Source organism: Triticum urartu, chromosome 7A, assembly GCF_056163025.1.
Source record: "Triticum urartu cultivar PI428250 chromosome 7A, HENAU_Tu73, whole genome shotgun sequence".
Lineage (NCBI taxonomy): Eukaryota > Viridiplantae > Streptophyta > Magnoliopsida > Poales > Poaceae > Triticum > Triticum urartu.
In genome coordinates, this window is record NC_141879.1 from 127,460,961 (window position 1) to 127,531,803 (window position 70,843).

General features: G+C 46.6%; 4 protein-coding genes, 1 non-coding gene and 1 pseudogene across 7 annotated transcripts; 2 read left to right on the forward strand and 4 right to left on the reverse strand.

Annotated features, from left to right (window-relative positions):
• Window positions 1-6,735: 6,735 nt before the first annotated feature.
• On the reverse strand, window positions 6,736-9,141 carry LOC125523590 (putative polyol transporter 6). Its single transcript, XM_048688609.2, has 2 exons — window positions 8,388-9,141; window positions 6,736-8,278 (listed from the first exon to the last, which is right to left on the reverse strand). Exons 1-2 carry the CDS (start codon window positions 8,509-8,511, stop codon window positions 6,855-6,857), a joined length of 1,548 nt encoding a protein of 515 aa, XP_048544566.1. The 5' UTR covers window positions 8,512-9,141; the 3' UTR covers window positions 6,736-6,854.
• A 2,750-nt stretch (window positions 9,142-11,891) lies between these two features.
• On the reverse strand, window positions 11,892-13,460 carry LOC125522354 (putative carboxylesterase 18 pseudogene; annotated as a pseudogene).
• Window positions 13,461-16,481: 3,021 nt separating this feature from the next.
• Window positions 16,482-20,303, reverse strand: LOC125522382 (glutamate receptor 2.8-like). Of its 3 annotated transcripts, XM_048687441.2 has the most exons (6): window positions 20,174-20,303; window positions 18,426-18,685; window positions 18,020-18,335; window positions 17,522-17,934; window positions 17,225-17,416; window positions 16,482-17,137 (listed from the first exon to the last, which is right to left on the reverse strand). In XM_048687441.2, exons 1-6 carry the CDS (start codon window positions 20,301-20,303, stop codon window positions 16,925-16,927), a joined length of 1,524 nt encoding a protein of 507 aa, XP_048543398.2. In that variant the 3' UTR covers window positions 16,482-16,924. The 3 variants fall into 3 exon arrangements, with proteins under 3 accessions (XP_048543398.2, XP_048543397.2, XP_087393327.1); XM_048687440.2 differs by having other exon boundaries at window positions 16,482-17,416; XM_087537201.1 differs by lacking the exon at window positions 20,174-20,303 and adding an exon at window positions 19,320-20,138 and having other exon boundaries at window positions 16,482-17,416.
• A 6,428-nt stretch (window positions 20,304-26,731) lies between these two features.
• Window positions 26,732-26,804, reverse strand: TRNAK-UUU (transfer RNA lysine (anticodon UUU)). Its single transcript has one exon. It is a non-coding gene; the product is annotated as a tRNA-Lys (tRNA).
• Window positions 26,805-27,272: 468 nt separating this feature from the next.
• LOC125522192 (zinc ion binding protein) lies at window positions 27,273-33,425 on the forward strand. The gene is made up of 5 exons (XM_048687281.2): window positions 27,273-27,642; window positions 27,758-27,953; window positions 28,486-29,016; window positions 32,113-32,326; window positions 33,111-33,425. Exons 1-4 carry the CDS (start codon window positions 27,485-27,487, stop codon window positions 32,299-32,301), a joined length of 1,074 nt encoding a protein of 357 aa, XP_048543238.1. The 5' UTR covers window positions 27,273-27,484; the 3' UTR covers window positions 32,302-32,326; window positions 33,111-33,425.
• Window positions 33,426-48,037: 14,612 nt separating this feature from the next.
• LOC125520794 (mitogen-activated protein kinase kinase 4-like) lies at window positions 48,038-49,713 on the forward strand. Its single transcript, XM_048685814.2, has one exon. It carries the CDS (start codon window positions 48,177-48,179, stop codon window positions 49,230-49,232), a length of 1,056 nt encoding a protein of 351 aa, XP_048541771.1. The 5' UTR covers window positions 48,038-48,176; the 3' UTR covers window positions 49,233-49,713.
• Window positions 49,714-70,843: the final 21,130 nt, after the last annotated feature.

The following is a 70,843-nucleotide window of genomic DNA, read 5'->3' on the forward strand; positions in this document are numbered from 1 at the left end:
CATCTCAAGAACACGAGAGAGAGAGAGAGAGATAGATCAAACACATAGCTACTGGTACATACCCTCAGCCCCGAGGGAGAACTACTCCCTCCTCGTCATGGAGAGCACCGGGATGATGAAGATGACCACCGGAGAGGGATTCCCCTGTCCGGCAGGGTGCCGAAACGGGTCTAGATTGGTTTTCGGTGGCTACGGAGGCTTCTGGTGGTGGAACTCCCGATCTATTCTGTTCCTCGAAGTTTTTAGGGTATATGGGTATATATAGGAGGAAGAAGTACGTCGGTGGATCTCTAGGTTGTCCACGAGGCAGGGGGCGCGCCCCCCACCCTCGTGGGCAGCCCGGGACTCTTCTGGTCCATCTCCGATAGTTCGTGGGCTTCTTCTGGTCCAAAAATAAATTCCATGAAGTTCAGGTCAATTGGACTCCGTTTGATTTTCCTTTTCTGCGATACTCTAAAACAAGGAAAAACAGAAACTGGCACTGGGCTCTGGGTTAATAGGTTAGTCCCAAAAATAATATAAAAGTGCATAATAAAGCCCATAAACATCCAAAACAGGTAATATAATAGCATGGAACAATCAAAAATTATAGATACGTTGGAGACGTATAAGTTACAACTCTCGTTCTTCTGAGACTTTATTCGATCGAGTTGTAAACTTAAACTCTATGGTGGTCTGATACTTTTGCTGAGTTTTTCTGCATGCTTATTCCTCATTAATGTTAATGCACGCATGCTGAATTACATCAGTCACCATATTTCATCATGCATTTCAAAGTCTTCATATTATATGTTAAATGCGTGTATGGATTACAAGATATAGGGGGAGATCTCCATGATTCTACTCTTCAAAGTGTGCATTGCTTTAAAAGCAAATTCTTCACTATGCACATCTTCAGGGGGAGTTCTTCTATATCTTGCAATCAAATTCCTCAATATCAATATTTACACTTCATATGTTTATCCCCGTTGAAAACTTAACCTATATTGTCATCAATCACCAAAAAGGGGGGGATTGTAAGTGCATCTAGTGCCCCTTAGTGATTTTGGTGTATTGAAGACTTATAGGTTAAGAGACTGATGCGTTTGTGAGTGTACACAGGTCTATAAGTCTATGAGGAGTTTGATATTTACAGAGAAAGTCGACCCCTAAAAATGAAGTTCTTCGACTGAAGACTTTGGATTTCTGAAGACTTTGAAAGTGAAGAAATTGGTGTGATCCTGAAGACTTGGTATTCATTCGAGGAACATGAAGCATGAAGATTTTTGTTTTCGTAGTTTCATTTTCTCTTTCTTGAGTCATAGGAAACACCGTACTGTTAAAGAGGGTCGAGGAAATACTAAGGAAAAATTTCTAAGTGATGCTCAACTCAAATCCTACACTTACCAATCCCTTCGAGTGAAGCCATTGGAAATCTCATACAACTCAGTCAATTTCTCCAGTGACAGAGACGAAGTTCTTCTGGTCTCTGAGGAATTTGTTCTGACTGAGGAGTTAGGAATTCGCCAGTGCGGATTGCCTACACAGTGAGGAACATGATAGCCCTGAGGAATTTGATACACAAAATTCTGACCGTTGTTGTGCTATGCGCCAGCTTTCCCAAAATATCTACCCACCTAACTGTCATATCATTGAAGGGCATTTTATGTCTTATCATGTCGGGCTGCTCCCTAGGCTATAAATAGCCGCCCCCTATAACCACTAGCTGGTTGGCTGCTCCGAAAGAAAATGACACTTGTCATTTGAGAGCATCCCATCCTCCGAGGACTTTGAGCGAAAATCATCAAATGAGGAAAACCCAAACCCAAACACCTACAAACCCAAAGTGATTGAGCATCACTGAAGAGATTGATCCTGCGTGGATCCGACGCTTGTTACCTTTGAAGACTGTGCATCTTCCAGACGGTTATGCGTCATGGTCTAGAGCATCCAAGAGGAAATTATGGATCACCGAGTGACCAAGTCTGTGAAGGTTTGGAAGTCACCTGAAGACTTACCATGAGTGATTGGGCGAGGTCTGTGTAACCTTAGCTCAAGGGGAATATGGTGAGGACTAAGTGTCCTGAGCTGCGTGTTCAAGACTGGGTGTCCGGGACTGTGTGTCCTCAGGTTTAAATACCTAGCCGCCCTAACCAAACGTACAACTGTCACAGCAGTTGGAACTGGTCTACCAAATCATTGTCTTCACCGAGCTAACTGGTTCCGTTTCCTCAACCCTTCCATTTCCTGATTTCTGTGTTGTGTGCTTGTTCATATCTGTTTGAAGACTTTGACTGAAGACTTTCTCTATTTCCTCAGCTCAAATTTCTTCAGTTTGTTTGTCTTCATTCCGTTTATCATGTGTTTATGCTTTCTGTAATTTGTGCTTGTTTTTTTTTCATCATAAAGACCATGCTCATACTCTGTTATGTTTACTCCTGAGTATTTATTCCGCAGCAAGTAGTTCTTCTCTTAGGAATTTCCTCACCCTGAAATTCCTCAGTGAAGAATCCATAAAAATCGCCTATTCACCCCCCTCTAGTCGACTTAACACACTTTCAACTATATAGTTAACTATTTTAGATAGATAGCCTTCTCCACTGAACCCAGAACCTACTGCCAATCCAGGGTTGTGGGCATAGTTTCATACACGCATAATTTCTGAGTAGCACAATAGTCAGGTGAGAATTCAGATTAGAAGAAATTGATAAGCTGTTGAATATAAGCAGAAGTCTAAATGTTGTTGTTAGGTTTTTTTCAACATAAAGACACAGAATATTCATACAATGGATAAAAATGACTGGCCAAAGGCAGATCAAAAAGCATATGCACATAGGAACCAAATCCAACATAATCAGTACGATGATTCACAGTAACATAAACCATCACTTTTCTCGATCCTCATAAACCGAGAAACATTCCTTAGATACACTTATCTAATATACCTAAGACGCTAAAACATGTTGATGGCCAGCACATGTCTGATCTTCTTTCTAGCAAAGCATCGCAAGCCATACAAATATTCATGCTTTATCGCAAAAAGTTTTACAAACCATGTCTATACACATACTTGAGCATTTGAAAAATGGATATAATAGAGTGGGAAAGGGTATAGTAGCAACGACATTTGTACTCACCTTTGTGTAGACAAAACAAACTAAATAAAGCCACCCTTTAGTTGTCTTTTGAGCTGGAAATCTCATATGCTTAACTCTGTTAGCAACCTGATGCAGATAAAAGAGAAGGTTGATGTACGTGAATAAAAAAAGAAATGTAAAAATAAGGCAGGTATTTCTTTTGCTGTAAGAGCATTGTATTATAGAGTAATTGCTGGCAAATACAATAACAAATAAGGGAGAAAATGTTGCCTCTAGTTCCAGCATATATATTCCAAGAAAATGACAGCAACTTGCTCTATGACCCAAGTTTACTTGCTTTCTAGTAATTGACGCCCAAACGCAACCAGTGATTAAATGCAAAATAGTTTGAAACCCTTAAACCAGTGTGGATTGCTTACAATTTACCACTCTACAGTGTTTTAGTAGCATTTTTGCAGATTGATTAGAGCCTAGCAGACCTTTTATATTCGCCCGGCCCTTATATTTCTGGCAACTATACGGGTTTGGGCCCCTTTTTGTCCAGAATAGACCCCGTATAGTCGCTGCGGCTTGTAAAATATTTATAGTGGCCCGTAAAATAGCCCCCTGATAGTATATCTACTGTCCCACAGGCGCTATACAGGTCACAACCCTTTTCCCCGCCGCCACAATCCACCCCTATCCACTCACATTTCTCGCCACCGGCCACCCCTACCCACGACTCCGATGACATATCCGCCACCGCTCCGTCGCATGTCGCGCGGGATGTGGAGTGTCGGCCGCTCTGCCGGCGGTGAGGACAAGGAGGAGCGCGAGCGCTGCAGCACAGGCGACGCGGCGCGGAAGCGCTATGCCAACCGATACACCAACCGCGGCCTTGAGCCGCCGGCGTCCCTCGTCCGCCGCGAGACAGAGGAGTACGACCGGCGGCATGCTCGGCTCTCCAGCGCGGGCAGCTCCTTCGACGCGAGCAGCTCGCGTACGCCGTTGTCGTCGGTCAAGAGGGAGGCGGAGGAGCTCCCGCCGCTTTGCGCGGTCAAGAGGGAGGCGGTGGAGCACCCACCGCTCCGCGCGGTGAAGAGGGAGACAGAGGTGGAGCGACCGTGGGCCGGCATCGTCAGGTCGGAGGACTACCTCCCCCCTCCGAGACGAACACCATCGAGGCGGCGATTCTCGAGCGTAGTGCGCGGAAGGAGGAGGAGGTGGCGTAGATGTTGGTGTTGCCTCAAGTGCCTCCCTAGATGGGCTGGCGGAGCACTCACTTGCTCACTAGCGCTGCTAGTCACTCGCTTGCAGTTAGAGTATCTCTAGTAGACCCCGCATAAGTGGTCAAACCCGCAAAATAACCGCTTTTTACAGTTTTAGTCGAAAAAATGGCCCGAACAGTTCCCTTAAAATCGTCCGACCCTTAATTTTTTTAAGGGGCCCTGTAAATGCGAAGCCGAAACCCTTATATCTGCAGTTTTGAAGGCAATTTTATCAGGGCCCTGCATACCGGTCAACGTTGGCGGTTAAGGAATCGCTGCTTCCGCCAACACCATGAAGCTCACCCGGCCGCTGCGCCTGTCCACCGCAGTCCGCTCGTCCGCCCGGCCGCCGCGCCCGTCCACTGCCCGTCCGCTCGACCGCCTGTCCGCCCGGCCGTCGTCTGTCTGCCGCCCGCCCGCCGCACCCATCCGCGCTAGCTAGCTGTAAATTGATGCGAGCAAGCTAGCTAGCTAGCCAGCCCAGGCTGCGTCTCTCGCTGGCGACGGAGGAGCTAGCTAGCTGGTCCCTTATAGATTCGAGCTGAGCTAGCTAGCTAGCTCGCTCCTGGATGGATTCGAGCTGAGCTAGCTAGCTAGCTCTCGATCGATTCGAGCCCTGACGGAGGTGATTGGCCGCTTCGTATTTGGTCGTCTGTGGCTTTGTTTTTTACCACTTCGCGTGCTATCTATCGGTTTCGTGGGAGCAAAGCTAACTGGCCATGGACATGGACGAGAGGAAGAAGAAGACATGGGGAAAGCATATACGTGAATATTTCGTTTTACAGTTTAAGTTTGAGGGGTCTGTTCTGCCGCAGCTAAAACCAATCCGTAAAAGAGCATATTCCGCGAATATCCTTTTATATGGGTCTATTTTGCGGGGTTTGCCTCTGTGGCCGTCCGTGCCGACCTGCAAAATCGTTTTTCCGCGAAGTGCAAACGCGTTTTGCGGGTCGGCGGAATGCGAGATCTGCTAGATATGCTCTTAGGTAGGTCTGTTTCATTAGCCTAAAAAAAGGTAGGTCTCTCTCATATTTTTTCCTTTGATTTTTATTTTATTTATTTCATTTTGTTTATATTTTGATAACTTGTAAATTTATTTATATTTCCACATCTATTATACTCAATTTTTTAAGAAAATTCACAACACATTAAAATGTTCATGTAATGTGAAACAATTGTGTAATTCGTAAAAAATATTCATAGCAGAAACAATGTTCACCACATTGAAAAAAAGTTCATCCGTTTAGAAATATGTGCATGACATTTTTTAAACATGTTCATACAATGAATTATTCTCGTAGTTTCTAAAAAATGTTCAGTGTGTGTTTAGAAGAATCCACAGTCCATTTTCAAATATTCAATTCCCATTTTACAAAAATGTTCAACCTGTATTTTGAGAAAAAATGGTCAACATATATTTGAAAAATGTTCAGTGTATCTAAAGAATGTTCAACACGTATACAAAAGTTTAACATGTAAAAAAGTGTCAACATGTATTTTTTAAAATAAAAATGAAATAAAGTAATAGAAAAATCGGGAAAACCAAAAATGCTACTGAAAATTGATATAGAAAAACACAAAAAAGTAAAAGGAAAAAATTGCGTGAAACCTTCACGCAACTGGCCAAAACCGGGTGGAAGCTTAAAAAAACCACTCATATCACACTTATTGGGCCGGTCCACATCGTCGATCATGTAGGTGAGACCAATGGATCCCTCGATGTAAGCAAGATATAAATTTTGCGGGAGAAAGAAAATCTCAGACCCCTTCTTGAGTGTGATAAAAGTCCACCTACTGTGCGAGCAACCATTCTAATTGAATAAAAGTCGACCGCCTTATAAGATAAAAACTAAGATACATACACTTGAATTGAGTTAAGACTCCTCCTTAGAGCATGAGAAGATGACTAATACACTCGTTCTCCTCCTCCACCATCCTCACTCATGCGTCATATGTTAGTAGGCCTCCGGAACCCCGCCCCTAACTTACGATTCGTCCTTTTATTGGATATTGTGTTTGTATTCCAGCAAATCCATAGATATGTTAGTTCTCTGTTTTATATGCATTCACATGTGCTTAGTTTTGTTAGAACTATAGTCATGCTATTAATATGGATTAAATTATTTTGAAAAATGACATTGCCTGTTATTCCAACAATCCGAAAACCCTGGTCAAATAAGAAGGAGGTATCATTTAGAACAAAGTTAGAATTTCATTTTATTTGCAGTTGAGACTTGAGTATACTATTTATAGGACTTGTAGTACTTGTCATAAGAGCAAGTGCCTCTTCAGAGTTATATTATAGATCGATTTGGATAAGTCAGGGGCAAGACTTAGGACAGCTACTATACAGTACTGCTAGGTTACTGTCATTTGTGTATAAACCCTCCAAAGTGCAGCACTATAAAAGCTAGTAAAATCATACGAGGCCAATTCACTTCTCCATCTCCTGAACAGTTCATGTCATATGTCATATGGTTTGTAGGGTCAAACACTACATAACATAATACTACTAGCATTCCATCGGCGATCACGGCCGCGCCTTGCTGTCAGGCACCGGCGGCAGCTCCACCGACGACGGCGACGGCGCCTGCTGCCTCTGCCGCGCGCGCCAGCCGCGGCTGAACACCTCCTCGATCTCCTCCAGCGCCCTGCCCTGCGTCTCCGGGCAGAAGAAGTAGAAGAAGGCGGCGGCCACCACCGCCAGGCCCGCGAAGAGGAAGAAGGCGCCGCCGATGGTGATCGCCTTGTACAGCGTGACGAAGGTCATGGAGACGCCGGCGTTCATTATGCGGTTGATGGCCACGCCGACGCTGGCGCCCTGCGCGCGCAGCCGCAGCGGGTACACCTCCGAGCTGTAGGCCCAGGTGATGGGCCCCACGCCGACGGAGAAGGCCGCCACGAAGGTGAACACCGAGGCGATGGCCAGCGCCACGGCCCACGGCGCGCCGTGGTGCGGCGCCGACCGCTCGATCACGGTGAGGCCCAGCCCGAGGCAGGCCATCGACGCGATGATGCCGGCGAGGCTGGACAGATAGAGCGGCCGCCGGCCGACGCGGTCCACGAGCAGGATCGCCACCATGATGAACACCGTCTTGGTCACGCCCACGCCGATGGTGGCCGCGAGGATCTGGTTGCGGGTGGCGATGCCGGCCGCCTTGAAGATCCGCGGGCTGTACAGCACCACCGCCTCGATGCCCGTCAGATGCTGGAAGAAGTGCACGCCTAGGGCGGCCACGAGGATGCGACGGACGGCCGGCGTCGGGTGCAGGAACATCTCCTTCATCACGCCCTTGCCGCCGCCGCTGGGAGGCGCGGGCGCGGCCTCGCCCTCGACGAACCCGGCGGCGCTCTTGATGTCCGCGAGCCGCACGTCGGCCTCCTCCGCCGTGTTGCAGACTTTCCGGAGAACAACGAGCGCCTCCTCGGCCCGGCCCTGCATGACGAGCCAGCGGGGCGACTCCGGCATGGCCAGTACACCAACGGCGAGCACGGCACTCGGGAGCGCGCCGAGCCCCAGCATGGTGCGCCAGCCGTAGACCAGCGGGAGCTTGGCGAGGAAGTAATTGGCCACGTAGCCTATGAGGATGCCGAAGCTGATGCAGATCTCGGGGAGCGAGGTGAGCGAGCCGCGGATCTCCGCCGACGCGATCTCCACGGCGTACACGGGCGCGATCATGAGTGCGTAGCCGACGCCGACGCCGGCGACGCAGCGGCCGACCAGGAGCGTGGCGAAGTTGGGCGCGAGGCCCATGAGGACGGAGCCCGCGAGGAAGATGCAGGCGGCGAGCGAGATGGTGAGGCGCCGGCCGACCCAGTCGGAGACGCGGCCGGCGGTGAGGGATCCCACGAGCGCGCAGACGTTGAGGATGCCGGCCAGCACCTGCAGCTGCGTGTCGTTGGTCTTGAGGTCCTCCTTGATGAACAGCATCGCGCCGCTCATCACGCCGCTGTCTGCGTCCACAATCACAACACCACACATCCATTAACACGCTCCATCGTTCACTCACATGCAGAGTAGAGGATGGACCGATGGAGAAGATGTTCCGTTGTGCTCACGTACCGTAGCCCATGAGGATGGAGATGATGGAGCCGATGATGGAGCAGGCCACCGCGTACTTGTTGGTCCTGCCCTTCCTCCCGCCCCCGTCGCCGCCATTGCTTCTCTGCCCCTCCTCCTCCCCCATGGCTTCCCTCCCCACCTTGGTCTCCTCCTCCTCCTCGCCCTCTGTCAGTCAGAGTCAGAGACAAACACGAACTACTATCTCGTTAGTTCAATAATCAATCAGGAGCTTGTGGCTTATGCGTATCGGCACGCATAAGCGCGCCTCTTATAGGCAGCGCCTTCCGCGTGACCGCCAGTGGGCAGGTCACACCGATCGCAGTTTCAGAGCGCATGCGCACGCCACTGTAGCTATGTCGCAAGAAAAGAGTGAACAAGATGGCCACAGCGATGCGTATCGGCTTGACGCTCGACGTTTGATGTCCCCTTCTTCTTTCATGGAGTGGTGCGCATGTGTTTGCGAGGCTGCAGTGGTGATGGTAGCGGTAGCACACCACCGCCACTGTTGACAGTGAGATGCAACACTTGCAGATGGAAGTGATAGTGCCACATGGAGATGTCAAAATTGTGCACGGTTGACAACTCTCCGTGGGAACTACGTAGTTCAAGAAAGATTGCAAGAAAGATCACGCCTTGGCTTCTCCGGACAGCGAGCATTAGCGTGGATGGATACGATCGAGAATCTACTACATCACCGAGAGGGGCCATGAATTAATTCACAGCATTTGTGCAGGAAGATTTGGGGAGAAATACTAGTGCGTCTTGGGCTCTTGGCTAGGTGCCATGCATACAGCTGCCAACGAGTGCAACAGCTCAGTCGATCGTGAGGTATATCTTGGACGCTTTCCTTGGACGATAGCACAGTGGCTATCCGCAGCACCGAGGTCAAGGTCAAAGTAGGGCACAGTACTCCTACTTGTTTTCGTCTTTGCTCCTTTTTTTTTATTTGCATGTGGTATTCAGATGAGAGTGACAAATCGACTGTTCTGTAATACATGTTGGCAACATGTGATTGAAGATGCATGTCTCGACAGGATCAGTAGTTAGCAGTGCGTGCATAGTTTTGTATTCTGAACATGGGTGTTGGAAGATGGGCCTTATAAGATTTTAAATCTTCTAGGTTTTGTCTTGTGCGTTCCTGGCGCGACAACGGACAACCAGCGTATTTGACTATGGTGATTATTGAAGAGCGAGGCAGGAAGCAACAGCTACGTCAAACATTTTGAAAGATTACGCAACTGCGTAGACTCGTTGTACACTTCTGTTTTGGGGTGACTCGTAGTATTATTTTTATTTTTTTCGAAACTGACAGATTGAATCATCTGTATTAAATGGTTTTTTTTTGTGAATGATCAGTAGTTGAAATCCAGCATTGCTGTACATTATCATCTACTACATTAAACAGTATTTTTTATGAATGATCTGTATTAAATAGTTGAAATCCAGCATTGCTGTACAGTATCATCTATATTAAATAGTTTTTTTCGAATATCTATATTAAATAGTTGAAATCCAGCATGGATGTACAGTATCATCTACTACATTAAACAGTATTTTTGTGACTGATCTATATTAAGTAGTTGAAATCCAGCATTGCTGTACAGTATCATCTATATTAAAAAGTTTTTTTTCAAATATCTATATTAAATAGTTGAAATCCAGCATGGCTGTACAGTATCATCTATATTAAAAGGTAATTCTAAGCTATCAATTAAATATAGTAGAACCATAGTGATATTAAGTACATGTCAAACTGTGCCAAAAAATCTTTGGGGAAAGAGTTGAGGTAAACTCAACTAAATCTTTCTTCGAAAGCAAACTTTTGCTCTACAACATCAATCACTGGAATATAACTTCCTACCACTTACACGGACACAGAGGAAGCTCCTCCATCTGGAGCCATTGGTATTAACTCTTTAAGAAGAAAGATAATGATTTAAAAAAAAGCTTACACACAAATTTGCACTATATTTGCTTCTTTTATAGTATGAAAAATTCATATAATAGTGTAATTTTCACACATGTTTCATAGTATTTGTGTGTATACACATTTACACTCACACAACATCCCAAAATTACCTGCAAAGGAAAATAAAATAAAAACCAAATAATAATATAGAAAAATAAAAAATAAAAGGACAAACGCATAAAACAGATAAACACAATAAAAAACTATAGAGGGAGAGGAGGGAGGCCTGGGTGGTATAATTAATGGGCTTCAGCCCAGTAGCAAATCCACTAACCCAAATACGTGGTCAATAAAAAAGAAACAGCCCAAACCAACTCACAAAATAGCCAAGTAAAAAAAGAGTAAGAACCTAAAAAGAGGAATCAATTGTAAAAAAAAATTGATTGACCCAAAATCATTTTTCAAGCGACTTCCATATGGGAAACGTTTATTTTTGACCGACTGATTTCTCGGCTGGTAAGTCGTCTTGAACGCTCGACGCGTTTCCTCCCGGGCCACCACCCGCTTAGCCCATCCAACCTTATCCCCCGCCGAACCCGTCCATGTTTTTCTCCTCATCTTCGTCTTCCTTTGCCGCACATCAATTGGCAATCTTCCCTCTCAAATTTTGCTATTGCCCCCACCTTCTTCTCATCGTTCGCTGGAAGCCGGCTTCTCGGAGACGACACGGGCTAGGTGGGACAACACTGCTACCATTGCCAGCAGTGGAGCTACGTTGCAGCAGGCGATGCTACGATGACGCTACTGCCAAACCGACGACGAAGCTCTGTTACAGTAGGAGAGGCTACGAGCTGCTTCCATGGCCGGCGGCAAAGCTGTGTTGCAACAGGCGATGCTACGACAATGCCGCTCCACACCGACAACGAAGCTGCGTTGCAGCAGGCGAGAGCTATGAGTTGTTGCCATGGATGGCAGCAGAGTTGCATTGCAGTAGATGATGCTACGGCGAAATTGTTGCATGTCAACGACGGAGCTACGTTGCAACAGGAGAGAGCTACGAGCTGCTGCCATGCATGGCTGGCGGAAGAGCTGTGTTGCAGCTAGCAATGGTACCAGTTGTTGCCATGCTAACGGTGGAGCTTCATGGAACAGGTGGTCCGTTGCAAATGAGCTGCCATGACTCGACGGCGAAGCTGCGTTGTGGGAGGGGGCTACAGCCTGGCTGCCATAGTCGGCGACGATGTTGCGGGGGAAGGCACCAAGGGTGCTGCAAGGGCGGCCATTTGCAGCGGTGGCGCTCCGGCGAGCGCAAGAAGCATTGTTGCAAGGCGGATCACGGCGCTGCAGGCCTACAACCTTCATGGCCTCTCGCCCGGAGCTTGTTGGGGGTTCCTCGTGTGCATGGAAAAGGAGGGTGAGTGTGGGGGTGAGACGAGGAGGGTAACAACGCAGAGTTGCATTGCGTGAGAACGACACATCTCTAAGTTGACCAATCAAACGGTTGTGAGGGACTGAATCGGACAACTGGCGAGCCGGCTGATTTTCCCCTGAAATCAGCCGGCTGACACCTGGCAGCCGCCCTTACATATAGAAAGTTATCAGGACATAATTCATGAGTGTAATTAACTGTAAAATAAACAGTTTATCATTGTGTCAGTCTCAGCGATATGACACGGCTGCTCATCTCAATCTCACCGATATAATCCTTCGACGCACAGAGGCACGCACGCAGTGACGCAGACCACTTACAACCTTATAGGAATGCTAGTTCGTCTCAGGCAGCCGGGTCGCCGTGAATGGAAGAGGTGCTCTCAATGAACGCCTTCATTTCCTCCACGACCCTGCCAGCGTCGGGGAGCTCCGGGAAGCCGTAGAAGGCGTGGAAGGCGTCCGGGAACTCCACCAGGCGCACCGCCTTCCCCTTGCGCCGCAGCATGGCGGCGTACCGCCGCTGCCAGTCCTGCAGTGGGTCAAACCCACCGACCACCACCATCGCCGGCGGGAACGCCTCCGCCAGCTCGGGCTCCGGGCCCGCCTCCCCCGTCACGTGCGCCGCCGGGTGGTTCCGATCGGCCCCCTCCGGCAAGAACGCCCTCCACGACCAGTCCGAGCGGCGCATGTTCACGAGCGGTGCCACGCCCTCCAGCCTCAGCTCCGCCTCCGTGCGCTCCTCGCCGCCGAAGTACGGCTGCAGCAGGATGACGCCGGCGAGGCGGATGGGGCTGTTGGAGGAGGACGTCCAGCGGTGCGCGACGTGGTGGGCGATGTTGCCGCCGGCGCTGTCCCCGGCGAGGAAGCAGCGGGAGAGGTCGACCGGGGACGCGACGTCGGCGGGGAGGCCGGTGGCGCCGAGGTAGCGGAGCACGTCCGCGCAGTCGTCGTAGGCCGCGGGGTAGCGGTGCTCGGGCGCGAGGCGGTAGGTGAGGTGACGGAGACGACGACGGCGCCCAGCCCGCGGCAGAAACGGCGGCACATGCCGTCGACGGACGTGGACGCGGCCGAGAGCCCGAGAGGAACGCGAAGCCGCCGCCGTGGACGTAGACGAGGACGGGGAGCGGCGTCGACGTAGCCGCCGCCCCCGTTGCCGGGGAGAAGACAAGTGCCCAGAGGTCGCGGGACGCGTCGACGGTGACGTCGGCGGAGCGGACGCCGAGCGCGGACTGGCCGGCGACTGCCTGTCGGCCAGGGAGAGGAGGAAGCGGTTGACAGTGCCGTCGCGGCGCTCCGCGAGGTCGAGGCCGGCGGTGGACGCGAAAAGCCGAAGCCGCAACGTCCAAGGCAGCACCGGCGGCGCGGAGCGGGGGCTCTCGTCCGTGGCCGTGTTTTGGCTCCTCGTTCCGGCCTCCATTTCGCTCCTCCCTCCTCGGTGATTGATAGTGTGGAGTGTGGACTGTATTAGTCCAGGGATACAGCAGCTTATGAGCAAGGATTTAGATTGTTTTAGTATGATGAGTGGCCAAAGAGAATTAGTAATTTACAAGAGCATGTTGCACACAATAATGTGGTGCTCCTGTAAATTATTTCAAGTTGCTTTGAGATCAAGTGCTACCAAACTAAAATAAGAACAATTCCCGCAAACAAATAAGTAAAAGTAAGAACGCTTACGTACTTTCTGCAACATTGCTATTTTAATACCACATGGGAGGGGAATGTTTGGTTCCTGGGTACATATGTATCCTATATGGAAAAAAAATTAGCAATTCAACAAAAAGTCAAAATATTTTGAAAATGTTTTTAAAATAAACTTGACCTTTCATTGTACTAGTGAGAAAAGTTTCACAAAAAGAAAATTCCTCTTTGACTTCTTTTCAAAAAAGACAAACCTTTTATCAAAATAGCATTAATAGTGACCTATAATAGCAAATAAATTTTGTCTTTTTCACTGTGAAGTCAACATTGTTTTTTTTATTTATGTACTAATGCGCAAGTAAGTCAAGTTTAATCTAAAAATACTTTTAAACTATTTTGACTTTTTGTTTAATCATTTAAAAAAACATATAGAGTGTATATACATGCGGGACCCAAAGGGTATTTCCCCTCTACCTAAACAATAAGCACGTACACAACCACTCGAAGGTCACGCACACCCCTGTCTAGTGGATGATGTAACTCTGGTTTGATCCAATAAAAGTTTCCCGAAGTTTCAAAAAAAAAGGTCACGCACACCCCTGTCTAGCAGTGCTAGAGCATCTACACCCGGAGCCCCTTATCCGCACCAAACGTCCGGGCGGCTGCCCGGTCACTGCACGGACAGAAAAGTACCATCCAACTTGACCTGTAAAACCCGGTCAAACGTCTAGGCTAACTGGCACTTCCTATACCCGGCTTATATTTGGGGTGGATATGGGGACGCCTGGACGCTTCAGTCATGTCGGTTCTAACAAGTTGGACCCATCATAAATCCTCTCAAAATTGTCTAGTCCGCCACTTCGACTGCACTCCTCCCACGCCTGTCCTCCATTTTCTGCCTCCACGCAACCACCCACCTCCTTCCTTGCTCACCGTCCGCATCGCCGTCCTCATTCGCCGTCGTTGATATCATCGCCGACTACCCTATCTACCACCATTGGCATGGATGATGACTCGGCGTAATCGATGGGGATTGCGACCATGGCGATTAGTTGCAAGGCGAAGAACGTTGCTCGTAGGGAGCATCGCCCGAAGCAGGCAAGTGTGAAGCGGCAGGGAAGGTAGCTGCAAGGTTGAGCATGGAGAAGAACAAGATAGAATTGGAGAGGCAAGAGAAGAAGGCAAAATGGGAGTTTGAAAAGACGATGACATTAGAAGGAATTGAGAGAGAAGTTGAGACTTGCGGGAGAGATGGAGGAGACGAGGATCATGTTGCAGGACACTAGCCTCTTGGATGATGAAGCCAAGATGTGGGTGATCAAGATGAAGAAGAGGATCAATGAGCACAACAATTGAGGCTTTTGATTCATTCGTGTATCTTCTATCTATGTATGCATTGTTGAATTTTATTTTGGCATGTAATGAATTGTTGAGTTCTCATTTATTTTGTATCGTCGAATTGTTGAATTGATGATAAATTTATGCTATACAATGGACGTGCATGGATTTCCATGGGTATGAGTGTTCACGTATGGAGAGTGTTAATGTATAGGAGGGCGAATGAGGACCCGCCCGGTGCTGTTGGTGGGCACATCCGGGCGCTTCCGCGGACGTATAGGGGTTTGGAGTAGCCAACTCCAGTTATAGATGCTCAGAAAACATGTGAATAGATGATTAAGAAAGGAGACTGGAGAGACTATATTTCTTAATGAGCTTTATCATCATGGCTACATCTCCAAGACATGACTGTGGACACTCCTTTCTTTGTAATAAATTGATTAGTATAGGTCGACGGCAAGTCCATAGAGTCAATCAGACATATCTCGGCCTTACGCTGCAGCTAGTACTGACACCCAGGCCACTGGTACTCGAACCGTTCCCTTTGTATCTCATGTCTAGCCAACTTCGTCTAGTCTCTTTTGACTACTGGGCAGTGCCTTTCTATATTAGGCCAAGGTTACATTGGCACCATTTTTCTTCTAGCATTGATCGAATGATAATAGTGCTACGTAATCTCGCTTGCAGTGACAGTAGCCTTACCGTATGTGAAAGTAGTGATCAAGTTTGTAGAAGACTGCGGTAATGAAGACAATAGAAGTAATGTCATCTAGTCGAGCAAAATCAATGAAAACATTGATGTGCTCAGTAAGGTCTGACCCCTCCTCCATCATGAGCTCGAATAATTGTTGTTTCGGATGCAACTTGTTGGGTATCATCTTGTCCAGAAACTGAGTTTCCATCTTGGTCAATGGAGAGACAACATAGAGACAACAGAGAGACAAAAGGGCATCTTAAGAAAAGACACCCAAATGACATCTTAGATATGATAATTATGAAGGAAAACAATAGCTAGCACAAGAGGAGACAACTGGACACAAAACAACCAATACAAATATAAAATTACATTGAAATCATACTATCCTTCTCTTCTTGCGATTGACACAACCTTCGAATGTAATTGAGAACCATCGAAGCCCAACACTAGTGAAGGCCCGCCCTCATACCATCAAATACTCTATGTTCCATTAACGTTAGGGTCAATAATTATTATGATTTGGTCGGGTTATGATTTTTGAAATTTTCAAAGTTTGCTTGGTTATTGTCATGGAGAAGGAAACGTGGAAGATGCCGGTTGTTACTGCATGTTGGAAGTCACATGAGGGTCGTGCTCAGCACATGTGCTTCCAAAGTATAACATTTTCTCCTTTTCTTTCGTTACAACGCATGGGTATTTAGCCCGTGCTATTAAAAGCTAAACTTGATTCAAATGAGTTCGGGCCAAATGTACTTTCCACACTTTTCTAGTCTCTCACCATTTGACCGAACCTAAAAACATTTGACATAGACTCGTTTGTCGCCACCTTTTGTTATGTAATATGTGTGTGGCAATTTTTCCCACAGAACATGTGAGTTGCCATACTACTGACACGAGAATATGGTAAAGTGTGAGAAGCAATTTAACATGCCATAGTAGAGTCTAGAATTTATTTAAAATATGTGCGCGCATGCAAACAAATAGGTGCAGCTATGATGCGCATGTAATATTTCCTCAGTAACCGGATACATTCAGACTATCTTAGAATCACATTCAGCGATCAATTGGTCTCTATATTTTCTCTCGACTGAGAAATGTTTGAATTCCAGATACAAGAACGGCAAGTATCTTACAGTGTGCAAAAGTAACAAAAAATGCGAACCAACTTTCTTTCAACATGTACAACTCTGGGCTACAGTGTGTGCCTACTGTCGCAAGATATAAATCAGACAAATGTGGTTAATTCCCAGAATAATCGGGCAGATAGTAGGATTTCCTTGGCACTCGCCTGTCAGTGGTCATCTATACACTCTTTCGAAAATAAGACCAACAACATCAAATTCAGAAAATAAATTAATCTGGGTATCAGTCACTGAAACTGCTATTTCTAGCTAGGCTATGATTTGGGCCCATCACCCATACTTACATTCATTCCTTAGGACATTGGTGAATATCCGCAAAAGATGGAACGGAAGTATTTTTAGTTTCTTCTGATGCGCGCTATGCAGAACAGTTGTCGGCATCTCATCGAGTGTTCATCTCGATTAGGATGGCGTGTTCGGGCAAAGAGTCATTGGGCTCTACATCACCAGGACTTTCTCCGATCCTATTGACACCCTGAGGATTCACATTTCTGGCTTCATGGTGGGGTTGATTAGCCATAGACCTATTGCCCGTGCCGTTCTGCAGCGGACCAGATCCTCCGTGACCTTCACTTCCGCCATCTCCCTCGGAACTCTGCATATCAGAATCCCTCACTTCGGTGTATTTGGCATGAACTGACTTGGCAATGCTTATCAACAGCATGAGAGCTGAGATACATACAGTGATGATGAAGAGACCAGAGAAACTTTGCAAAGTGAGAGGTGTCGCATCTGTGTTGGGCATGCCATAGCTCGGCAATGGTGTCGCTTTGCCTAACCATTTCTCTTCAATTTGTGAGCCCTCAGCCCCAAATGTCAGCTCCAGGATGGCAACCGAAAGATCATGCACCAGCTGAGACTCTTTCGGAAACACCTGAAAACAAAACATATGATGTTAGTTGGACAATATTGTTTTGTCAGTGTAGGTATTGTAAGGATGCAGAGTGAATCTGCTGAAGTGCTAGAGTGAGAAGCTTACGAAACCAAGTCCAGGTGTCTTGTATATGCGATTGACCATCTGGAATTCATTATGGTACTTAGGGTCAGAGAGAAACGAGGTTATATAAGGGATCTCATCAACGATAGCCGAGACACCTCCATTCTTTGACCCCTTTCTCAAGGCTTCAGCATATTCCGTTTTATTCGTGTAGGCATTTAACCTATTAACATTGAAGCCTCGTTTTTTCAAGACAGATTGTACAAATGATCCAGATTGGTATCCAATATAATCACCATTTGACAGGAGCTGCTCAAGATCTGTCACTGAGGGCCGGAGCCTTTTTGCAGTCAGAATGGATGATAAGCTAGCTGTGTAGCTCTGTACTATAACCAGCACAACAAAGCACCATATCACCACAACAATTTTTGACAGGGGGCTTCTAATAATTTGACCTGTGCAGATATTACGATAATCAATAGATTAGAGTATTCCAGACATAATGGATCAAGTATTGTGAGCAAGTTTGAGCCTGCTAACCATGAGAAAATGTCAAAGTCGAGAAAGAAAAGTAGAGAGCAGTGCTGCACTGTCTCAAACTCGATCCTTGGTACTCCGGGTTTCTGGGAAACTCGATCGTCCACACAACAAGTCCAGTGAAGAAGAATCCCCCCACAAGTGCTAACCAAAGTTGTGTAGTTAATGGCTTTAGGAACACCCATTCAATTGCTGGCTTGGAGTCATTCTCGGTGAGCACAAGCAGTGACACGCCTGACTCGGTGTATGGCATCGTGAAGTCCACGTCAACAGCTCGCTCTGCGGTTATAGTTATGTCACCCACTACTGCATCGTAGATCTGGTTGTAAGAATCAACAAAGTACAATGTGAGTTATGTGATTCTCACGAAATGCAGAAATGGCATGCAAGTGAAAGGAGCAAGGCTCACCCCCGAACACACGTTGTGTACTAGTTCATCATAAGAACCATCAACGACAACGAACTCATAACGAAGAACATGTGGTAGTTTCTTCGCAGCAGCCTCAAAGATATCAATGCAATAGCCACTGACATTATGAGAAGTTGCATTCACAAAAGCTTTAAACCCCGGTTTTCCAGGCACAGCAATCCTTAGTTTATTCACATAGCCCCTGGTCAAAGCTCCTGTGTCTCTTCCCGATAGTATTCTGTTGTTCATTCTCCCGATTTCTGGATTAACACAAATTTTAGTACCGTATCCGACTGCCAAGACAATGTTCTCAAGTTGTAAGGGAAAAAGGAGAGCTCCATAGCACAACAATAAAATTAATTGAATATGACTAACGCATGAGAGTGTTTAAGGTAACCAGGATATAGCTTTGCACTTCTTCACGCACTTAAGAGGAAAACCACATGTTTTTAAGTGACCTACAAGTTTAACTTGGTTCTCATGTTTGGATACGTAGTTCGATCTTACATCCTTTCCTCCTATTACTATACGTGCTACTACACATGCAAAACACAAGCCTGTTACTTAGTGGTACAGACCGAAAAAAGGCTTAATATCAAAGTGGCACAAAATGGGCAATGCAACTCACTGTAAAACGAATGTGGACCACAGATAGTATGTACTACTTTCCACCTCGACGATCTGAAATGGTCGATATTGTCCATCTAACAAGGGTATTATATGAGAAACTTTTGTAATGGCAGAACAAAAAAAGGGGGGAACATGCTTTTTATCTGAAAATAGACCTAAACTACAGTCAACCGAGCTAAAATCAGAGGCATGTTCTACTAGGTTTCATCAAATCTTAGATATGCAAAACAACTTATGCTTAAATGTGTGGGATTAAACAGTTACCTTTCTCAATCAGTTTGTACTACAATATTCACATCGATCCCCTTGTCTAGCAGAGTAACAGTTATTTTTCATGATGAAGGCAGTGGACAAGGCCTCGGCATTGGCAACAATGAACCTCCTCGGCCTTATTTGGAGTCTCATTAGGTTGGAGTTCCTCACCTGGGTTGAGGAGGTAGCCCGTCGCAGGTGCCGCGAGGGTCCTGCACTGCATCTACCTGGAAGAAGGTAGTCCATCTTCTGCCCCATTGGCAACAGAGATACCCGCCACCGTACGACTTCCGCAGACGGTGGGTGGGTGGGTGTGGGGGGGGGGGGGGGGGGGGTGACGGGAGGTCTAGAACTGCGCGCATTCCGACGAACAGCGACCTCGCCGCCGTTGCGCCGGTCGTCGGAAAGGCTGAAGATAGCGGCCAGGGATCTAGGATGCGCTTGGTTTAGGCCCAAGATTGGCCCTTTAAAATGTGGATGCCCATAAATGGGCTTATGCTAAATTCCCATGGGCCAGGCCCAAAATACCTCTGAGACAAAAATCTATACCGAAAAAGGTTTTTGATTACCGAAAAAGGAATCAAAATCTATACGCGGACAACTCTCAGTTAAAATTGCAATCAACGACAACTCTCAGTTAAGGTTGTTTCGCTCAAAAAAATTTAAGGCTGTTCGAAGAACGGCATTTCTTTCACAAAGCAGCTCTGGCTAGTGCTTGAACAATTTTCGCTAAGCACTGAAACTTCATCGATGAACGTGCCTCTGTCGTGCGGTTCATGATCGGGCGGCTATCACAGCTTGAAGGTTTCTAAGAACGAAAAAACACTATCGAGGGTTCTATTTATAAGTTGTGTAACTGTATTTACCAGCCGTTGTAGCATCTCCGGGTGAGCCACGGGGAAGCCGGTCCATGGAAATGCTTCTGTCGCCGGCCGCCGCCGGCACGCTCCAGAGCGTGAGCATGACGAGCAAGGCGACGGCGAGGGCGCGCTCCATTTTTGGATCTCCCCAGCCCAAGCCATCGGCTCGGTATATATAAGCAGTCCGACTCTGACTGATGCGATGTGACTAGAAGTCTATTTCGAACCAGGACCTGGACGTTGTGACTGGTCCTTGTTGAACCTTCGATGCTGGCTGGGTAGCCTGGCGCGGGTGCCGCGTACGAACCGGTCAGAAGGCCATTTTCCGCAGAGTACCAGACATGCCGATGGTAGAGAGAGCTCAACTAGATCGATGGAACAATGGAAGATGGGCCGAGCCTGTCCCTCTCCAAGCAAACCATCAGGTAGGAAGAGTCGTATCAGCCGGCGAATGAGTTGCATCACGCGTGGCGTGGCGACGTGGCATCGCCTTCGGGAAGTTGATTCTCGGTCGAGGCTGTATGTGGTAAGAGCAAAGCTTTGGTCTGTGTGGCTACCTTCTGCTGCGATGCGTTGGCCGCCGCACACTGGTTTAGGTACGTGTGTGCGAAGCCGCTGAGAAGTTCAGACACGGTTCCACATGTTACTACCAGAGTTAATCTTGATCCTCTTGGGGTGATTCAATCTGGAGGTCACTGACGACCTTGAGCGGTGGTCCATCCACGCATGCATGCATGAGCCGATCGAACGAGTGGTCACTCCTCTGCCGCGATCTTCTGGCCTTGGTGTGGGAAATTGCGTGGAAGCTTTGGTATGGCGCAACAGTTCCTTGGAAGCGCAGAGCTCTGCGTACCGTTGTGTGGCTACATGTTCTATATCTGATCAGGTCCACGCGGTTGAAAGTAATCCGGTCGTGGCCCAGCTAAATTCGTTGTTCAGATCACCGAGCAGATGAAAAGTTGAGTTCTAGAGAAACCCGGACGAAAATGCATACTGACTGACAGATACAAGTTCAGCAACAATTTATTTTTCGAACCGGAGGCAATTGCCTCCATCGATTTAGTATTAATTAAGCACGTAAGAGGACAATTGATTGATACTCCCTCAGTAAAGAAATATAAGAGCGTTTAGGTCACTACTTTAATAATCTAAATATTCTTATATTTGTTTACAGAAGAAGTACAACTTAATTCCGGAAAATCATACTAAAACGCATACAGCCACTAATCGGGAAACATGACACCCTCTGAATAGCACACTGCACACCAGTCACGGAGGCCGGGTTGAAGCAAATCCTGGGCCAAATTCTTTTCGACAACATGGAACCTTTTTTGCCTCTTATAACTACCCCAGTTTTTCCACAACAACAGGTAAAATATCTCATCTTTTATTTTTACAACATGAAATTTGTATGCATCAATTTTGAGTACATACACGGATAATAATTTATTTATTTTTGAAACGGAGGCATAAGATTTGCCTCATCTATTAAATAAGAAGAGAATAGAGTTTAGAAGTTTACAACATATCCACACAATTTCGGCATGACAATTACTCGCCCTGAAAAATATTCTCTAATTTCTTTGCTCCTGCGGCCATCCAAAGCTTGGCCTCCTCGATGATGGCGATGAGTAGGATGGTCGGTGGCGCACTCTTGTGACGGAACACCCGTGCATTTCTTTCATTCCAAATGGTCCACGAGACGAGCATGGTGCGGGAGGCCATAGCTCGCCGGTTGGGATTATGATTGTCGGTTCTCTTGTCCCACCACTCGTAGATGGAGTCGTACATGGGCCAGTCGGATGTATCCACATGCGCGAGACCAAGCTTCTCAATGACAGACTTCCATAGCCGAATCGTGTAGCGGCACTTGAAGAAAAGATGGGCTTCCCGATTCCTGTTTCCTATTGCAAAGTTTGCAAAGGCCACAATTTGGCCAACCACGTCGCTCCAAGCGATCGGCGGTCCAAATCCTATCTTGCAGCGCCAACCAAGCAAAAAACTTAACCTTTGGAGGCGCCCATGCCTTCCAAACCATGCGATCCAAGGGGGAGAAGGTCATGCCTAGGAATTGAGCCTTGTAGGCAGTGGCAGCCGTGTATATCCCATCGTTTGCATGCTTCTAGATGATGGCGTCTTGGGTTTGCTCATGAAGGTGGACATCATTAAGGAGCATCCAAAGAGTGAAGAACTCTCGAATGTGGGCGCCGGAGACAATCGTGTCATGGTTGATCTTGAAGATCCACGCATTTCCGGCGAGGGCCTCACGGACCTTCCAATTCTTTCTTTTTGAGGCCGCAAAGATGAGTGGTGCAATATCCTTGGGTTTGCGACCAAGAAGCCATGGGGAGCCCCAAAAAACGTTTTGGCACCATCCCCTACGGTGATAGTCGTGGAGGCATAGAAAAACTCGAGGTCCTCCTCAGTGCAAGGGTTTCCAGGGTCGACCCATAGTTTGCGGGGCTCATTCCATTCATACCATAGCCATCGGAGCCGCAACGCACGTGCAAACTTGTCGGTATCGAGCACCCCGAGGCCACCATATTCTTTTGGGCGACAAACCACCTTCCAGTTGACCTTGCATTTGGCTCCCATTGTCTTGTCCGAACCGGACCAAAGGAAAGCTCTCTCAATTTTGTTAAGGCTATGGAGAGAGCCCTGAGGCACGATGAGGGGCGTGATGGAGAACACTGCTTGGGAGGTAATGACTGATCTAACGAGTGCCGTACGACCGATAGTGGTTATGTTTTGGCCCTCCCAGGTGACCAATTTTCCAGCCGCCTTGTCCTCAAGGGATTGAAAGTCCACCTTCTTCAGTTGTCCAACTGAGAGTGGCAGCCCTAGGTATTTGACCGGAAAATTGGCACGTGTTGTCGGCATGCTCTGAAGAATTTGCTCAAGGTCAAGGTGATTGCAACGAATAGGCACAACCGAGCTTTTTTGGAAGTTGGAGCAGAGGCCCGTCACGTCCCCAAATCCTCTCAGGATGGAGGCGAGATTGTTGATGTCCCGCTTGATGGGGGCCACAAAGACCGCCACATCATCCGCAAAAAGGGAGGTACGCACCATGGCATGCCGGCCACGGATTTTATGGAGGAGCCCTTTCCTCGTCGCCAAGTCAAGAATCATGTGCAAGGGATCAATGGCCAGGACGAAGAGGAGTGGGGAGAGGGGGTCCCCCCTGTCTGAATCCTTGACCATGCTTAACAGGTGGGTCGGGCAGCCCGTTAAGCAGTATCCGAGATGAAGAAGAGGAAAGAAGGGCAGCAATCCAAGCCTAAAATTTTGGAGGGAAGCCCAACCGTTGGAGTAGTTGAAGAATGTATCCCACTTTACTGAGTCGAACACCTTTTTTATATCAAGCTTGAAGAGGAGTACGGGGGTTCTACATTTGTGTAGAGGCCGGGCGAAATTCCGAACATACATGAAGTTGTCATGGATACTTCTCCTTTTAATGAAGGCACTCTGGGCGTTGGAGACGAGGTCATCCATGTGGTGCGCAAGCTATAGCGATAGAATTTTGGCAATGATTTTAGCTATGGCGTGGATGAGGCTGATAGGCCTATAATCAGAGATGCCTTCCGCGCCATCCTTTTTTGGCAACAGTACAACGTTGGCAGAGTTTAGCCACTGTAGGTTGGAGGTGTGCAAGGAATCGAAGCGTTGAATAACCCCCATGATCGTATGCTTGATGATTCCCCAACACCTCTTAAAGAAGATCCCCGTGAAACCATCTGGTCCCGGCGCCTTATCACTAGGCATCTCTTTAATAGCCTCCCAAACTTCGTCCTCGGTGATGGCAGCATCGAGGTCTTGCAAGGCATGGGCCTCGATGCCCAGCTCCTCCCAATTGAAATCCTTATTGCTCGTACTTCCCCATCCCATGACCTTGGAGAAGTGATCATGGATAATCTTCTCTTTTTCCTTGTGGTCGGTCACCCAACCATGTGCGTGCTTTAGCCGGTGAATGTGGTTTTTTCGCCTACGGACATTGATGCGTCGGTGGAAGAATTTGGTGTTGGCATCACCCTCCCTCAGATTTGCAAGTCTAGCACATTGGCTCTTCCGAGCCCGCTCAAGAACTGCCAAGCTAATCACTCTTCGCTTGAGTCTAGCACGCAGGTCCCGCTCCTTGAGGGAGAGGGCTCGTTCCTCTTGCGTCATATCCAACTGGAGGATCACCAAGAGGGATGCATGGAGTTGGATCTTGGCCTTGGAGAAAAGCTTCTTGCTCCATTCAGTTAGCCGGGTTGCGGTTTTCTTGAGCCTATGATGTAGAATTTGGATAGGCTCAGTGTGGCTAATACGCTCATCCCACGCCTTCTAGACCACGTCATAGAATCCGGGCAAAGATACCCAGAAGTTTTCAAAATTGAAGGTTCGTGGACGTCTAGGTCCCTTGTCATCGGCAAGCAGAAGGGGGCAATGGTCGGAGAGGGAAGATGAAAGGGCATGTAACACATGTGTGTTGAAAGTCGTGTCCCACTCGGCGTTGCAAAAGAAAGAGTCAAGCTTGCAAAGGGTGGGGTTTTCCCTCTCGTTGCTCCAAGTGAAGCACCTATTTTAGAGATGAATCTCTTTGAGCTCGCAAGATTGTAGGGCCGCACGGAAACGGTTGATCCTACTCCTGTTTACATTTCTCTTGTTCTTGTCTCGTGCTCGGTAGATTTGATTAAAATCTCCGAGGGCCAACCAAGCGATACCCGACAAGGGCTTGTGGGAGACAAGCTCGACAAAGAATGAATCTTTGCTGGCGTGGTCAGTGGGACCATAGACAGACGTGATCTTGAAGCATACATCTGTTGCCCGAATGCGAACCTTGCCAGAGAGGCAAAAGGCCGAGGAAGAGATGTCGGAGACCTCGACAACGTTGTCATCCCAAAGTAATAAGATCCCACCCCTAGTTCCAGTCGTTGGTCGCTGCGTAAAACTTTTCAGCCGGTTGCCACCAAGGAAGGCTGCCACATATTTGTCCACGTTATTAATCTTCGTCTCTTGTAAACACACAATTTGGCACGAAGAGTCTGCAATCGTAGCGCTTACAGTTGCCCTCCTGGCCGGGCAGTGTAGACCCCGTACGTTCCAACTCAGAGTGTTGATTGGTTGTGGTGTCATGGAGCACACCAACATTCACTTTGATCAGTCCAGGAGCGGGGACAAAGGCCATCAGACAGTGGAACAATGTTAATACTGAGCTGAGCTACAAACACCACAAGGGCACATGGGTACTGGACGTAGCCTAACACATGGCCAAGCCAAGTGACACAAGACTTACACATAGGTGAAACTACGGCAGCCGACGGGCTGACACACATTACAGTGAAAGGCAGAGCTAACATAATTAACTAAAGCAGCCCTAACGATGAACTGGACGAAACGAATCGCTGCCTACTGTGTTCCCAGCAACTACGAAGGAGCAATATGCGAGGTTGGTGCGGCAAGAGAGCACTGAGAACATCTAACTTGTAACAATAGTCGGCAACCGAGCAACTACGAAGGAGCAATATGCAAGGTTGGTGCGGCAAGAGAGCACTGAGCCGTACCACTCTCCTTGCCGGGAAAAACGTAATACGGTGCCCGCAGGCATGACGAAGAACCAACAATCTCTCTTGGCCGCGGCCCCTTCTCCCTCAACCCTAATGTCGTTGCCACACGAGTCATTGACGACAACCGCCTCTAACTAAATCCAACTCTAAGACGATGCCTCCCAAGAGAGAAGCACAACATCGAGTGCCTTCGTCGCCGAATCTAGGAATCCTAATCTAGGGTTTAACCCAGCCATAATCGAGCCTAGCTTTCACCAACAATCTCGCCTCTCGATCCGCGTCCAACTAGTCGAGTTGGCACACTGTTGTCTGTTGCCTCGCAACAGAGAGCCCGACACATGTCCGTCGACCCAATCTGGAGCCCCAACTCCAACCATTGCAGCGCCTTGCCATGACGTATAGGGCTAGCCTAGCCTATGACCAGGGAGTTGCAGACTGTGGGAGACTACCATGTCGTAGAGCTGCATTCGTCAGGAGTCAGAGCCACATGAACTGCCATTGCGGCCACCAGGCCGGTTTGCCTCATTAAGAGTCGCGTCGTGACTCCATGTCAATAGGACAAGGTGGAGGAATAGCACCTGGACCATTGTGCGGTCTAGAACCACCGTAGGAGAAGGCCGCCGAAGAACCACAACCGAGAAACACAACCTGGTGTTGCCGTCAGCACATGGATTTATCTGGACGGGTTTTTTTCGGCAGTGATAAAAGTGAAGGGGCGGTGGAGCGACGAGCAACTATGGCTAGGGTTTCCCCGTGCCACCATTGGGAGGAGAGCGACACAGGTCCACTATACATACATTGTTCTAGTTTTACAACATTTGAATGGCATATTGTCCAGACGGGAAGAAACTATCATTCCAACATTTGGGTACACAAAACTGGTTTTGTGAGCTACTTTGCGATATCATCCACCTTCAAACATGGCCCTTGCTTGACGATTGATTCCAAAAATGAAAAAAAAATTGGTTGCCTGACGATTCCAACCAATAATAAAAATTACCAAAGCAAAAAAAGAAGACGCCGTCCGTGGGATTCGAACCCACGACCACACGGTTAAAAGCCGTGCGCTCTACCAACTGAGCTAGGACGGCTCGTTGCATATTAACCTTCAATACCATATATGTACGTGATGTTTTCTTTTCAAAATGTATGGTGCAATTTTTTGCGAGGCCGTTTTTCAGCAACTTGGGAACACCGCACATTTTTGGGGCCTACTAAATCACAGAGCTCACTCGCAAATCAAAAGCACCCGCAACTATATGTTTGTTCTGTTGCGTTATCTCTAGAACATCCATGTCAACATGCCACGTAGAGAAAAACAAGAGAGAGACGATCCATTTGCCGATATGCTGCCACGAAGTACACACTCCTCTCATGTCACCAAAAGCTTGCAAAAGGCTTCGGATAACGAAGTGAAAGACGATCCAGATCACAATTCCAGTAAAACACGAATCTCAGTACGCTCTTCTGCTCCTACGTACAATGTTTGAAGCTGAACTCCGGCGCAGAGTTTCAGACGAATCGAGCCGTTCAAAACGAGAAGAAAAAAAGAGAGAGAAGGGGAGAGGGTTTGCTTGCCATTTTCTGAAAATCCTCCCCAAATCCCCTGGACGCATCCGCCGACGGGGAATCGACCCCCCGCAGGCGCGCCCGCCTCCCTCCCACAGCCCACAGGCATAAACGCCCGCCTCCCCTCGTCTCCCGCCCGCCTCGCCCGCCGCCAACCCCCCAATCGATTTCAAATCGCGCGGCCGCCCGATCGGCCGCGGCGATGGAGGTGGGCGACCTGCACAAGGTGTGGGAGATCCGGGCGCTCAAGCGGAAGCCCGAGGAGCCGGCCGCGCGCGCGCTCCTCGACCGCGTCGCCAAGCAGGTCCAGCCCATCATGCGCCGCCGCAAGTGGCGCGTCAAGGTCCTCTCCGAGTTCTCGTAAGCAGCAAACCCTAACCCTAGCCTCTGTATCCCTCGTTCCCCACATCGGCTTCTCCGTCGACCGATAGATACCGTGTGCCGGGGTGACCCGTTTTTATTTGGGGATTATCAGGCCGAAGAACCCGAGGCTGCTGGGGCTCAACGTCAACCGGGGCGTCGAGGTGAAGCTGCGGCTCCGGCGCGACGGCCGCGACCTCGACTTCATCCCCTACGAGGAGGTGCTCGACACCATGCTCCACGAGCTCGCGCACAACGCGCGCGGGCCCCACGACGCGCAGTTCTACAAGCTCTGGGACGAGCTGCGCAAGGTCCGTATGCTCATGTTTCTGCTCTTGTATTAGTATACTTGAAATGTCTACGATTCCACCTGTATAGCGGTTCACTAGTGTCAGTGTATGCATATATCCGGTTGCTTGGAATCTGTTGCTTGTGTGCACCAGGCTATAAGAATGCAGATATTGTGCATATTCCCTTACAACCTAGCACATTTGCTGAAAGCTTCATTCAATTCATTTTGAAGTTTAATGGCATTTAACCTGAATTTTTCGTTGGATCCTGTTGTCATTAACAATATGCAGATGGAATTGATCTTGTTTAGTAAATTTTGGCTTATCCTCATTTCCATGAGTTGTAGCAGAAGCATGTAATTAAGTAGTCCCTCTATTTATTTGCTAGAAATATCACAATTTTTATATCTGCTTACCTGACCATAACAGTTGCTCAAATGGAAGTGATTACATCAATATTTGGATTTCAGAATTATCCGTGTGCTTGTACATAGGATTTCGCTGAATCAAACACTAGATGCTTATATGTTGCTTATGCATAATGATGATTCAGGAGTGTGAAGAACTTGTTGCAAAGGGTATCACGGGGCCAGGACAAGGGTTTGATGGTACAGGCAGGCGATTAGGTGGATTTTCAATACATCCACCACCACCATCTCTCCGACAAGCTACACTAACTGCAGCACAGAAACGGGCAAGGAATGGGGCTCTATTGCCGTCCGGCCCAAGAAAGTTGGGTGGAAATAATGCCATCATGAGTGCTCTTAGTCCAGTACAAGCTGCTGCCATGGCTGCTGAAAGGAGGATGCAGGATGACTTGTGGTGCGGATCACATAATGATTCTGGTATCGATGATTCAGAAGATGTTGTTATTCTTGAGCAACCACCTAACTTGACAACAAGGGATGGAAAAAACACAAAGCGTGCAAAAAACACAAGGTGTGATTCTTCTAGTAGTTCTGCAGAACCCAGCACTTCATCTGGATCTCAAGTTCCAGCACGAGCTGATTCCTCTTCTGGTAGAACGACTGATGCGGACTTTAGTTCTATGTGGGAGTGTAGTGCTTGCACTCTTCTTAATCAGGTAAATTGATCAGCCACTTTATTTTTCAACACTGCACTGAAGTTCCTATTACAGAAAACATTCATGCCCTTTCACATACAAAACCTGATGTCCACATACACTTGGTGGCCAGCTCTTCAGCTAGGCACAAATTCTCTTTTATACTCAGTGCTGGTTCTAGCTGATTCCATTATGATCTATTAGCAGTCTTTGAAGTGAACGTAATGGGTATGTAAATGGTTCGCACTAATAGTGAGTCCATATCAAAGTGGTACTTCCAGAGCAGATTAGACTTATCCAAACTTAAGATGAAATCTAGTTTTCATAATTTATGAACTTGGAACGCCCTAGGATAAATTGAACTATTGATTTGATTTTCTATGTCTGTGACGTACATTTCTTTGCCCACCTTTCTATCTCATCCTTACCTACCTTTGGACCTGTGGTGACGGTAGTTCGCTTTACAAATGGACTCCTTATGATATTCTGAAGCCACATTTGCAACTTGCATTTTGATGCATATGTAGTTACTCTTTTGGACTTGTGGTGACAGTAGTTCGCTTTACAAATGGACTCCTTATGATATTCTGAAGCCACATTTGCAACTTGCATTTTGATGCGTATCAAGTTACTCTTTTAGACACTGGCAACATGTAACTAATAATTAACCTGCATCAACAGTGTATATTTAACTCCCTTCACTATTATGATAAAAAACATTAATAATATAATATATTGTAATACAAAGTATTATGATAAAAACATTAATAATATAATATATTGTAATACAAAGTGATATGACTTATTTGTCTCGATGTATTGTTATAAGTATGTTAAGTTCATTTACACAAATGATATAAGTCATACCGGAAATCCGTTTCGGCTCCCGGGAGCATCTGGACCACATGTGCGTCATGATTCACACAGACTAGTATTCACTTCTGTATTTCGTTTTAATAGTACAGGGCCTGGCCCACCAATCAGTTGTACGGCAGCGAATCTCCCGTGTAACGCCGCTCCAGTACAGATGGAGGAGGACGGATCTGTCCTAACAGAGCGCCACAACTGGACCACCGGATTGTAAACGGCAGCCATCAAAGCTAGATATTTACAACCCAAGCCAGCCACCACCATCCCCTTCCTCTGCACGATTAAGTTCATCCACCAGTAGCACCCATTCCTCCTCCCTCTCCACATAGTTCTAGCTCATCCTTCCCCACTTGAAGGTTCTCGAAACACAGGGATTCACTATGTTCTAGATTGTCCATCCCAGGTGCAAATGGAACATAATTAGATGTCATGGGTTTTATCACACTTCATTGCATAAACTTTAAGGGGAAACAAAATGCTCTCAGCTGCAATTCCCCTGTAGTGGAAGCATTACTCCAGCCGCCACTTTGCTAGAGAACCTTCACTTCCACCCAAAATGATACACTTCAACATAAACCCTCTGGCATCTAAGTCTCCTCTTCGTCTTCTTCTTCGTCCTTCATGAAGTGTGGCAGAACTGCCCTGTTCTCCTGCATCTTCAACAAGCTGGTACACAAGCGACTTCGCCAAGTATGTAATCTGGCTCTGTCACACACGATAACACATATTTGGCCAGCCCCAACCTATGGATCTAGAAATGAATTTTTCAAATGACACGGTCGCTTAGTGGTTAGTGCAAATGAAACTTACATCCGACAGACTCTGAACTTTCTCCCTCATGTATTCTCTAAGATAGTGCATCCCATAGATCCAGCTCTCTTCCTTGGTCAAGCATGGCAAAAAAAAGTCTCGTCTCGAATAACATAAGTCGTATATTGTTACCCCAGTCAACCACAACTAACCAATTTTGCCTAGTTTTTGCGAAAAATCAGATAATTTCCACTTTTTTATCACTCAATCAGTTGCAGACATGAAAAAAATAGATTGCAGAATTACACGCGGTACTCATCGGAAGAGAATTCAACGAATTATTGTTACCTTGTCCAACCTGGGGCTTGTCGATCCATTTTGCCCGTAGAATGAGCTGAGGTTGCATCTCCACTCTGTGCTTGGTCTGCAATGACAGAATCCATGGCTGGGTGCTTGTTCATCTGGGCGTCCCCTTTCTCAGTCACATCCGTGTTATCTCCTTCGCTCTTACTGAAATCAGAAGCTGTTCCCCAACCGGCATCAACACTTATTTGCTCACCGTAAGCAGCACCACTAAGCTGGACGAGACCATGACCACTGCTGAATCCCCCAACACCACTCAGCCGTGCATCATCCATCCCCATCCTAGACCCTCTGCCGGAATGCCCTATTGACTGATCTCCATCTCACACCATTTCCACTAAAATTGTAGCGCTGCACGCCTCGTCCGAGTAAATCGGTAAACTGTGGGTGGATTTCATCCAGAAATCAGATCCCCAACTGCATCTAAATATTTAACAACCACGGGATTTGGAGGATAAGGCTAGATTTACCTGTCGACTGCAGTTACTGGGAATTCCGTCGCCATGCCCGAGCCGTCGCGGTGATCTATGCCCAGTTGGCGGCACCCCCCCTACGGCTTCAAAGACGCACCTCTCCGGCGACGCCGCAGAGCTCTGCCGTGGCTTACTCAGAGCAATAGCACTCCCTCTGCTGAGAAAATCTTGGCAGTAGAACTAACCCCCACCACGCGCCCAACATTTTCTTTTTTCACCTTTCATGTGGGCCAGACAAACGGCTGACTCCTTCCAAAGATAACACCTGTACCACGTGTCCAGAGTACAGGTGCGTCAAGACGCATTAGCAGGCCAACGTCCGTCCTCCCTGGCGCTAGCTGCCGCTCGTACGTACACAGTGCGGCGCCAGTGTATACTTCGTCTAATATTCCTGTATTCGCATGACAGTGATGTGCGGCACAGATCTCTACACATATCTGGGCGGCTGTGATTCCGGGTTCAACTGGACCTGGGTGCCAAAACGGCCCGAAGTGATACTCCTTTTCTTGTTTTTGCACATTATGCTGTTAATATGATCTGTAATATCTTTTTCAAAGACATCTGTAATCTGTTCTTTTTTCATTGAAAAAGAAGTGCAGTGGCTGGCCTACTGGACTTCTATTATTGCTGCTCCCCGTTCTCTAACACATTTCATCTGCAGCCTCTGGCACCAATTTGTGAAGTTTGTGGGACAGCGAAACCTAAAATTGCAAAAGCCAAGTATGCATCGTGGTCCTGTAAATTCTGCACTCTGGAGAACTGCACTAAGCTTGATAAATGTTTGGCATGCGATCAATGGAGATACTCATATGGACCACCTGTAGCCACATATGGTCCAAGCTACGATTGACTTACATTGAAGGCTCCAAGAATACGTAAGTGGAGTTTATTACTGTCACAGGCATTCAGTGTTCTACAAATTTTCCGCTCTCTTCTGACAGAGCGATGTTACTCCTGTATTAACAATTCAACTCACCCAAAAATGGCTTCTTTAGAGAGATAACTGCACAATACTACAATCACCTGATAATTGCATTAGTACGATAGTATGCCCAAGCACTAATATTCCAGCTGTGTTTTGTTTTGCTTCTAACCTGAAGTGTTTTTGTTTTCTGCCTCTCAGGAACTACTCCTATGTGAGAGGTGCATAGAGTTGTTTCTTGATAGAGATAAACCACTTGTTTGTGCATTCTTACTAAGCAATTGAATTCAGTAGATTGCAAGTTTGTCATGGAAGGTGGACTTATGAACATACTCATATCCAAAGCTGTAGACAACCCTTTTTGTTGTTGCCTAAAACGGTCAACCTCGGAAATCCTACACATGTGAAGTGGCAGGGCGATAGTAAGGGCGAGCCAAGTTACTACTACTGGATTAGGCCTAGGGTGTACTCCCTCCGTTCCTAAATATTTGTCTTTCTAGACATTTCAAATGACTACTACATACGGATGTATGTAGACATATTTTAGAGTGTAGATTCACTCATGTTGCTCCGTATGTAGTCATTTGTTGAAATGCCTAGAAAGACAAGTATTTAGGAACGGAGGGAGTATAACATAAGCATAACCTGATGAATTTGCCTGACATGTTTTATTATTTCTGTCCGTCTCTCGGTAGTTGACCTGTGACAGCGATCTTCTCTTCATGTGGCTTCCGCAGGTTTACAATTTTGGGGGAGGCGGCTGCTGCAATGTTTAAAATTGCCTCACCAGCAGCGGTTGCCTCTGCAGCCACCTACCAAGTACCACTGCATGCCAACTCAAACCCGTGGAGTCGCGGAAAGATTTAGCATCCAGGTCTGGGCACCTGTCGGCCTGCCAATGGCGCCCAATTCCTCTCTGGGAGCACTGAATCCTGTATGCTTTGCTGACTTCCGCTCGTGGTTGCCGATTTAAAGAACGTGGTCGGTTTTGTGCAAGGATGCCTACATGTTTACCAATTGCAGTAGTTGCTATCACTGCCTTGTTCATCTCATATACAGTACTGGCTCACCTTTGCTATCATTGCTGTAGCTTTTGCGCGCCCGTGGTAGGAGTAGGAGAATCGTAGCGGCTCACCTTTGCTCGGTGAAGGTCCCTGTCACCTGTGTTCGTATGCAGTAGCTGAGCACGTCGATAGAGTGAAAGCTCTTTATCTTTTCGCCACAACGTATTAGAACCGTGGTAGGAACTGGAGAGTGAGGCCAACGGGCAAAGGGAACCTAGGACGTGACGAGAAGCCCATACTCCTTTTATCACACGTTCTGGGAACCTCGGTAGGCTTTGGCTGCTTTGTCTATCATGGGTAGAGAGTCAAGCGGCGGCTTAGTTCACTGACACGTAAATTTTCCATACCTTTTTCTTCGCTCTATCATGCGCTTTTTTCTTTGTTTGGCGGCAGATTGCAATTACCCGAGCACGTGCTGTGAAAGCGGGGCATCTTTTCTTTTTTCTGGTGCACGAATGGCCCGGTGCATCTGGTGAATCAGACCCGTGTGCTGCTGCCCAGGCTCTTGGCACGCGTTTTGCCACATTGCCCACACATCTTTTCCCCCTTAGCAAGGCACTGGTAAAGTTTTAACTCGTTGACTAATGGTTTACTTGAACGCCGCAACTAAATCAGACATGTGCGTAGCTTAAACAGCTTAATTAGGCGACCTGTAGAATCAACATCATCCAAGAAACCAAGGCAACAAACATGTCACTAGTAGACAAAGGGCCTATTGTCCCGGTTTGTAAGGGCCTTTTGTCCCGGTTCCTGAACCGGATTAAAGGGTCGGTACTAATGCCCTGTCTCTTTAGTTTTTTTAAGGGGTAACCCAAGCTTTATTAATGATCAAAAGCCACAATTTGTGGTATACATCTTGGGTTAAAGGATTGGCCTAGCCACACATGACGTCCCGGGCCTAAAGAGAGTGAATGTTTTGCTAAACTATGAGCCTCAACGTTACATCTGCGGCATTCATACATGAAATCACACATAAAATGAAGAGCTCTACTATGAATCTCCTTGATAACCGTACCATATGTTCCCCGGTTTCCAGACTTTATATCGCCTACCACTTGCTTTGAGTCAGATGAGATGACTATCCGATGGATGTTCAGGTCCTCTGCCAGTGCTAGCGCTTCCCGGCACGCGATTGCCTCAAGCGTAGCCGGGTCTGTGATGCCTCGGAGTACAATTGCAGAACTCCCAAGGTAGTTCCCCAGGTCATCTCGACACACTGCTGCTGCCGTGCCTCCCCATGAACGACACCCAGCATCAACATGAATCTTGGTTGATCCCGCTGGTGGTGCTAATGAGCGAGCTGTTCTACTCGCTTGAGGTGCTGAAATTTTCCTTTGGCCTGAGCTTCTTTCTTTGATGATTTCCAAGTCACTCAAAAATCTCTGAATAAAAGAGTGCGTGCTTTGCGGACTTTGAAATATGCCCTCATGAATTGCTTTCCTTCGCGAAGACCAAATCGCCCAAAGTGTTACTGATATCTTAATGAACTCCGCATGTGATACCGATTCCATCAGCGAGAATAGCCAACACTTCGCATTAGGTCCAGCGGCTGCTATTAGACTGTTCGTGGCCTCTTCGTCAGCAAGTGCCCAGGTACACCTTGCCACCGTGCATTCTAGGAGCGAGTGCCTCCACGAATCAGGTCCTCCACACAGCACGCATGAGCTTGTATTCAACATATGTCTGTGAGCTCGTACATCCTCCGTCGGAATAGAGTGTTTTGATAACTGCCAAAGAAACATCTTGATTTTCCCTGGTACCTGAGTATTCCACAGCCTTTTCCATGATCCATCTTCTCTGTTTGAACTTGAGGACCCGGCTGTACCCTCGAGCCAAGCCTCCCTTCTCCTTCTTGTTGCGACCAACATGTTGTACGCCGATTTCACGGTGAGCAGACCCGAGCGTTCAAAGTTCCAACTCCAGTAGTCTTCCACATTTTGTGTGCATATAGGAATGTTCAAGATCACCGCGACATCCATTGGCATAAACACCTGCCTCACACGCTCTATATTCCATGTTGCCGATGTCATGTCTATCAATTCAGACACCAGTCCCGGTTCAATCCAGAATCGGGACAGATGGGCCTCCACGTGGCCTGTGCGCGGAGCCCAGACAGGAGGGCCTTTGGTCCCGGTTGGTGGCACCAACCGGGACCAATATGCATCCACGCGTCAGCATTTCTGTGCCTGGGGTTTTTGTTTTTTTTGAAGGGGGGGTGGGGGTTTCGGGGGGTTAATTTAGGTGTTTCGTATATTGTGTTAGCTAGCTATAATTAATAGAGAGAACTGTCCTCTCTTATGTCCGTGCTTGGTCGACGCTACGTACTATACATACGTATAGAGAGGATTAGACACGCTAGCTAGCTAGTAAGCAAACGAAGGAAACAGAAGATCGTCATGAACATATATGCATACAGAGAGAAGTGATATCGACCACCTCTCCTTCTCCGAGAGATTGGTCGAACAACAAGTTCTCGTATATCTATCCGACACTACCGGCTACATATATACAATAATTATCTCTTACAAATATAATCATACAGGCGCATGGTCCACATAGTATTCTCTGTCTTCAGCGATCACGTGGTCAAGAAAGAATGCCGCCAATTCCTCTTGAATTGCTCGCATGCGAGCTGGTGCTAGGAGTTCATCCCGCTTCCGAAACATCTAATTTGAAGGAGGTCAATACATATCTATATATATATATATATGAATGAATGAAACTCAACACAAATGATGGTAATAAAATAAAATTGTGAATGTTGTTATTTACGCATTTCATATTGTTCGTCAGAGTAGCCCCGCTCACAGGTCGTGTGGCGGATGGACTCGCAAACGTAGTATCCACAGAAATCATTCCCTTGTTCCTGCCACAACCACTTTACAAGAAATAGAGGTCAATCAAACTGATAAGCAAGAATTCCAAATGGTATTGATGAAACTAGCGCTTGAATCAATAGGAGATGCGCGGAACATGCTACTATAGTACTTACTTTCGGGTGTCTAAATTGCAGCTTCTTCGGGAGTCCCGGAGCTTTTTTGATGAATTTTTTCCAAACCCTGTCAGACAAATAAAACAATTACTTGATATATCAGGAAATGAACAAAGTTGCTGATACGGTGGATAATGATCGATTTAACTTCTCGAGCATTTGAGTCATGTCCGCATAGTCCTGGGGATCTTTTCGTCTTGAGTCTAAGACGGTTACTAGTCCCTGCTCAAGCTTAATCTCTAGGAGAATATAGTGGAAACTACACACGCATGCATAATTCATCAATTACATTACTATAACCTTGACTAATATATAAGGGAAACCGAATATGCACAAGACAGTAACACTCACTTGAAGTTGTAAAGAAAGAGTATTATATCTTTGTTTTCATTTATTACCAACGATCGTAGCAAGTTGGCCTCGGTATCTGCGGCATGAAATTTAACCTGAGTTGTATCTATGAGATTTGTGTTAATGAACCCAATATCACCGATTTGTCTTTTCTTCAATTCGGCGATCTTCAATCTGCATAATATAGTGAGGATAATTATAAATACATGCAATGAAAGAGCTGAGCTATATAGAGAGACTTTATGACAGAAGTAGTACTACTTACAGATAGTAGCAGGTGACCGTTGCTTTATCGAGGGCCAATTGATTGAAAAACTGAAAGAACTCCTCAAATGGAACAGGCAACAGTTCAATTCCAACGAGGTCATGCTCTTTTTTAACTCTCACATACAAAGTACTCCTCCCCCCAGACTCTCTGCAGATTTTCAAGTACCAATCATGCAATCTTCGCATCATCGTTGATAGAGACCTTTCATCTTTGACGAGAGGCTTCCTGTACTCGTATCTTTGTATCTGCACCTCCATGAAATCATAATGTACATCGTCGGGCAGGTAATCTCCAAGATTGCTATAACCGGGCACCATCCTCGGATCATTAGCGTCGATGTCGCTAGGCACCTTGAGCGGGGGGCACGATTGCTTTGCTTGTTCGCCGAGCTGGGCAATTTGTTTCCCAACTCGTCGTTCTTTCAGCCTTTGATCACTGACAGTACTTCCCGACCGCTCCGTTTCGACAAATTCATTTCCAATAATGCGCTCATAGTTGCCTTTCGGCAGAGTCTTGGGTGGTTTTGTCAGGGCAGCCAGAGTGCGCTTCGCTTTCACCGGATCTACCTTCTCCTCCAAAGGTGGATGTTTCTTTGCTTTCACCCCTTCAAAGAAGTTCCTCACTTCTTCTCGCGCGATCTCGGCGTTCTCCTCCGGGGTCCTCTCGTATGGTAACTTCTCTGGAGTCTTCAGAGAAGGACCGAATCTATATGTCCTCCCGCCTCTGGCTGTACTGCTAGACGCCGACAGAGCAGACGGAGCGATTGTCTTGTTTACTTTCTTACGAGGTGGAGGAGAAGGACTACGACGCGCCGGAGCAGCCGGAGCGGCGGCAGATCTCTTCCGCCCTTGCTGACGAGGCGGCGAAGGAGGAGGCCGGCTGCTCGGGCGCGCCGGCGCAGGCGGAGAAGGAGGCGGAGTGCCGCCACACGCCGGAGAAGGAGCCGGCCGAGTGCCCTGATCGTCACTCGCCGGAGGAGGAGGCGGTGGAGGAGGCGGAGTGCCCTGACTCGCCGGAGGAGGAGGAGGAGGCGGAGGCGTCCAGTTCGTAAGGTTGATGAGCTCCTTCCGCCATAGGCATGGAGTCTTCAGAGCAGAACCCAGCCGAGTTTCCCCTTCACCGGTAGGATGGTCAAGCTGGAGGTCCTCAAATCCCTCCGTTATTTCATCCACCATCTGAAGGAAATATGCCCTAGAGGCAATAATAAAGTTATTATTTATTTCCTTATATCATGATAAATGTTTATTATTCATGCTAGAATTGTATTAACCGGAAACATAATACATGTGTGAATACATAGACAAACTTAGTGTCACTAGTATGCCTCTACTTGACTAGCTCGTTAATCAAAGATGGTTATGTTTCCTAACCATGAACAAGGTGTTGTTATTTGATTAACGAGGTCACATCATTAGTTGAATGATCTGATTGACATGACCCATTCCATTAGCTTAGCACCCGATCGTTTAGTATGTTGCTATTGCTTTCTTCATGACTTATACATGTTCCTATGACTATGGGATTATGCAACTCCCGTTTGCCGGAGGAACACTTTGTGTGCTACCAAACGTCACAACGTAACTAGGTGATTATAAAGGAGCTCTACAGGTGTCTCCAATGGTAGATGTTGGGTTGGCGTATTTCGGGAATAGGATTTGTCACTCCGATTGTCGGAGAGGTATCTCTGGGCCCTCTCGGTAATGCACATCACATAAGCCTTGCAAGCATTGCAACTAATAAGTTAGTTGCGGGATGATGTATTACGGAACGAGTAAAGAGACTTGCCGGTAACGAGATTGAACTAGGTATTGGATACCGACGATCGAATCTCGGGAAAGTAACATACCGATGACAAAGGGAACAACGTATGTTGTTATGCGGTCTGACCGATAAAGATCTTCGTAGAATATGTAGGAGCCAATATGGGCATCCAGGTCTCGCTATTGGTTATTGACCGGAGACGTGTCTCGGTCATGTCTACATTGTTCTCGAACCGTAGGGTCCGCACGCTTAACGTTACGATGACAGTTATTATGAGTTTATGCATTTTGATGTACCGAAGTTAGTTCGGAGTGCCGAATGTGATCACGGACATGACGAGGAGTCTCGAAATGGTCGAGACATAAAGATTGATATATTGGAAGCCTATATTTAGACATCGGAAGTGTTCCGGGTGAAATCGGGATTTTACCGGAGTACCGGGAGGTTACCGGAACCCCCCGGAAGCCATATGGGCCTTAATGGGCTTTAGTGGAAAGGAGAAAGGGGCAGCCCAAGGTGGCCGCGCGCCTTCCTCCCTCCCCTAGTCCTATTAGGACTAGGAGAGGTGGCCGGCCCCCCTCTCTCTCTTTCCCCCTCGGGGAATCCTAGTCCAACTAGGATTGGGGGGGGTCCTACTCCCGGTAGGAGTAGGACTCCTCCTGCGCCCTCCTCCTGGCCGGCGGCCCCCTCCCCTTGGCTCCTTTATATACAGAGGCAGGGGGCACCTCTAGACACACAAGTTGATCATTGAGATCGTTCCTTAGCCGTGTGCGGTGCCCCCTGCCACCATATTCCACCTCGGTCATACCGTTGTAGTGCTTAGGCGAAGCCGTGCGTCGGTAGAACATCATCATCGTCACCACACCGTCGTGCTGACGGAACTCCTCCCCGACGCTTTGCTGGATCGGAGCCCGGGGATCGTCATCGAGCTGTACGTGTGCTAAGAACTCGGAGGTGCCGGAGTAACGGTGCTTGGATCGGTCGGATCGGGAAGACGTACGACTACTTCCTCTACGTTGTGTCAACGCTTCCGCAGTCGGTCTGCGTGGGTACGTAGACAACACTCTCCCCTCTCGTTGCTATGCATCACCATGATCTTGCGTGTGCGTAGGAAAATTTTGAAATTACTACGTTCCCCAACACCATCACCCTAGCATATCCTTCTGGAATCGTCCGGCAGTGAAAAGTTGCGCCGGGTTCAGTAGGAAAAACATAGCCAACAGCCGCGTTGACCTTCATATTAATCCATTGCGTCATAAGGTGGCAATTTTGAGACTCCGTGATAGCATCCATGGGATAGCTGGCAGGAGCCGTCAAGACATGCTCCGGCTGAAGCAGCTCGGTGGAAGCCACGCTGCTTCTCCACTGAGATGGCGGGGTAGCTTCGGGGGAAGCTTCGGCAGTTCGTTTGCTGCGATTTTCTTCTCGTTCCTCTATCACTTGTACCCTAGCGTGCAGCGCCTGCGGTTGGGTCTGCTCCACTTTCTTCCTCCTCTCATGGCATTTGTAATCGCCTGCGTCCGGAAACCCAACCTTCCACGGAATGGAGCCTGGCGTGCCTCGTGTCCGTCCAGGGTGCTCAGGATTCCCGAGGGCCATTGTGAGCTCGTCGTTCTCTCTGTCTGGAATGAACGTCCCTTGCTGCGCTGCTTCGATATACTACTGAAGCTTCTTGACTGGTATGTCCATTTGATAGTTCGTCCAAATGCGCTTCCCTGATACAGGGTCCAAGGTTCCGCCAGCCCCGAAGAACCAAGTCCGGCAACGGTCTGACCAGTTAATTGTCTCTGGTTCGATCCCTTTATCAACCAGATCATTATCAGTCTTGGCCCACTTAGGCCGGGCCACGAGGTAGCCACCTGACCCCGTGCGATGGTGATGCTTCTTCTTCGCAGCATTTTGCTTGTTTGTCGCCGACATCTTCTTACTCTTTTTCGATGTCTTGTGGGCCACAAATGCGGGCCAGTGATCTCTGATTTTCTCATATCTGCCCTTGAATTCTGGTGTCTCTTTATTTTCGACAAACTTATTCAGCTCTTTCTTCCACCTCTTGAATAGTTCTGCCATCCTCTTAAGAGCAAAAGACTTGATTAATTGCTCTTTAACTGGCTTCTCCGGATTATCCTCTGGCGGTAGGGTGAAATTTGACTTCAGCTCAGTCCAAAGATCATTTTTCTGCATATCATTGACATAAGACACCTCAGGGTCTTCTGTAGCCAACTTTAACCATTGCTGGATGCTGATCGGGATCTTGTCCCTAACCAGAACCCCGCATTGAGCAACAAATGCGCTCTTTGTCCGGAGGGGTTCAATCGGTTGGCCGTCGGGCGCGATTGCTATGATCTCAAACTTTTCATCTGAGCTCAACTTTTTCTTCGGGCCTCGTCTCTTTACCGAAGTTGTGCTCGATCCGTAGGGCTAGAAAAAAGAACAAAGACTTAATTAATATGTGTACATACCAAAACAATGAATGCATCAATTAGCTAGTCGGCACAAGCTTAACTAGTATATATACCTGGCCGGACTCGGTTCGGTCACCGGAGATGTCATCACGGTCTCCTTCTTGCACCGGCATTGGGTCACCGGAGCCGTCCTCACGGTCTCCTTCTTGCACCGGCATTAGGTCACCGGAGCCATCATAATCATAGCCAGCTGCTTCCAGACCATCGGTGTCGTTGAGAAACAAAATATAGATACCAAAATATACATACATAGAGTAAAGATCGGACCTCTAGGTCTTTCCAGTAGGGTAGCTCCCAAAATATAGATTTCTTCTTCCACATGGGTGTGTGTCCCTCAGCGTCATTCGGAACAGCTAGTCCGCCGGGACCCTTTCCAAAGATTACATGTAAATCATTGTCCATAGCAAGCACGTGATCACCGGTACACATGGCGGGCTTCTTCCGGTGATCTGCCTCGCCTTTGAAATGCTTGCCTTTCTTTCGACATTGATGGTTGGTCGGAAGAAATCGACGATGGCCCAGGTACACATTCTTCCTGCATTTGTCCAGGTATATACTTTCAGTGTCATCTAAACAGTGCATGCATGCATGGTATCCTTTGTTTGTCTGTCCTGAAAGGTTACTGAGAGCGGGCCAATCGTTGATGGTCACGAATAGCAACGCCTTTAGGTTAAATTCCTCCTGTCTGTGCTCATCCCACGTGCGTACACCGTTTCCATTCCACAGCTGTAAAAGTTCTTCAACTAATGGCCTTAGGTACACATCAATGTCGTTGCCGGGTTGCTTAGGGCCTTGGATGAGAACTGGCATCATAATGAACTTCCGCTTCATGCACATCCAAGGAGGAAGGTTATACATACATAGAGTCATGGGACAGGTGCTGTGATTGCTGCTCTGCTCCCCGAAAGGATTAATGCTATCCGCGCTTAAAGCAAACCATACATTCCTTGGGTCCTTTGCAAACTCATCCTAGTACTTTCTCTTGATTTTTCTCCACTGCGACCCATCAGCGGGTGCTCTTAACTTCCCGTCTTTCTTCCGGTCCTCACTGTGCCATCGCATCAACTTGGCATGCTCTTCGTTTCTGAACAGACGTTTCAACCGTGGTATTATAGGAGCATACCACATCACCTTTGCAGGAACCCTCTTCCTGGGGGGCTCGCCGTCAACATCATCAGGGTCATCTCGTCTGATCTTATACCGCAATGCACCACATACAGGGCATGCGTTCAGATCCTTGTATGCACCGCAGTAGAGGATGCAGTCATTAGGGCATGCATGTATCTTCTCCACCTCCAATCCTAGAGGGCATACGATCTTCTTTGCTGCGTATGTACTGCCGGGCAATTCGTTATCCTTTGGAAGCTTCTTCTTCAATATTTTCAGTAGCTTCTCAAATCCTTTGTCAGCCACAACATTCTCTGCCTTCCACTGCAGCAATTCAAGTACGGTAACATTTCAATGCGAAAACAAATGCGATCATAATCGCAACCAAGGTAACAATTGATCCAACGGCATAATGATACCAAGCCTCGGTATGAATGGCATATTTTCTAATCTTTCTAATCTTCAAGCGCATTGCATCCATCTTGATCTTGTGATCATCGACGACATCCGCAACATGCAGCTCCAATATCATCTTCTCTTCCTCAATTTTTTTTTATTTTTTCCTTCAAAAAATTGTTTTCTTCTTCAACTAAATTTAACCTCTCGATAATAGGGTCGGTTGGAATTTCCGATTCACATACATCCTACATAAATAAAATCTATGTCACGTTGGTCGGCATAATTTTCATAAACAATAAATGAACAAATAGTTATAAAGATAATATATATACCACATCCGAATCATAGAAAGGACGAGGGCCGACGAGGGCGGATACCAAAACCATCGCACTATATAAGATGCAATAATAAAAGTAAGAAAATAATACAAGTATCTATGTAAACATACAAGTAAGAATATTTTTTCCTTTCAAAAAGAAGATAAGAACAAGAGGCTCACCACGGTGGGGCCGGCGATGAGCTCGGCGCAGGTGATCGACGGCGGTGAAGACGGGGATGGGGCGTGACGGACCACTAAACCTAGACAAATATTGAGGAAAATGGAGCTTGAAGGTCGAGCTTGGAGAGGAGAAAGCTTAAGTAGTGTGGCTCGGGCATTCCATCGAACTCCTTGTGTGCATAGGAGGTGAGGTAGAACACCACCAAGCCCTCTCCTCCTCGGCCAGAAAAAAGCAGAGCAGTGTGCTCTGCTCTTACGCGAGGGGGTATATATAGGCACCTCATTGGTCCCGGTTGGTGGCATGAACCGTCCCGGTTCATGCCACCAACCGGGACCAATGGTGGTGGGCCAGGAGCGAGGCCATCGGTCCTGGTTCGTCCCACCAACCAGGACCAAAAGGTCCAGATGAACCGGGACCAATGGCCCACGTGGCCCGGCCGGCCCCCTGGGCTCACGAACCGGGTCCAATGCCCCCATGGGTCCCGGTTCTAGACTGAACCGGGACTAATGGGCTGACCCGGCCTGGACCGTTGCCCCCTTTTCTACTAGTGTGTTGAGATTCATGCGAGCTACTCCACATCCGTGGTCCTTCAGTTACTCCACAAACTCCTAAAATGGCAATTTCGGACGAGACCCAACTCTAGTTTGTGTTGTGTTCCACTTAGGTCAAAATGATGAATTATACACATGTACATGGATGATGGTCAAGCTCGCAGTTTCACGCCTGGTAGGGTTTGGATTTTGTATGTGTTTAGGTCCTTGGTCCCATTGAATTAAATACCTAGGTCATTCACAAAAATAAAATAAAATTAAACACCTAGGTATTTCCATCTCTCAGGGCATGTACAACTGGAGTGGACAAATTTGGCCCCTCAAACATCCGCGGACGCGCCCAGTCAGCTTCTGAGTGTGTTCGTTTTGACTATATATTTGTCCATCCACATAACCACGTCCCTCACTTCTTTCCGTATACGTTCGGTCACACACATGTGATTTGTGGAGAGGGACAGAGAGAGAGAAAGAAAATAAATACTCCATGGTGGGGAAATCCTATGTGGCAGACACATGACCACTGATTGAACATGCACATGCTACTCATCTCATCTCGAGTAAAATGCATCATAAGTCCTAAAACTATTAAAGGTGTGTCAGTTTAGTCCTATAACTTTGAAACTGCAGTTTTATGTCTTGAAACTGTAGTTTTATGTCCTAAACTATTGAAGGTGTGTCTTTTTCTTTTGCGAAAACTATTGAAGATGTGTCAGTAGTCAAACTGCAGTTTTAGCTCCTAAAACTATTGAAGGTGTGTCATTTTAGTCCTATAACTTTGAAACTGCAGTTTTGAGTCCCAAAACTATGTAAGTTTGTTCATATTAGGTCCTAAACTTGCATGGCATGCATTGACCCATCGACGTGTTGCTTGGAGATGCTTGGACTGTTGCCATGTGGACCCAATGGACCCACCACGTTAACTTATGAAAGGTAAATATGCAAGAAAACCTGTAGAGCTTTGTCACACCTTCTTCTCCCACGCACAGAATGCTCTGAGTCAGAGGCAACAATGCGGAGCGTGGCATGATGGCTTGAGCTCCAGCGAGAAGAGTAGGCCGGCCATCTCAGCCTCATCCCACATTAGCTCCCGATTGGCTTGGGCTCTCCCTGGTGGCCGCACCAACGGAGAGGAATGTCGTCCTCCATGCTGACTGGCTCGGGGTCTCCACGTCGGCTGCGCCAAACCTCTCAGCGAGGTTGCCCTACAATTCATGGTCTCAAGGGGAGAAAACCCCTTCATCTAGGCAGACACCCATGCCTACTCAGTGAGCAACTTCTACATAGGTGGTGGGTGTGTAGGTTGCAACACACACTGCGACATGGAAAGCGTATGGACCATTTTGAGGGAAGTAAACACATAAAGGGCTCATTTGAAAAAAAATGCACCATAGATGCTGGCCATGCAAGCTTAGGACGTGAGATGAACAAACTTACGTAGTATTGAGACCTAAAATTGTAGTTTTGAAGTCCTAGGACTAAACTGACACACCTTCAACAGTTTTAGGACTCAAAACCGCAGTTTTAATGTTATAGGACTAAACTGATACACCACCAATAGTTTTAGGACTTATCATGCATTTTACTCTCTCATATATAAGGAGTGCCGGGCAACCCAAATATTTAAGGAGGCTTTCAATGGTCTGGTTGGGTCAACTTTTTTCTTCTCTCTGCTATCCGATCAGTGGTCCTGCATCCGTCTGGTCAATTTGAGGAGCCTAGTTGTAGATGCTCTCGGTAACTCTAGTCTTCAAGTACCCAAACCATCCTTCTCTGCCGGCCCCAAAATCCCTCACTTCGGCTACATGAAGCTATATTCCCTACATTACGTCATCAAACTATTCCCAAATGTTTCATCTCTCAGACGTCTTTGCCACTAATTGATCATACTTGTTGCCGTAGATCAGTGGTGGGCAATTCATCGTTCATATTCACGTGTGCAAGATTTGGCCACAAACCATGATCTTGACCAAAGTTTAGCACTTCCAAGAGTTTAGGGGGCCAAAATAGCTGCATTGAGAGCTTGAGGACCATGGTGATTGTAGCGTCCATCAAAAGTCAGTGATAATTATAAGGGTAAAATATAAAAGTTACTCATAATCTCAAGAAATTCCAGCGATGCAACATAGGTCCTGCATTGAGAGCTTGGACCTTACCGTGACGTGACTAGCGTGTTATGAAAAGGTTCATTGCGGTGCTCGAGCAGTCGATCGCCTCCACTGGGTCAAATTGCCCGCCGCTCGTCCCTTTATTCTGCTCTCGTAGTTTTACAATCTTAGAGGAGGAGGGGAATTCATATGATTTGTTGAACAATAAAGGGTAAAACACCGAAAAGGGAGTCCATTGAATTGTCGCGCGATTACTGATGGCATGTATTACCCCTCACGATAAATGAAATGTACGACATCCGCCCAATAATCCATCGTTCATGTCCATGTGTGCCAGATTTGGCGATGAGCACACTATGAGTACCGAAACATGGGTCTCTGGACAGTTTGAGATCAAAGTGACTGTACCGCCAACCATAATTCAACGATACAGTATCTTTAAGGGGAAATGTTTATTGCCCGCAGACCGGTCGAGTCTTCGGCCGGACGTGCGTTGTGCGTTCGATCGCGTAGAATCCTGCGACCGTGCGTACCCTCTTGTAAGTTGACTTGTCGCCTGGGCCCGCCACCAACCGTTCCCTTTTGCTTTTTTTCTTTCTTCGGTGATCACTGTCATCTGTTTCCTCTGGTTCTCTTCTTCCTCTCCTTCTTTCTTCTCTCTCCTGCGCAGGAGACGGCGAGGCACATGTCGGCGTCCATTGTTTGCTGGAACCAGTTAGTGGCGGATCTGGAACTTCGGGGGAAAGGGGGTGCTCCCGTAGTGCAACATCGGCGCCTGCGGAGCTGCAAAGGGCGGTGCCCTATGTACAATCGTTGACGCAAAAAGCTACATCCATTGTATAAAAAAGCTTCAACCAAACATTGGCAAACAGGAAAAGCTGCAACCGTTGGAAGAAAAGCTTCAACAACAGATGAAAAAAGCTTCAACCAGATACTCAAGAATCTACAACCCACCATTACTGAAGTTTTGCTAGGTTAGAGGTTTTTTTTGCTGGAACGGGCGTTAAATTTTGCTGGAACCAGCTAACTTTTCTGCTTCAACCATCATTGCCGTCATTTGTTACTAGGGTGGAGAGCAGACTGCGCCGTCGCTGTCATTTTTGTTGGAATCGAGAACACAAAAGTTGCAACAGACAGAAGAATTGCTGGAAGCAGCATCTGCACCAGTTGGAACCTGTGATTATTTTTGCTACATGTCAGGGATTTGTACGGGGAGATGTAGTGGCGCTCGATTTTTGCTGCAACCCGGGAACGAAAAGCTACAAACGACAAGTTATTTTGCTACAACAGGCAGATGTTGAATTGGGGAGGAGGGGAAGGGAGATTCCGGCTAGTCGGTGGTGCTCTCCCGCTGCAGCCGCCCAGGGTCCGGTTTGCGTCGAGGAAGAAAGAAGAAGAAATCTGACGATTAATAGCGTTCGAATGGGAGGGCTGGCACTTGACCGGCCGAATATTGGGCCGGTGCGCCGGCGCCTAGTACTGGCCATCTTTAAGAGGACAATCATCATAAAAAGTCACTCAAAGCCCAACAATGCCATAGGGAGGTCATTTTCTTAGGGCATGTACAATGGTGGCATATGGATACATATGCCCCATGACAAAAAGTAATTTGAGGCATCTACATTTATTTTTTCTCCCCAATGCAAGCTACCACTAGTGAGCCTCATTAAAAAATAGAAAATAATGACTTTAGTACACATGCATCTCTACTTTTCATCTATCTTTTCAGCTTTTGTCATCGGACCATACTTTTTTTCTTCAAACACCCGCCTCTTGGAGAGGATCTCACTTCTCTATCCGAACCTGCTTTACGTCATATCCGATCCTACATGGCATGCGAGACATCACCTTAAAGCTATGCATTGTACACGCCCTTAGATTCGAGACGGCAGTACCTACCGTCATGCCATGGCGCTCGCTGCAGGTAGAAACGTGAGCTTTTTTCCCTTCTGGACGGAAAGGAACGTGATCTAATCTGGCGCGAGAGACAGTGACGCGCAACGCATACATTTTCCCCGCTTTTTCTCCGAGCCCAAGAAGCAGCGGCGGCCCTTCCGTGTTCCGTCCGACGCGCGCAGCACGCTTCCGGCTTGCTGTCCTCTCCCACTCCCACCCTCGGTACAGGACAGGTCGCCTCCCCCAACAAACCCGATCCCCCATCAAACAGAGAGACGGCGCGCAACCAGACAAATCCCCGCTACCCGGCACCAGCAGCCGCGCCAGTCCCCACCCGCACGCCAGCCATGCGTCCGGCCGGCGGCGGCAGCAGCCTCCCGGCCCAGCCGGGCACGCCGGGCCGCCCGCGCCGCCGCCCGGATCTCACCCTCCCGATGCCGCAGCGCCCGGACGTCTCCTCCTCGCTCGCCGTCCCGCTCCCGCTCCCGCCCCCGACCGCCGCTCCCCCCACCGGCGCCGGCCCCGCCCAGCCGCTCGTGGCCCCGCCCGCGGCGGCCCCGCCCCCGCCCCCTCTCCACGAGCTGGAGCGCGTGCGGCGGGTCGGCAGCGGCGCGGGCGGCACCGTGTGGATGGTGCGGCACCGCGCCACGGGCCGCTGCTACGCGCTCAAGGTGCTCTACGGGAACCACGACGACGCGGTGCGGCGCCAGATCGCGCGGGAGATCGCCATCCTGCGCACCGCCGAGCACCCGGCCGTCGTGCGCTGCCACGGCATGTACGAGCGCGGCGGCGAGCTGCAGATCCTGCTCGAGTACATGGACGGCGGCTCCCTCGACGGCCGCCGCATCGCCGACGAGCCCTTCCTGGCGCACGTGGCGCGCCAGGTGCTCTCCGGCATCGCTTACCTCCACCGCCGCCACATCGTGCACCGCGACATCAAGCCCTCCAACCTGCTCATCGACTCGGCGCGCCGCGTCAAGATCGCCGACTTCGGGGTGGGCCGCATCCTGAACCAGACCATGGACCCCTGCAACTCCTCCGTCGGCACCATCGCCTACATGAGCCCCGAGCGCATCAACACCGACATCAACGACGGCGCCTACGACGGCTACGCCGGCGACATCTGGAGCTTCGGCCTCAGCATCCTCGAGTTCTACCTCGGCAGGTTCCCCTTCGGCGAGAACCTCGGCCGCCAGGGCGACTGGGCCGCGCTCATGGTCGCCATCTGCTACTCCGACCCGCCCGAGCCGTCCCCCGCCACCGCCTCGCCCGAGTTCCGGGGCTTCATCGCCTGCTGCCTGCAGAAGAACCCCGCCAACCGCCTCTCCGCCGCGCAGCTGCTGCAGCACCCCTTCGTCGCCTTGCCGCAGCCGCAGCCGCTCGCCGCCCCGCCGTCATCATGACCGCCGCGACCTCCCAACACGGATCTCGATCCACTTCTTGCACCACCGCGCTTCCAAATCCAGCATCAGGTGGTCAGGATCGATGGAACTGGGCTGCCGGGGGAATCTTGGAAGGTTCTCCCAGACCATTTCGGGTGTTCTTCTCGTCCACCATCGTCCTCCCTCATCAAATCATCCATTGTTGCTGCTGCTGCTCCAGTTAAGGTTTCCTTTCCCTCTCCTGTGAATCTGTGATGTTCGTTGCTACTTCCTGTTACGGCCTTGTAATAGTAGCAAAAGCTGTGTGCACAAAAAGGATTTTGTACCGCAAGATTGGTCGAATATAGACACGATATCCATTCTGCCATTGCCTCCCGCCGCTGCAAACGAAATTCCGTTGGAAATTTCATCTGTAAATGTAGCTCATCACATGATGAATATGGCCCGCCCCCATCTTGCCAGGGACATCTTCCATTTATTTTATCTATGTTTGCTTATTATACTGGTTGCAAGTCGCCGTGGCTCGATGGAATTATTGGATTGGATTCTATAATCTACATATGCTGGGTGGATAGAGGGGAATCTTGAAATGGAAATCGGACCAGCTTTGTTTTGTTTCTTTCTTTCAGTGTTGTAAAGTGATGAGGGAAAGGTGTTCCTGAACCTCCTCCGCCTTTTCTGTATCCTGTTCTTGTTTGCCTTTTCTTCATCCAGCCAAAGATGGTTTTTGTTTTGGCTACTGGCATGCACATCATGGATATCTATTCATGTTTACTTTTGTTCCACTTGGTGAAAATGGAGTCAATGATCCTGGCTAATTGACCTTTGTGATTAGTTTAATCAGAGCGACGATAAACCTTTCTGATTAGTTTAAACAGCCAGGATAAACCTTAGCAATCGGTTCAATTAGTGCGAGGAGAAACCTCAGTGATTTGTACTTATAAAGACCCCTCGCAGTCTTCTGCTCACAAATGCGGTATACGGAGTGAAGATGACAAGCCCGCAGCTCAAAAACCAAAACCAAAATGGTACAAGCCCCACTTGTGAGCAAAATCACTCATGTATTTTGTACTTCTACTTGGTGTAGTAGCAGTAGTTCAAAGAGGCAGCTGCTGGGAAAGGTGTCACTGAACCTCCTCCGCCTTTTCTGTTTCCAGTTCCGGTTTGCTTTTTCTTCATCCGGCTAAAGATGGTTTTTGTTTTGGCAACTGGCATGCACGTCATGGATATCTATTCATGTTTACTTTTGTTCCACTTGGTGAAAATGGACGTCACGACTCAAGTGTGGATTTCTTTGTGATCCTGGCTAAGGGCATCTGCAACGCCAACCCGTAAATGGACACAGTATTTGTACAAAATTCTGTCCGGAAGCCAGGCATCCATCCATCCCACCCTATATCTCAAATATTCGCTCGCCGTGAACCAACATGTGGTTGGATGGTTAGATGAACAATTGTATCCTCAGCCCATCAGAGTTCAAATCCGGATGCTCGTATTTATTCTGAATTTATTTCAGAATTTTCGGCGATGTGCGTTCAGTGAAAGAAAACGTTCCCATTGATTATGAAATCATCAGCGCCGAATATAATAACAGCAGTCACAATTTACATGGATTACAATGTAAGTGAAGGTTACATGATTACAATGTAAGTGATACAGTTAACGATGCAGTTTTCGCTTAATAGCCATGAGTCCCCCCCTCCCCTGTCGGCCTGTCCATCTGTGTGAAGCAGTTCCTGTGGCCAGCCCAGCCCATATGCAGTGCAGTAGATTTTGTAGGCCGAGCCCAAAAGAATAAGAAAAAGTCCAACGTGGAATACAAAGGGGGGTCTGCCTGCACGCACATCGTTTCCTGGCTGCTAGATCGATCATCGATGGCTCACGCAGTTACGCCTGGTCGCCTGCCGCCTGATCCATCGATATGCAGTTTCCAATCTAACTCTAGAATTGCAGCGGGGGAGATCCAGCTTGCGGCCGCGCAGCCGACCGGCAGGCCGTAAGGCCTACGTCAGCGGCGAGCGGCGACGAGGCAAGAGAAAGAGTAAAATGCAAGCGCGGTTCTAATTCTTTTTTAAAAGTGTTGATTGGGTCTTAATTCTTTCAAAATGCACATCTGGGTCCTAATTCTTTCTAAGTTGTTCACGTGAGGTCCTATTTTCGTCTGACTGCCGCTGGCCAGCTCGCATGGCGCTTCGACCGTCGCCACGTCGACACCCGGGCCTAGGCGGGATAACGACCGGCCGTGCATTTTTTCAAAAGAACCCCCAACCCTAATTTCTTCCCAACCGAGGTCCTTTCCTCTTCTCCACTTCTCTCTGGCGACACAGAGGCGATCGACGGCGGTGGCGTTGGTCCGGCGAGAAGAGCCAGCAATCGCAGGCATTTGTCTGGCAGCGGCGCCGCCAGGATGGCGCCCGTGCTTCGGTGACCCGGAGATCCTCCTCCGCGATACGGTCAGTGCCGTGCCCGTAACCCTAACCCTCGATCCTCTTTTTCTGCGGATTTTGATTTAGCTCGAATCGATGGTAGTATTTGACTAAATCCCTCGATATCTAGGACCACAAGAGAAGGTTTTTACCGTAGAAATCAACTATGCTGGATTTTTTTGCTGATTTGGCCAGTCGAAGACATATGTCGATGAGAAAGTTGCTTTGTTCGATGGTTGCGAACTAGATACATGGTCTCCTCTCCGACTTAATGATTTTATGCAGCAACTGGGATTTAGTGACCAATCTAAGCATGTTATTTACTGGTTACTGCCTGGAAAGAATTTAGGTGATGGACTACGGATTGTGGACTCTGACACAATTGGATTTTGACACGAGATGAATGGTAGATCGAATGCGGTGATGAGAGGGGCGGCGAGAAAAGGGCGAATGCCGGAGGTGGAAGAGACGCTTGGACAACCTTCTTCCCGCTGTGCTTCACGGCTGAACAACTAGCGGCAGCGGACACGACGGCGACGGCGACGGTCGTAGAAAGGGAAAGGAGAGAGCGAGCAATAGACCTAGGGACAGGGGAATGACAAAACTAGAAGCTCTAGGGGCCAAATTGCAAAAAAGACCAACTGCCAGCCGTGGGAAATCTCCCACCTGGGCCCGGGTGTCGACGTGGCGGCGGTCAAAACGCTACGCGAGCTGGTCAGCGGCGGTCAGACGAAAATAGGACCTCGCATGAACAACTTAGAAAGAATTAGGACCCAATCAACACTTTTGGGAAAGAATTAGGAACCGCGCTTGCATTTTACTCAAAATCGTGAGGTTAGTTAGTTTTCTCATTTTTTACTTGCTCCATCTGTCCATGGTTTATGCTGGAAAATTACATTAATTTGCCCCTTTAGCATCAGAGCCATTTTACATTGTTTATCTTCTGTACCAGAAGTATTAAGTTCATACATGTGAATTGCAATATCATTTGATTTGCGGAAACTTTTGATTAAAATTGAATACCTCATAGCTGACACCTTTTTTGGTCCATTAAAATTTAGTTCATCAACCTAGGCTAGTTTCGCTGCATGATTTTTTACTGGTCCCCACATTAGAGGCAAAAGCTCGCCCCCTATGTTAGAATCCTGGCTCTATCCCTGGATGGATCTCATAGCAAATGGATGCACAATCTGCACGTTCAAAAGCTTGAAGTTGTACCTTAAAAAAGCTTGAACTTGTAATCATCCGAACAACACTAAGAGAGTCACTTTCAACCATGATCTTGCAAATGCCAAGATCAAACGCCAGCCGTATGACATCCCTAATACCCCGGGCTTCCATGGTGTCTATATTCCGAGCATGGTTGTACCACAAGGCCTGGGCGTGAACCAACACATAAGTATGATCATGAATGATAGTTCATGTATTGCCTTGATGTCCTTGCACTGAAAAACTAGCGTCGACATTTACTTTGACAAAATGTACAATTGGTGGCGTCCAAGAAATCCTTTCCACTGGATCCCGACGATTTGGTCTTGATACTTGGGTGGATGCAAGATCAAGAATGGTATCCACTACCCATCTTACTGAAGCCACCACTGAGGGAGTGTATTCCCCATTTCGTCTGTTGTTGCGCTCTGTCCAGACCGTCCAACTCCCACATAAAAGGATATCAGCTTGTGCTTCAGATACATAACACCGTCAATGATATCAATAGCCCAAGACTCCGGGTGGAGGTCTGGGATTCTCACCGACAGATAACGTTTTAGTTCTTCCCAGGACAATTTGGCCCAAGTGCATCGAAAAAGTGCATGAGCAATTGTCTCATTAGTTCCGCAGTCCTCACAAAAGCCAATTCGCTCAATATGCCATCTCTCTAAAATGGCTCTGCACGACTCAAATTCATGCATCACTCTCCACTAAAAATTCTGAACTTTAGGTGGCACTGAAATCTTCCAAAGTTTCTGCTAGTGCTGATTGGACCCCGACGAACTCGATGCTCCATTTTTTGGTCTCTTAACATGCAACAATGCTTTGTATGCTGAACGCAGCGAAAAATTTACCATCTTATCATGCTTCCATGCCCATTTGTCCTCCCGAGTATGACAAATTGGAATCCTACAAACAGCTATGGCATCAATAGGAATGAAGTTTTCATCAATGGTCACTTGATTCCAATCACCATTTGCCGAGTCAATTAGCTCTTCCACATGTGTGACACTATCTTCAGGCAGCCGAACCAGCGGTTTTGAAGAGAAATTGTCCGGAATCCATGGGTCATTCCACATGTCAAAAGCTGATCCATCCCCCACTCGCTTAATCAGGACACTTTCCAATGCCACCCTTCCATGCAATATAGCTCGTCAAGTGTGGGAGGAATTCCTCTTCTTCCCTGTTGACATGAAGTCTCTATCATGGTAGTATCATCCCTTAAGTACTCAGGCACAAAGCGAGTCCAATTTCGTAATCAGGCGCCAGCCCTTTTTTGCAAGCAAGGCTTGATTGAATAATTGGAAGTCCCTAAAACCCATTACTCCTTCTCCCTTGGGTATAACGATTTCATCCCATTTCCTCCAATGCATCTTCCTTTTCTTCTCATCTCCACCCCACCAAAAGCGGGCAATGACTCCTGTGAGCTTCTTGCAAAACTTTTTAGACAAACAAAAGCAACTCATTGAGTATGTAGGAAAGGCTTGACAAACATATTTGATTAGTGTCTCCATTCCAGCACTACTAAGCATCCGCGGAATGCCTCCATTTACTAACTTCTTGACGTTTGACACAATATGTTCGAACTCAGCTTCATTTGATCTCCCCAAAGTAGTGGGAAGTCCAAGGTATTTCTCTACCAGGGCTTCAACAACAATACCTTGTTGGAAATATGCCCTAGAGGCAATAATATTTGTATTATTATATTTCTGTGTTCATGATTAAAGAGTTTATATTCTATGCTATAACTGCTATGATTCTGGAATACGCGATTCAGTGGAAAACTCATATGCACGTGTGGAATGATAAACTGTTAAATAAAAGATTCCTAGTCTTGCCTCTAGGACTAGCTCAAGTGTTGTTGGTGATCACATTTTCCGGATCTTAGGATATTGTTTGAAGTGTTAAACAATAGTCCTAAAACAAAATTGAGATTATGACGTTAGAAGAATGATCATATTGAATCGAACCAAATTTGTCTATTATAAATTGAGTAATACCGTCTATAATCAATTGTAATAACACATAGTGTTAACGTGTGATTTTGCTCCTTAGACCATGAGAGCTTCGTAGTCACTTCTTACCGTACGGTGGGCTTTGGGGTTGCTCAAACGTCACTTGTAACATACTGATCATAACGACAACTTACAAGTTCATCAAAAAGTTTGACAAGGGAATAGATAGCTCGAGAGTGGGATTTGCTCCTCTGACGATGGAGAGATATTCTTAGGGCCCTCTCGATGTGACTACATCCATCATCGTGTGTCCATACACAGGTGACTACGTCACGGGGATGCTAGAACACAACAACGAGAAAAAGGAACAAAACCGGTAATGAGGATTTAGGTATAATGAGCATGTGTTGACTTAGGAGGATACCGATGCATCCCAGGTTTTGTAAAGTATCGCGAATCAAAGGGAACATCACATAATAACCAAAGGGTCACTTGAATATCATTCGTGTGCTCATAGGGATCAATATGGACGTCCACGGTTCTGCTATCGGTCATTGAACGAAGGGGTTCCGTTCATGTCTAGGAGTTACCGAACCTACGGGTTCACAAGCTTAAGGCAATCACGATTTACTGAGTGTTAGTAGGACGGGAGTGATGAGAATATATTTGTGGAATTGTTTCATTAATATTCGAAATAGTTCCGAGAGGATCCGGAAGCGTTTCAGAGTCACCAGAAGGGTTTCAGAGAGCATCAGGTAATACCGGGTTTTACTGATAAATATATATAGGTGGAAAATATTTCCGGGGATGTTAAATTATATATAAGATGGTTTGGAAGTATTTAGAATAATTTTATATTTAATTTAATATCAATGGGTCTTAAAAGGCCAAGATGTGGAGGGCAACTTGGGTCACAAGGACCCAAGTGGGAAGGCGCCTCCCTTCCCTAAGGAAGGAGGCCGAATTGGGGTAGGGGAGGAGTCCAAATCATCCCCCACTTTGGCAGCTCCCCAAGGAGGATTTCCCTCCTTGGTGGCAGTCCTCCCTCTGCCCTCCAATCTCTATATACTAGGTTTTTTTTGCTCTTTTGTATATACAAGTTTTGGAGCCTCCTCTAGTTCTTCTAGTTCTAGTTGATCCTAGTTGACTAATTAGATCTAGACTAATCCTATAATCCTCATAATTAGAATCCCCATGTGGTTCTAATCTCATCCGTCTAATTCTCCGGTGACTATTAGCTCTGGATGGTGAAGCGCTGCCCGATCGTGAAGGCTGCACGCATGCAACCAAGTAGAGAGGCTGTGCTTTTGGTCTTCAGTTCGAGGTGATTGTTCGCAGGCGGTTCGTGGATCGTCCATCGATGGTTTGAGGGACTCCAAGTACGATCTACACCGACACGTTCTTCTTCCCTGCAACTCGGTGACGGTAATGATCGTGATCCCAACCCATTATGCATCTTCATATTGACCTTGGGTGTGCGTAGGCATTATTTTTTTTGTTTTCTACTACGTTTTCCAACATACCTGATGTCGTGTGATCCTCCACTTTCATCTCATTGGTGCAATTGGTACCAAAGAAGATTGCCAACTTTTCCTTATTAACCATCTGCCAAGATCCAAGTCTATAAAGCTCCAGAATCTTCTGTAACCGGTGAGCACCCTCACTTGAGGCGTGTGAAAAAATTAGAAAGTTGTCAGTGAAAAGAAGGTAAGAAACCCATGGAGCATGGATGCCCACCCTAAAGCCTCGAGCCAAGTGATTTGTTCATCTGAACTTCAGCATGCTGCTAAGCCCTTCAACACATAACATGAAGAGATACAAATATATTGGACCCCCTTGGCGAATTCCCTTTGTCAGTTTGAATTGTTCAGAAAAGACTCCATTTACTCTAACCGAAAGAGTGACAGTTTCAAGCCATTATTCTATTTACCCAAGCATCCACAAAACCCATCCTTATCATAATTGCTCTTAAATACGCCCACTCGACTCGGTCGTAGGCTTTCGCCATATCGAGCTTAATGGCACAAGCTCCAGACTTACATTTCTTCCTCTTGAGATAGTGAATACATTCATAGGCAGTGAGCACATTGTCGATGATTAAACGCCCTGGTATGAATGCACTTTGTTCCTCTGAAATTATCTCTTCCAACACAGGCCTGAGCCGGAGCGTAAGAACTTTAGAGGCTATTTTATACAACACATTACAAAGAGCAATTGGTCTAAACTAAGTTAAATCTTGAGGGATTTTATCTTGAGAATAAGCACCAATATAGTACTGCTAACGAGTTGTGGCATCTCATCTCCATTTAGAAATCCCCTGATGGCGTCTCAAACCTTCCTCTTAAGAATACTCCAGTGCTTGATATGAAACCCAATAGTGAAACGATCCGGCCCAGGTGACTTGTGCGGGTGCATGATAAAGAGGGCCCGTTCAATCTCCATATCTCTACAGGCGCGCACAAACTAGCATTCATATCATCTGTAACCTTACGTTGGATCTACTTAGTCACCACCTCAGGTTTGTGTCACCTCCTGAGCAGTAAACAAATTTTTATAAAAATGGATGGCTATGTTTTCCATACTGATTTGATCATACTCATATGTTTCATCCTCATGACACAAACACTTGATTTGGTTAGTGCGATGATGCTGCCGTGCTTGTGCATGGAAGAACCTTGTATTGAAGTCTCCCTCCATCAGCCATGATATCCTCGATCTTTGCCTTGCCATAGCTTCCTCTCGGGATAAAAGTTCATAAATTCTTCTCATCAAGTTCTTCTCTGAATGTGAAGGACCTGTCCCAAGTTGTAGGATCGAAAGTATGTCTAGAGGGGGGTGATTAGACTACTTGACCAAATAAAAACTTAACCTTTTCCCAATTTTAGTTCTTGGCAGATTTTAGCTATTTTAGGACAAGTCAAGCAATCATCACACAATTCAAGCAAGCATGCAAAGAGTATATTGGCAGCGGAAAGTAAAGCATGCAACTTGCAAGAATGTAAGGGGAAGGGTTTGGAGAAATCAAACGCAATTGGAGACACGGATGTTTTTCCCGTGGTTCGGATAGGTGGTGCTATCCTACATCCACGTTGATGGAGACTTCAACCCACAAAGGGTAACGGTTGCGAGAGTCCACACAGGGCTCCACCCACAAAGGGTAACGGTTGCGCGAGTCCACACAGGGCTCCACCCACGAAGGGTCCACGAAGATGCAACCACCCACAAAGGGTCCACGAAGAAGCAACCTTGTCTATCCCACCATGGCCATCGCCCACACAGGACTTGCCTCACTAGCGGTAGATCTTCACGAAGTAGGCGATCTCCTTGCCCTTACAAACTCCTTGGTTCAACTCCACAATCTTGTCGGAGGCTGCCAAGTGACACCTAGCCAATCTAGGAGACACCACTCTCCAAGAAGTAACAAATGGTGTGTAGGTAATGAACTCCTTGCTCTTGTGCTTCAAATGATAGTCTCCCCAACACTCAACTCTCTCTCATAGGATTTGGATTTTGTGGAAAGAAGATTTGAGTGGAAAGCAACTTGGAAAGGCTAGAGATCAAGATTCATATGGTAGGAATGGAATATCTTGGTCTCAACACATGAGTAGGTGGTTCTCTCTCAGAACATAAGAGTTGGAATGGTGTATACGTTCTGATGGCTCTCTCTTCGAATGAAGAGGAGGTGGAGGGGTATATATAGCCTCCACACAAAATCCAACCGTTACACACAGTTTTCCAATCTCGGTGGGACCGAATCAACAAACTCGGTCGGACCGAAAATGTAAACCTAGTGACCGTTAGAGATTTTCGGTGGGACTGACATGCAACTCGGTAGGACCGATATGGTTAGGGTTTGGGCATAACGTAATCTCGGTGAGACCGATTACACAAACTCGGTGAGACCGAATTTGGTAATCAGCTAACCAGAGAGTTGGTCAGGCAAACTCGGTGGGACCGATTTGCTCTTTCGGTGAGACCGAAAAGTTACAAAAGGGAAACACTGAATTTATATTGCAATCTCGGTGGGACCGATTCGCTCTTTCGGTGAGACCGAAAAGTTACGAAAGGGAAACAGAGAGTTTGCAATCCCATCTCGGTGAGACCGAGATCCCTATCGGTAGAACCGAATTGTTAGGGTTTGGCAGTGGCTGATGATAAGTGAAACTCGGTGGCGCCGGATAGGAAGAATCGGTAGGACCGAGTTTGGCTTAGGGTTTAGGTCATATGTGGATATGGGAAAGTAGTTGAGGGTTTTTGGAGTATATCACTAAGCACATGAAGCAAGAGGCTCATTAAGCAACACCTCATCCCTCCTTGATAGTATTGGCTTTTCCTAAGGACTCAATGTGATCTTGGATCACTAAAATATAAAATGAATAGTCTTGAGCTTTTGAGCTTGAGCCAATCCTTTTTCCTTAGCATTTTGAGGGTTCCACTTTCACATCCATGCCATGCCAATCATTGAGCTTTCCAAAAATAATTATCTTGGAATAGCATTAGCTCAATGAGCTATATGTTGTTATGAATTACCAAAACCACCTAGGGATAGTTGCACTTTCAATCTCCCCCTTTTTGGTAATTGATGACAACATATAGATCAAAGCTTCGACAAATGATAATAAGCATGAAATATATCGTCGCTTTGAGAAGTATGTGCTAAGTAAGAGCTCCCCCTAAATTTGTGCATATTTAAAATTTGCTTTGGACTGCAAATGCACAAAGAGTTAGAGTCATGGGTTACTCTTCCATGTCACATACATCTTGGTGGAGCGCTTAAAATGATAAGAATGAAATACATGCACTCATCACCAAGAATAGTGAATGATCACATAAGATAGATAAGATAATAGCATTAAGCAAGCATTAAGTGTAGCTTATGATCAAACACATGATCATCAATGTCTCACAAATAATGACGTAGTATCTCAAGCACTCAAAAGCAAACAAGTTTGAAAAACCACCAAATAAAGCAAGAGAGAAAAGCAACACTCTCTCTCTCGAAGCCTATGATCTATACATCTTCTCCCCCTTTGGAAACAAGTTACCAAAAAGTTCCTAGAAAATGCATAGCACTAGATCGACGCCCAGGCTTGATCTTCAGGTGGTGGTGGAGTCCGGATCACTCCAAGGACGAAGGCTTCGGTAGATGCTGAAGTAGACGCTGGAGTTGGAGCTGAAGTAGATGCTGGAGCTGGTGGAACTGAGGCTGTGGCTGGTGCTGAGGTGGTGGCTCTTGTGTCAGCAACTGGCACGGCAGACGACCTCGGACCTCTTGGCACTCTGGCAAAGGCATGAGTGGTAGTCCTGCCTCTCCTCTCCTGCATATCATCTTGGAGCTGCTCCACTACAGACTGAATCTCCGTTACCTTGACATCCAAGTCATAGAACTTTTGTTCCATGATTCTCTCTAGGCTTGCCTGGTTTTGAGTTAGGGTGGCTAGTCCTTTCTCAATCCGCAGGGTGGATGCAATCAGGTAACCAAGCTGCTCTTGTTTGGTCTTCAAGAAATACTCAGATGCCTCCTCTTGAGTTGGCATCTTGGCAGCTTTCTCCTTCCTTGCCTTCTCCTTCTTTGTGTATGCTTGGGCAGATGATGGCTCGTTCTCAGTCATGACAACTTGATTGTCCTCGAAATCTGGACGGATGGGCAGGTGTTCCTTGTCCAATAAATATATGCCCGTGCCCATCTTGGAGTTGATGAGCTCCTGAATTTGAGGGGCATATCCGCAGCTCCTCTTCTGGTCTGCTGCAGTCCTCTTGATTGTTTCCACTATGAGACCCATCACCTTGAACTTCTGAGGCACATCAAATACATGTAGCAAGTTGATAGCATGGTCTCTGATCATCTTGTGATCTTCAGACTTGGGCAGTAAGGTGTGCCTCAATATCCAATTGATGGTTGGCAATCCTGACAGAAGATAGTGCACTGAGCCAAATTTGAACGTGTCAAGTGCTTCATTTGGAATTTCCTTGTACATATTGGACATAGAGTTATGGTCCATCTTCTTCTTGGCATATATGTCCAAGTCATCATCATGCTCCTCTGGGGCATTAATGATCTGTGCCCACTCAGCAACTGTGGATTGGTACCTTGTACCCTCGGACATCCATGTGATCCTCTCATCTGAATAAAAATGTGCTGTGGAGTAGAACTGCATTATAAGCTCCTCATTCCACTTTGTGAGCTTCTACCCAACAAAGTCAGCTACTCCACAAGCTATGAAGCTGTCTTGCACTCTAGGATAGTGCTCCTCATTGTCCTTGATGTACTGCCAGTCAACCCATCTCATATCACAGACTATTGGCTTCTTATCAAGCAAAACAGTCTCATAGAAATCTTGCTGCTCCTTGGTGTGAAACCTGTAATCCACAGCAGTCCTCCTCCTTGAAGCATACGGGTCTGCTTCTCTCCACTTCCTCAGCCCTGAATCTCTCCTGAGCTTCATGTCCTCAGCCACAGGATGAGCATCGTTGTGGTCTGGGATCTTGGGCTTGAGCTTTCTCAGAATTTGCTCTTCATCCTCTTCTTCAGCAACAGTCTCAGGCACTGGGGCCTTGTTTTTGTCAGCTACAGGAATGCTCCTTGTATTCCTCTTTGGTTTTGGCTTAGAGGCAGCTTTGGGCTTAGATGCAGTAGCCCCTGATCTTATGGCATCACCCATCAGCTTGGGTGCCTTGGGTGCTGGTGCAGCTACCTCTTCTTCCTCTTCCTCTTCCATGATGTAACTCTGGCTACGGTCTTCTTGACCCTTTCCTTCCTCTTCTTGCTTTCTGCTGCAACTGGCTTTTTGGGAGTGGGCTTCTCAGTTGTAGCTCTTGCCTTTGACATGGGCTGCCTGCCTGCTGGCCTTTTGATTTTCAGCCCTGGCTTTGTGCCTTGAGCTGGCTCAACTCTCTTGGAAGTGGCCTCTTCCTCTGCCACATAATCTTCATCTTCAGAGTCTGAAGTTCTCTTCTTCCTCTGTCTCGTGGCAGCTTTTGGCAAGTTGCTAGGGGTGCTCCTGCTGCCCTCATCTGAAGAGCTGGAGGGACTAGTGCCCTCACTCATGTGCACCTGCTGCTCTGACATGTTCTGGCTATCACTTTGATCAGACATGCTGCAAACTCTGACTGCTGACCCTGTGAACAGTTTATAGATGAGATAGAAAAGATGAGCATCACAAAATGCAGAGATTTTTGCAAAAGAATGATCCAAAAACTTAGTTTTAGTTTCCCACTGAAATCATCTCGGATCTACCGATTTTTAAACTCGGTGATACCGAAGCAGTTTTGGCACCTAAACTGGTGAACTCGGTCAGACCGAGTCACAGTTCGGTGGCACCGAGACTGCTAGGGTTTCACAGAGTTCCAAAATCGGTCTCACCGATAAGTGATTCTCGGTCAGACCGAGTCTCACTTGTGCAATGGCATAAGCCAAATCGATGGGACCGAGTTTTTCAACTCGGTGGGTCCGAGATGGTTTCGGCGGAAACCTAACCCTAGAACTTTCGAATCAAAGCTAATCTACGGGCGTATTGACTGGATAGGGGTGTTTCAATCGTGGCAAGAATCATGAAGAACACAATGTGCTAGGAATCGGACGGGGAATAGCACTGTGATCGAGTCCATACCCTAGTTCGACGGAGACTCGCTACGGCGGCAACGGCAGGGCAGAATTCCCGTTGACGGCGACGGAGACCAGCGACTGGAGGCAGCTGGCGGCGAGAAGACGATCCGGAGACCACGTTGGCAGAGCAGGCTATCGCGCGGGCGAGGGGGTTCGGAGAAATTTCCAAAATTTTGCCCGTGACTATATATAGCCCGACCCTGTCGGTGTGACCGAGTGGAACAACTCGGTGGCACCGAGATTCATAACTGCAGGCAGTTACTGAAACTCGGTGTGACCGAAAGGTTCAAATCGGTTGCACCGAGATCGAAAACCTAGATCAACTTAATGATCTCGGTAGGACCGAAAGTGGGGTATCGGTCAGACCGAGAATCATAAAGAGGTTTTGGAAGTTTAAGTCTATGACGAATCGGGGACTCCGAGCGCTCCTCACACAGAGTGGTTCGAATCTGACTTGATCAAATTTTGTGATGCAGCATGAATAGAGTTTGAGACGAGAAAAGCATATATAGCTAGAGGAGGTTCTTAGGCATTCTTGTCCATCCACTTGGCAAAAGAAAATAAAACCAAACAATCAAAACAACAAGTGGATGTCCTCGAATGAGTAAAATATGCAACCAGCATGCTCACACAATAAGGTGGCAAATGAAATATGTGACAAGGCATGCACAACCAATTCTAGCATCTATCAAGCAGTTTGCGATGACTAGGTCATCTATATATGAGTATATTGACTTAGGAGTCAAGTGAGAACACTTGATCATAGGTCATACTCATCGTTTAAGCTCAAGTGGGGTTACCACTTTTACATAAAGCATTGTTTTGTTCACATCTTTAGAGTTGCTTTAGCTCAAGTCTTAGAGTAAAGCTCCCCCTAGATGTGATATCTCCCCTTAGAGGGATGAAATAACCTTGGGTTTTGTCGATGATGACTTCATGTAGATGTTGAAGATGTGGATGCTCAATGTTTATGTAGATCACTTGGAGCTATCCATTTGAGTGAATTGCACTTTCAACACCTACATGGGTTAGTCCCACAAGGAACAAACAAGGATATCCATAGACATAGAGTGATGCACATAAAAGATGATGTCCATGAAAACTTTTAGGTTACCTTGTCCCTTGTCTTACCAACAAGAGGGTTTGTGACTCCTTGAACTAGTGCACGATGTGGAAGTTGATTGCACTTGTTCGTGCCAAAATGATAAGAGTGAAGTATGTTGGCGGAGTCACCCTCAAGAACTCTCTAGTTCTTCTTCTTTTGGATCCACATCATCTTGATGGGAATCCTTGGAGTTGTAGTCGTACTTGATGAAGTGGAATTTGAAGTAGTCTTGGGAATCCACTTGACTAAGGTCTTAGGAGCTTCTTCAAATGCATCAATTTCCTCTTGAAGCTTGTCCTTGCCTTTTTGCTTGTAGTCTTGTGGTGGAAGATCATCTTGAGCTTGTGTCCCCTTGAAAGAAGTATACTTCTCTTGTTGAGGAACAAACTTTGTCTTGGGGTATTGATCTTCTTCCCACTCAACTCCATTGGCATTGAACTTTCGTTCAAAACCAACACCTTGATTCTTCCGGTGCATTCCTTGCTTGCGCACAATTTCCTCGAATTGCTTACTCCCGGCAAGGCTTTTGTACACTCCTTTCTCTATAATTCCCTTCAATAAACTATTTTCTTGCTCAAGTGTAACTTGGCTAAGAGAATCATTAATGGAATCAAGAGAACTACTAGAAGCAACAATATTGGATTTAGCATGATCATTGTTACTACTAGAGGAAGAATCTTTCTTGTTCTTGCTACTAGACTTGACTTGAGGCATGTAAGTGGATAAGAGTAAACGCTTGGCAATGTAAGAAGAACTTTTCTTTTGGAGATCATCATTGATTGCTTTTAAGAACTCATGCTCTTGTTCAAGATTGAGCTTTTCAAAGCGTAATTTCTCATGAGCTCTTAAAAGTTCTCGATGATCTTCGAAGATAGTTTCATGAGCTAACTTAAGAGTGTTTAGTTCTTTAGTTAGAGCCTCAATCTTCTCCTTATCATTGTCATTCGTTTTATCTTGATTAGCATGTTTAATTGATGTTTCATCATAGTATTCATCACTAGAGTTGTCAACAAGCAAATCATCACCTAACAAGTCATCTTCATCACTATTGAAATCAACATACTCGGGGTGTGTTACCTTAGGACCTTTGGCCATGAAGCATCTTCCAATTCCTTCATTTGGTGAGTCAAATATGTCGTAGGAGTTGGTTGACACAAGTGCTAGACCGGCAACACCTTCATCTTGAGTATCTTCGGAGTCGGAGTGATAACTTCTCTCGGAGTGGCTGTCGGAGTCGGAGCCGGATACCCATTCACCAACATGAGCTTGATGTCTTCGTCTTGTGTAGCTCCTTGATGATTTTTCCTTCCTTTCCGAATCCTTGCTTCTCCGTGAGTATCTTCGTTCATAACGATCATCTCTACTCCTCCTCTCTCTTGGTGGTGATTCTTTGCTTCTTCTTTTTGGAGAATCTTCTCTTCTCTTCTAGGGAGCCGTACACTCATTGGAATAGTGTCCGGGTCTTCCACAACTGTAGCAGTTTCGCTCTCGACTAGAAGATCTTTTGTCATTGTAGGACCTTGACTTGAAGCTTCTGTCTTTGCTTCTACTCTTGTAGAACTTGTTGAAGTTCTTCACCATTAAGCTCAATTCTTCATTGAAGTCTTGTTTCTCACTTGATGATGTAGGTGCTTCACATGAGGCTTTATAGGCACCACTTGATTTGTTGTGAAGTTCCTCTTTATCCTTAAGTGACATCTCATGAGCAACAATTCTTCCAATCACCTCCGTTGGCTTGAGATCTTTGTAATTGGGCATCATTTGGATCAATGTGCACACGGTATCATATTTTCCATCCAAGGCTCTTAGAATCTTCTTGATGATGAATTTATCGGTCATCTCTTCACTTTCTAAGCCGGCAATCTCATTTGTGATGAGAGCAAGCCTAGAGTACATTTCAGCGACACCTTCACCATCCTTCATCTTGAACTTGTCAAGTTGGCTTTGAAGCACATCCAACTTGGATTCCTTGACGGAGTCGGTACCTTCGTGCATATCAATCAAAGTGTCCCAAATTTCCTTCACATTCTCAAGACGGCTGATTTTGTTGAATTCTTCGGGGCACAATCCGTTGAAGAGAATATCACAAGCTTGAGCATTGTATTGCAACATCTTCAACTCATCCGTGGTAGCTTCACGGCTTGGTTCTCTCCCATCAAAGAAGTCACCTTGCAAACCAACACACACAATAGCCCAAATGGCGGGTTTATGTCCAAGAATATGCATTTTCATTTTATGCTTCCAACTAGCAAAATTAGTACCATCAAAGTAGGGACCTCTACGGTGATAATTTCCCTCGCTAGACTCCATACTCTTCTAGGTTGTCAAACCAAGGCTATGACCACCAAAGCTATGGAGATCAAAGCAAACGGAGACCAAAGCTCTGATACCACTTGTAGGATCGAAAGTATGTCTAGAGGGGGGGTGATTAGACTACTTGACCAAATAAAAACTTAACCTTTTCCCAATTTTAGTTCTTGGCAGATTTTAGCTATTTTAGGACAAGTCAAGCAATCATCACACAATTCAAGCAAGCATGCAAAGAGTATATTGGCAGCGGAAAGTAAAGCATGCAACTTGCAAGAATGTAAAGGGAAGGGTTTGGAGAAATCAAACGCAATTGGAGACACGGATGTTTTTTCCGTGGTTCGGATAGGTGGTGCTATCCTACATCCACGTTGATGGAGACTTCAACCCACAAAGGGTAACGGTTGCGAGAGTCCACACAGGGCTCCACCCACAAAGGGTAACGGTTGCGCGAGTCCACACAGGGCTCCACCCACGAAGGGTCCACGAAGAAGCAACCACCCACAAAGGGTCCACGAAGAAGCAACCTTGTCTATCCCACCATGGCCATCTCCCACACAGGACTTGCCTCACTAGCGGTAGATCTTCACGAAGTAGGCGATCTCCTTGCCCTTACAAACTCCTTGGTTCAACTCCACAATCTTGTCGGAGGCTGCCAAGTGACACCTAGCCAATCTAGGAGACACCACTCTCCAAGAAGTAACAAATGGTGTGTAGGTAATGAACTCCTTGCTCTTGTGCTTCAAATGATAGTCTCCCCAACACTCAACTCTCTCTCATAGGATTTGGATTTTGTGGAAAGAAGATTTGAGTGGAAAGCAACTTGGAAAGGCTAGAGATCAAGATTCATATGGTAGGAATGGAATATCTTGGTCTCAACACATGAGTAGGTGGTTCTCTCTCAGAACATAAGAGTTGGAATGGTGTATACGTTCTGATGGCTCTCTCTTCGAATGAAGAGGAGGTGGAGGGGTATATATAGCCTCCACACAAAATCCAACCGTTACACACAGTTTTCCAATCTCGGTGGGACCGAATCAACAAACTCGGTCGGACCGAAAATGTAAACCTAGTGACCGTTAGAGATTTTCGGTGGGACTGACATGCAACTCGGTAGGACCGATATGGTTAGGGTTTGGGCATAACGTAATCTCGGTGAGACCGATTACACAAACTCGGTGAGACCGAATTTGGTAATCAGCTAACCAGAGAGTTGGTCAGGCAAACTCGGTGGGACCGATTTGCTCTTTCGGTGAGACCGAAAAGTTACAAAAGGGAAACACTGAATTTATATTGCAATCTCGGTGGGACCGATTCGCTCTTTCGGTGAGACCGAAAAGTTACGAAAGGGAAACAGAGAGTTTGCAATCCCATCTCGGTGAGACCGAGATCCCTATCGGTAGAACCGAATTGTTAGGGTTTGGCAGTGGCTGATGATAAGTGAAACTCGGTGGCGCCGGATAGGAAGAATCGGTAGGACCGAGTTTGGCTTAGGGTTTAGGTCATATGTGGATATGGGAAAGTAGTTGAGGGTTTTTGGAGTATATCACTAAGCACATGAAGCAAGAGGCTCATTAAGCAACACCTCATCCCTCCTTGATAGTATTGGCTTTTCCTAAGGACTCAATGTGATCTTGGATCACTAAAATATAAAATGAATAGTCTTGAGCTTTTGAGCTTGAGCCAATCCTTTTTCCTTAGCATTTTGAGGGTTCCACTTTCACATCCATGCCATGCCAATCATTGAGCTTTCCAGAAATAATTATCTTGGAATAGCATTAGCTCAATGAGCTATATGTTGTTATGAATTACCAAAACCACCTAGGGATAGTTGCACTTTCAATCTCCCCCTTTTTGGTAATTGATGACAACATATAGATCAAAGCTTCGACAAATGATAATAAGCATGAAATATATCGTCGCTTTGAGAAGTATGTGCTAAGTAAGAGCTCCCCCTAAATTTGTGCATATTTAAAATTTGCTTTGGACTGCAAATGCACAAAGAGTTAGAGTCATGGGTTACTCTTCCATGTCACATACATCTTGGTGGAGCGCTTAAAATGATAAGAATGAAATACATGCACTCATCATCAAGAATAGTGAATGATCACATAAGATAGATAAGATAATAGCATTAAGCAAGCATTAAGTGTAGCTTATGATCAAACACATGATCATCAATGTCTCACAAATAATGACGTAGTATCTCAAGCACTCAAAAGCAAACAAGTTTGAAAAACCACCAAATAAAGCAAGAGAGAAAAGCAACACTCTCTCTCTCGAAGCCTATGATCTATACATCTTCTCCCCCTTTGGAAACAAGTTACCAAAAAGTTCCTAGAAAATGCATAGCACTAGATCGACGCCCAGGCTTGATCTTCAGGTGGTGGTGGAGTCCGGATCACTCCAAGGACGAAGGCTTCGGTAGATGCTGAAGTAGACGCTGGAGTTGGAGCTGAAGTAGATGCTGGAGCTGGTGGAACTGAGGCTGTGGCTGGTGCTGAGGTGGTGGCTCTTGTGTCAGCAACTGGCACGGCAGCCTCCTCTTGAGTTGACATCTTGGCAGCTTTCTCCTTCCTTGCCTTCTCCTTCTTTGTGTATGCTTGGGCAGATGATGGCTCGTTCTCAGTCATGACAACTTGATTGTCCTCGAAATCTGGACGGATGGGCAGGTGTTCCTTGTCCAATAAATATATGCCCATGCCCATCTTGGAGGTGAGACCGAGATCCCTATCGGTAGAACCGAATTGTTAGGGTTTGGCAGTGGCTGATGACAAGTGAAACTCGGTGGCGCCGGATAGGAAGAATCGGTAGGACCGAGTTTGGCTTAGGGTTTAGGTCATATGTGGATATGGGAAATTAGTTGAGGGTTTTTGGAGTATATCACTAAGCACATGAAGCAAGAGGCTCATTAAGCAACACCTCATCACTCCTTGATAGTATTGGCTTTTCCTAAGGACTCAATGTGATCTTGGATCACTAAAATATAAAATGAAGAGTCTTGAGATTTTGAGCTTGAGCCAATCCTTTTTTCCTTAGCATTTTGAGGGTTCCACTTTCACATCCATATGCCATGCCAATCATTGAGCTTTCCTGAAATAATTATCTTGGAATAGCATTAGCTCAATGAGCTATATGTTGTTATGAATTACCAAAACCACCTAGGGATAGTTGCACTTTCACAAGTGAAACAAACCTTACATGTTCAAGTTTAGCTCTCATCTCTTTAAGTTATCTACTAACTTAACCAATTTCATCTCTGCTCCACAATTCCAGTAGTGTCCTAAGATTAGCTAGCGAATTGTGAACTCCTTCCAACTATCCATCCACAATCTACCAATCTTCATTAATGATCTGATCTATATCTTTCATGAAGTGCCAAACAACATATATGCATGTTATAACCTTCCACCAAACAACATGCTGTCTGATCACTTTCCGCCAAAGCAACATGCATCAGCCAAATAGCAGCACGACCTTCCGCCATCCACACAGGGAGGAGAGGGTACATGGTGGTTTGACTCCCGCAAAGCCCTTCTTTGTTTGTCACGGGTTTGCGGGAAAACGAATGTGCGAACACATCGCTGGACTGATACAGGACCGGGTTGGATAGCAAATTGTGTCCGGACAGCACGGCTCGGACGCTCGCGGTAGGTTTGAGAGTCCGCTTTGGAGATGCCCTAATAAACCCTGGATGCCCTACCTGGTGATCGTCAGCTAGGGGGTTTGCCTCCAGCGAACGATTGGTTCGCTAGAGGAGGCACCCTCGGGCGAACATTTTCGCCTGGTTAGTTCGCTGCCTCCAGCGCGACCCCGTGTTTGGGCCAGCAACCCAGTTTAACGCTTTTTTCAAAAAAATGACATCAACAAAAAAGACACTCGATTGCCATGAACTAACTTATGAAAAAAATAAGGCTACTATATAAAAAATGCCATCTCTCTAAATTTTATAAATATGCAAATGAGTATGATTTGAAAAAAGTTATATGAACTACACAAATGAAAAATGCCATGCTAAATTTTTTAAAAACTGGCATTCCTCGGGATAAAAATGTCATCTCTTAATAATAAAAATTCCATCTCTCACTAATAATAAATACCATCTCTCAATAATAGAAAATGCCATCTCTTAATAATAAAAATGCCATCTCTTAATAATAAAAATGCCATATCTTAATAATATTAAATGCCATTTCTTAATAATTTGAAAATCCCATCTCCTAATAATAAAAATGCCATCTCTTAATAATAAAAAACCCATCTCTTAATACTAAAAATGCCATATATTAATATAAAAATGCCAACTCTAATAGTAATAAATGTCATCTCCTAAAATATTAGAAATGCCATCTCTTAATAGTAAAACTGCCATCTCTTGATATAAAAGAATGCCATCTCTTAAAAATAAAAAATTCATCTCTTACAAAAAAATTACAATCTCTTTATATCAAAATTATATCTCTTAATAATAATAAATGTTATCTCTTAAAAATTAAAATGCCATCTCTTAAAAATTAAAAATGTCATCTCTTAAAATAAAATTCCCATCTCTTGATATTAAAAAAATGTCGTCTCTTAAAAATTTAAAATGCCAACTCTTAAAATAAAAATTCCATCTTTTGATATTAAAAAAATGCCATCTCTTCAAATAAAAATTCCATCTCTTAATATAAAAAAATGCCATGTCTTAATATAAAAATACCATCTCTTAAATAAATAAAGATGACATCCTTTATAAAAAAATAACAATGCCATCTCTTAATATTAACAAAATACCATTTCTTAATAAAAAATGCAATCTCTTAAATAAATAAAAATGCCATCTCTTACAATAATAATAGTAAAAAACACCTTTAACACCTTGGCGAAGGGGTGCGCTGCTAGCCAATGGGCTTGCTCTAGTACTTTGAATATATGGTTCGCCGGCGTTTCCCTTATAGCGAACGGGTTTGCGAATCCGACGCGGCAAGGATCCTGCTGCAGGATTTGTGCAAACAAAATCGATGGGAGATGGAGGGGTCGCT

Excerpts from the sequence above, each read along its gene's own strand:
- LOC125522192 (XM_048687281.2), top strand. The coding sequence starts at position 27,485 with ATGGAGGTGGGCGACCTGCACAAGGTGTGGGAGATCCGGGCGCTCAAG. Across the intron at positions 27,643-27,757 it reads AAGGTCCTCTCCGAGTTCTC|GCCGAAGAACCCGAGGCTGC; the intron begins GTAAGCAGCAAA and ends GGGGATTATCAG. Across the intron at positions 29,017-32,112 it reads CTTGCACTCTTCTTAATCAG|CCTCTGGCACCAATTTGTGA; the intron begins GTAAATTGATCA and ends TTTCATCTGCAG.
- LOC125520794 (XM_048685814.2), top strand. The coding sequence starts at position 48,177 with ATGCGTCCGGCCGGCGGCGGCAGCAGCCTCCCGGCCCAGCCGGGCACG.
- LOC125522382 (XM_048687440.2), bottom strand. The coding sequence starts at position 20,303 with ATGGAGCGCGCCCTCGCCGTCGCCTTGCTCGTCATGCTCACGCTCTGG. Across the intron at positions 18,336-18,425 it reads TACACAACGTGTGTTCGGGG|ATCTACGATGCAGTAGTGGG; the intron begins GTGAGCCTTGCT and ends TCTTACAACCAG. Across the intron at positions 17,417-17,521 it reads AGACACCTGGACTTGGTTTC|GTGTTTCCGAAAGAGTCTCA; the intron begins GTAAGCTTCTCA and ends TTTTGTTTTCAG.
- LOC125523590 (XM_048688609.2), bottom strand. The coding sequence starts at position 8,511 with ATGGGGGAGGAGGAGGGGCAGAGAAGCAATGGCGGCGACGGGGGCGGG. Across the intron at positions 8,279-8,387 it reads CTCCATCCTCATGGGCTACG|ACAGCGGCGTGATGAGCGGC; the intron begins GTACGTGAGCAC and ends TTGTGGACGCAG.